Here is a 72,089-nt window from a genome sequence, read left to right as displayed (position 1 = left end):
AATGTATAAATGTCAACTCAAATAAGCTCATTCACAACATTGTATGGCCAAAATCTGATATTGCCACTAAATGTTCCATCTCCAAATACATAGATGCTATGGAATGGCTACAACACCTTCACAAATTGGATCAAATGCTTCATCTCCAAATACATAGATGCTATGGAAGGGCTACAATACCTTCATCACATAATGCCGATCATGAGACCTTTAGCACTTGAGAACCTATATCTAGCTCAAAGCAAACAAAAGCGGCTTTATCACTCCAAAGTTCAACATGCAGAGCTAAAAGTTGGAAGGAAAGTGCTCATCTACCATCCAATTCAAAAAAAGAATCTATATGAGAGCGCTATGCACTATCCTTGGGGAGTAAACACATTTGTGAAATCAATCATTAGATATTCTTATCTATTTCATGATGGTACACACCTCTTGGATGAACATTTATTTCCGTGTGAATCTCGCTTGTTGGAACGGGGGCTGAAGAGGCACTATGTAATAGCATTGAGCATTCATGCTAGAGGGACTCTGAGCCCACACTAGAGAACTTTGATGCATTGTCATCTGAGCCACACTAGAGAACTTTGATGCATTGTCATTGATGATGAATTGTAATATCTGAGGTGAGGATGAGACATCTCCATTTGTTGCTCTTTATCAGTCCATTGTTGACTTCTCTAGCCGCGGAGAAGTCCTCCCAGTGGGGGACTTCAATGCGAGGACAAGTGCCTGTCAGATACCACTCCTTGACTTCAGGGATGATCCCACTCTACTGCCAGACATTGACCTTGAGGAGGAGGTATGCTACAGGTTTCGGCTGACAGACAAGGTCCATTCACATCTTATGGGCAGGCCCTATTAGACCTTAGTAGGATGCATGATCTCATTATCTATAATGGTCTTGACAGATGGCCTGCCTTAGGTGGTTTCACATGCTTTCCACATGGGGGAGGCTCCAGTGTTGATGATACATCATGGGATCCCCTGCCTTCACATCTCACATCACTCAATTCACTGTAGCACCTCTCCCTCCAGGGGATGATCATACCTATCTTTTGTTTAGCATCTCCACTTCCCGTCGCATAGCACCTTCCACCCCATTGAGTTCTTACTCCACCTACCATGATATACGCTTTGATTGTGATCACTCACCTACTTACTCTGGCCATCTGTACATACTTCTCGCTTATATTGACTTCATACCCCTTTTAGAGGATCATGCTACCCTGGTCACCCGCTCATTACACGAGGCTGCCCTTCATGCTTTCCCCCACACCACCCACTCCACCCTCCCACCACCCCCTGGGACTGTACCCTGTAATAGCTGGTACGATGATGAGTGTAAGGCTTTACGCCGTCAGCTCATATTCGAAACCCAAAACAGTCTTTTGAGCGAACCAGAGATGCTACGCGAGTACCGTAGACTACTACGCAGAAAGAAACTAGACTTCGTTCATCGGAAGGAGGAGGAGCTACTGAACCTTTTGTTTAGTAACAACTCTAAGGACTTTTGGCGGAGATTTCTAGAAGGATGGTCCCCCTCACCACTCACTGACACTCAGGTCTGGTTTGATTATGCACGCACACTTCATGACATCGCAAATTAGCCAGTCCCTAACCTCTCACACATGCCACGCCCCACATCCTGCACCCTCTTCACTAGGGGAGGGGTAAAGGACGCCGTAATGAAACTACATAATGGCCGAGCGAAGGATCATGAGGGGCTATGCACTAAGTTCATTGCATATGGAATTAACCTCCTATCCCCGATCTTAGCAAAGCTCTTTAATGAAGCTGTTTGTTTGGGGTTTCCACGCACCTGGACCATTAACACTATCTCACCCATCCACAAGACAGGCATTCCCATGAGCTTGGAGAACTACAGGACCATTATGATTGGACATGTCATGTCCAAGGTTTATGCATCAGTACTTGATTCCGAGGTCAGTAGATTTGTGGAGTGTTGAGGATTTAGAGCAGCAGGACAGGCCGGATTTCGACGTGATCATAGAACTATGGACCACATTCTCATGCTCAGATGTATCATCGAGGAGGCGAGGGCATGGAAGTAGAGGATTTATTGTTGCTTTGTGGATTTCCGCAAGGCATTTGACACGGTTCCGAGAGCCCGCCTCATACGACGCCTACAAGACTTGGGTTATGACCTAGAGATCATTTGGGTTGTCATGACACTTTACGAGAGAGTTTCAGGCAAAGTCCGAGCAGGATCTGGGTGGACAAACGAGATCATGAGCACTATCGGGGTCAAAAAAGAGTGTCCATTATCGCCTACCTTGTTTGGTCTCTACAATGACGAGCTTGAGACATTAATGCAGACATAGGGGGGGTAGGTTGCTCTCTTGCGGGCACACTGATCCAGATGTTGCTTTACGTAGATGATGTGGCTCTCTTGTCTTCCTCAGCAGAGGGGCTCTAGAGACACCTTGACGCACTACAGTCCTTTTGTGAGTCTCATGATTTGAAGGTCAACCTGGGTAAAACCAAGGTCATGATCTTCAATGCATCTCGAGCCGTCATGCAAAATGAGCAGTTCACATTTGATGGGTCACCTGTTGAGATAGTTTCATCATACACTTATCTTGGGGTTGTCTTTTTTGGACCCATCTTCACTATGAGACTTGCGATGCAGGCACACTTGAGCAGAGGATATGCTTCATTGGCCAGACTAGAGAGGCAATGCTTCCGCTCACACTTTCAGGATCCATGGACCAAGGGGTTGCTTTTTGACACCTTGGTTCGCCTAGCGGGGATGTACGACAGCCCATGTTGGGTGCCAGGCTTGTCGGATATAGAGTGGACCTGTGTGGAGCAGCTACACATTCTCATGTTATCACGGATCATTCGTGGTAAGCCATCCGTTCCTCAACAAATCATTCAGGATGAGTTTGGGTCACCCCCTGTACAACTAGATGCCACATTTCAGGTCATCACGTATCTGTACCGAGTCAGGGAGTATGGGGATTACACCTCTGGGTGTTGCAGTCTACCATGGCTAGCACTGTTCTCTTCTATATGGCACTTGCAGCAGGAGGGGACCAAAGGTGCTAGTATGCACGCATAGAGAGATGGTTTGAGCGACTGGGGCTCCACATGGATAGACTACCTCCCTTCCTATACAGCATGGATGCTCTGTTTTCTCCCCTCCTATCACACAAGGTCAACCAGGTTATCCGTGAGGATCTATTACAGCTACACATATTTCGGGCCTGGTTCGAACCGAGTGAACTCCCAATGAAGCTTAGCTTCTACAGAGATCACTTCTTACATATCACAGTAGAGGGTTTCATTGACCCATGAGGATACACGCAGATTTACCTACCCCACACACTGAGGATCTCTCTTGGGCAGTTTCGGGTCCCTTCACACAGATTTCGTATCGAGAGCGGCAGAGCAGAGCGACTACCTAAGGAGAGGCACATATGCACACACTGTCACATGCAGGAGGTTGAGACAGAGGAGCACTTCATCTTCCGATACCCTGTTTAGTATGAGATTAGACGGCGCTTCTATTGCCTCTTCAGAGCTAGCTATGGGATTTTGGCCTGATTCCTCTCCTACCCAAACCAGCGGTGTTTGGCAGGTTTCATTCATGAGGAGGTACTCAGACACCGCGAGAGGATACTCCGAGCACAGAGATAGGAGCAGACTTTTTCCTTGGCTGATCCCTCTCAGAGCTCTATCACGGAGTTCTTTTAGCCAGATCACATGGACCCCCACGAGACAAGGCCTCGGCATGACCGTGACCCAAAGCCTGTGACCCGACAGCTCAGACAAAGGGTTGACACACAGATCACACTTGGAGACATCCCCTCCCTGTTTAGAGTCGGAGCCCGACCAACGAGGGTCACAGTAGCCCTGGTTAGACATCGAGCTACAACCACGAGATGTGCCAGGACTGCACCTTTGAGTGGCCGAGAGCACTCTATTGCTGATTTCATGCCCCCATTGCCTCATCCACCCTGATGTCCTGCTACTGATGATGATGATGTTGAGATTAATATATAGTCGACCATCGACATGACTATGTTGAACTCAAGACTTAGTACTACGATTCTGCATTTTTTGCATTTTGCATTGGTGTGGATGCTCATTTAGTAGCTCCACTACCATAGCTCGTTTGTACCAAGTTTTTCATAGTCTCATAGACCCATCTAGACAAAGCTGAAAATTTTATAGTCTAGATCTGCTTGTGTGTAATAACTAGCAGATTGCTCCATTGGGTAGTCTACACAATGCTGAAATTTTTTGAGTCATTTAATTTAACATCCAATGTGGAATTTTGTGATGATACTGGATTCTTGGACTTCTCTTGCGTATCTTGGGTGCATGGTCACTTGAGCCAAAGAACTATGTGAGAGAATTTGCAACGAGAATAGTCGTCTTTTGGACCAATAACCGTGAAGGAATATTTTTTGGGAGGGGACAAACCACAAAGGTTCTCCGAAAACAAAACTCAAGCGCAGCAGACAGTTTCGAACAAGATACACCTACAATAAGTCCTATTGTTGAAGAATGAAGGAATGCAAGGAAAAAAGTAGAAAAACAAGAAGGGGCATGGGCACGTGAAAACACAAACATCAAGGCCAAGGGAGCATGGTCTGATTGAGACCCAAGCAGGTTACCCTCTAGTGTCGATGTTGTGAAAGGAAATTTAATTAGACATTAACGTGTGTACAATGATTCATTACTACATTATGAGAGAACATCAGATTGCTTTCCTTGTTCCGCATTCATTTAAATCACCTGCTAGTGTTCCAAATCAGATATTGGAAAGAGCAATGGAATAGGAAACTCAGGTGATGATTAAAAAAATTCTTTTTCTGTTTCCTATATATACCTTCATAAGAGTAGAAGATATCTAATCTCTTTTTCTGTTTCCTCTATATACCTTCATAAGAGTAGAAGATATCTAATCTAAGACTTCGAAGCTATTCTGTTTCCTACCATGAATATGCCTTCGCTATGTGCATACTGCTGCATCTTGCATATGGAAGTGAGGTAATTTGCAAACTATAATCAAAACCCGCCTCAAGCTCTGCCAAAAAAAAAGCTGTATTATATTCCACTTGTAGAACCTTCCTGAAACCTAAGAAAAAAAGGCTAAAACAAGAAATTTGATGCACAGCAAATAATGCTATGTACGAAAATGTCTTAATTGTATGCATGAAAGACAGCAGACACAAGTAAAATACATTTAAAAAAACAGAAGATAGCAAGCCAAATTGAGACGGGCAGCTGGACTAGTGAACGACCAACTGATTAGGGGTCTAGAAAGTGTATAAGAAGCTGCCTTCACTTTTGCATCTGCCGTACGCAAAAGCAAGGCTGGAACCGTGGAGCCCACTAAGGACAATTCCAGAGATCACAGCTGGATGTAAAAGGATTCATCTCATTTACAGATCTGAAAGCAGGATAAAGTATAGCATCGGCAGAAGCAGTTGAATGAAAAAGCTCAAAAGAAAGATACATAGGTAAGATAACATAATGAAGGGATTATAAAAAACCTTCACAAAGCCAAACACACAAGCAACTAACAACCCTTTCAAACAAAAATGCCCACCCAGACAATAACAAGCAACGCAAGGAATCTACAGCCATTGTTTGCAACTTACATCTTAAATCACCTGTGTGGTGCTTAAATCTCAGAAAGGCTTCCATACAACAACCAATCAATGACGAATTGCAAAGTATTTCGTGGACGAAAGAAACAAGAAAACACAATAAAAGCATTATTGACAAGCATTTCACAGGAATGATTGTACATTCGACGAACAGTCAAGTACTAGCATACTTCATATAAGAAATCAGGAGTACTAACAGAAAAAAAGAGCTAACAGCTGGAAAAGAATATAGGCATGAAGTGACCTTGTTTGGTGGACGTGTTGACCACTGCATAAATGCTGTCCCATCCGGTCTGTAGAAGGCATAGTAAAATACATGGCGATATGTGTCCACTTGCGAAGCTTGTTGTCCAATTTGTTCTACTGGGATCATACTTATCAGGGAACGGCATTCCCCCATATTCCTCATGGCATCCTGGGAGGATGACACAGGTAGATGCAGCAACGGGTTGTTTCTTTTACAGGTAAACGCCCACAATCCTTACTCCGTTGACAAAGTAAAGGAGAGTTACTAGTATTATGTATCAACCATCCTCTGACCTCTATATCATAATGCACATTGCAACTAGAAACGCATGACCAAATCGGCTATAAATAAAGTCTGATTTGTCTGGTGGGAGAAGTGAGCCACTTTTTGTTTGTGCTTACTGTTGTTTATTACTTTTAGTATGAGTGACTTCAATCTTTTCAACTCTTTGAAGCGTGGGATCGTTTCATATAGCTTCCACATGTTATCTGCTTTCCCCTTAATTAGCTTTCTACACCTAAATTAGCCTTTTAGCTTTCAGCTTTATATGGAATTACGTTTAACCATTACTGTGATGACATGTGGCTTCGTCTCCTTTCAGATTTCCAAAACTTGCTCTAGCCTGGTCATGTAAACATCTGTCATCAATGTACATTTCAATTTTCTATCGATTTTTGTGTTTTTTTTTTGGTTCAAAGACGAAATGGAAAGTTTAGAGCTATAATTTTTTTTTCCATAGTCTGGATATTTCGATCAGCTTTGGCCAGGTTTGACCAACCCAAAACATTCCCATTCTGGCATTAGACTTTCCTGGATCCTTGGTAACTATGGCTGGCATGTCAAGCATTATGAAACATACTTCACCAGATTTGTCCAAAGACCTTCCCAATAAGGCTGACTGATCAGCTTTTTGTAATAGCAATCACACATCCTCACCAAAAGGAAATCTTGAAGGCTGGCTGGAAAGCATGAATATTATGAGAAAATTCAATGAGCTGTGTTATCTCTCGTTTAAAAACTGAGTGTCAAGAGTGGCAATGCAATAAAATGAAATGAATCATATATGATGTCCTGGGATTTCATCTATTGATGTCCTGTATATAACAATCAGAAGTAATTACAGTCATCCATTCGAATGTTTGCAGCTTTAAATATCTACATATTATACTCTGGGATTGAATTGCCAAAAAAATAAGGACAGAAAAGGGCAGAAAAGGATACTAGCACCAAGGTTCACACAGCAATTAGCAGGGAAATGCCAGGTGCAAAGAAGGCATGACTAGCAGTGATGCTAGGAATTGTCCACAACATTGGGAATCCAAGTATCTAAACTTGTGGAAGAAAGGCAAAGTTGCCGAATTGCTTGAAGCAAAAGCTTTGAATCTGGAAACTGTGGATCATTACCTGTGCAATCGCCTTGTTTCCCAGACCTCCACACCTTGCAGTTCCTTTCGAGCAATGAACAATCTGTTGCCCCCTGTAGCCATGGCTGTAATTGTATGACCTGTCCCCACATTGCGTCTTGAGTCCACAAAGTTCCTTCTGAAAGTTGTCTCCCAATACCCTTTCTCTCCTGCAAGCTGCAAGATCAACTCGTTCCAAACCTCCAAATCCCCTTTCCGGCTGCAAAACAGCTGCTTGCCACTTACTGCCAGTAGGTTTGTAGCACCCCCCTCCCCCTTAGCCAGGTTTGGCCTGGTCTCCACCATCTGCAACCATGGATCTTGCTCCTCATTCATCATCCTCAGGTCTAGCAGCTCAATTTGCCCGGATGTAACCCCTATTTTGAAGATAGCATCCAGCTCCTCTGCTGCAGCCCAGTCCGCAAAGCTGTCTTTCTCCTGTTGCCTTAAGGTCATGTTGGGTTCTTTCCACTCCCATATTTGCTCTTTAGTCCTCACGTCAAAGAGCCTCAAGTGTCCTGTGTGACCAAATGGACTCCCCTCCGTTGATCCTGCTACTAGGAGTCCTCTGTTTTCCATCCATTCCAGCTTGTTAGGCACCATCGTCGACAAACCCCTTTGTCTGCCCATGTCTCCCACGATTTCTAGCCTTTCTGGATCAACAAAGGCGATTGCGTTATCCCCAGATTTCATACTGCTGAAACTCACAAACATCGTCGTGGGTCTTGAAGTTATGGCGTGCACGCTCGAATTATACACCCTCGGATCCTGCGCATCCGTCCACAGAAAGCTTTTCTTGTGCTTGCTTTCCACGACATCGTATAAATGAAGCCCAGGCATGTCTGCAGCCCCGGCTGCCACATGATTTTCCGATATCATGTGCAGGGATTCGATGTTGCAAAATTCTGTCAGGGTTGTACGATGGCGTCGCATAGCCCAATCGTAGAAGGTAATCTTGCTTCCATGACCCAAGCAGAGGGAGCCGTTGGGGGCAGCACCGAGAGCCGAAGGAAAATCCCGCCCGTTGGAGAGCAAAGCCCCAACTTTCTCCATGTCTAGGCCGTCCAGCCGCAGTGGAGCCATCGCAGATTTGAAAACTTCGAGCATGCCATAGTAATTGGCCTCGTCGATCAGCTGATCTATGTCAGCAACCGCCGGCTCGGAGGGAAGCCTCTTGAAGCGTAAGACAAACAGGAGCGTCCTCAAAAGCTCGGGATCGCGATCCAGGAATACTTCCGACTGCTTGTCTTTCAAGGCAGTCTGGGCGATTTGTGCGAGGAGGGAGGCAGATTGCAAGGTGGAGGCGCTAACCTCAAACAAGGTACCGCCGACGTTGAGGCGAAGCTTGTGAGGCAATGAACCATGCGGGCTTTGAGATTGCATGTGGACGACGCCTAGAGCTGGAGGGGGCATAATCAAGCCAATCTCTGGCGATGAGCTCCCAATTGCCAAAATTGTGGCGTTGCACCTTCGATTAAGCAGTGCTCTCTGTCTGATCGTCTCTCTCTCTCTCTCTCTCTCTCCCGCTTCTGCTGCTGCTGCTGCTTCTTCTTCTTCTTCTTCTTCTTCAAAATTCCTGCTTCTGCTGTTGTGCTGCTGCCGCTGCTGCGTCTGCTTCTTCGAGCACTAATTCCTAGATATCAGAAACCGCTGAAAGGCTTCCCGTGATATCTAAATTCCTGCGGCTTCTCCTCCTCCTTCTTCGAGCACTAATTCGTAGATCCCGTGTTCTGGATCCCTCTCAAACTTCCAGCTGCGCTGCTGCAACTGCTGCTGCGGCTTCGCCGTCTGCTTACTCAATTCGTAGATATAAGAACAGCAGAAACGCACGGCCGGAAAGTTCCGTGTGCAGGATAAGAGTCAGGCGATGCGTGTACGGAGCGAAGGAGAGAAGGAATTCATGACGAGATTTACGAAGCAACGCTTTTTGGCAGGAAAAGACATCAAGCACGACATCCGCCGCCTGAGAGTACTTGGTCTCAGCAGCGTCAAAACACCCGATGTGCATTTTTGACCCAATCAAGCCATTGACATCTTGACCATGTGCACCTGTGTGTGTATGTATATATATATATATAGGGCTCAACTAGCCAAGGCAAGGTATGTCTTGTGTTTGTATATATATAGGGCTCACCTAGCCATTTTTCAATCTACTGGGGGACATACTCGGGCTCACCTAGCCATACCTACCTAGCCATTTTTCAATGTATTTGAGGGCTCACCTAGCCAAGGCATGTCTCACCATGGCATTGAGGTTCGCATTCAGCAATTAACATTTCCAGACAAGACCTCTGTTGGAATTTTATAATCTCTTTTCTTATTCTGAATTTTTATAAACTTGCCGTGATATCTAAAATTCCTGCGGCTTCTCCTCCTCCTTCGAGCACTAATTCCTAGACATCAGAAACCAGATCCCGTGTTCTGGATCCCTCTCAAACTTCCAGCTGTGCTGCTGCTGTTTCTCCGTCTTCTGGGAGCACTCAATTCCTAGATATAAGAACAGAAAGTTCCGTGTGCCAGGCAATGCTTCATGACAAGATCTACGAAGCAACGCTTTTTGGTAGGAAAAGGCATCACCCCGCCTAAGATTACTTGGTCTAAGCCACCTAATCAAACCATTGAGATCTTCACCATGTGTACCTATGTGTGTGTGTGTATATATATATATATATATATATATAGGGCTCAACTAGCCAAGGCAAAGTATGTCTTGTATATACTTGTGTTTGTATGTTATATAGGGCTCACCTAGCCAAGGTATGTCTGAGGATGGCATTCACCAATTAGCATTTCCAGGCAAGACCTTGATGGCATTCACCAATTAGCATTTCTAGGCAAGACCTCTGTTGGAATTTTCTAAGCTCTTTTCATATTTTGAATTGCACCCTTCACCTCGTATTGGGCATTCTAACTTACTCACATTCTTCCCCTGCCCACTCTCGTAGCGTGCTTGCCTTCCAGGGCGGCCACCTGCAGTCCATCCATGTTGCTTACATCATAGGCCCAAATCGTGGGGGGGCCCCCTCGATAGGGTGGGTGATTCCCCAAGAAATAATGGCAATCTAAATTTAAAAAAGTCTAAAGTTCCAAGAGTAAGCCCCTATGCCTAGGTGTCGCAATCTAAATTAAGAAGTCTAAAGTTCCAAGAGCAAGTCCCCATGCTGAGGTGGTGCAATTACTGGCAACCTACTCTGAGGGAATCAAACTCTGTCTTTTGGAGACAGGAGTCCCCATGGCGAACAAGAATCAGTTCTTTGTTTTTCTCCCAACCCATTCCCCAAAATGAGCTCCCATCTGTGGAACGTGCCACTCCTGAAATCAAGGGATGGTTTGGTGGGTTCAAGGTCTAAATATTCAAATGCTTCTCGATCCGAAGTGCATGTGGACATAAGTCCCCAATGACTCCTCAACTAGAATGCTTGGCCAGCTGCTAAAAGTATATGCGCCCACTACTAAGTATATGGGGGCTATTGTAAGTATCCCGATCATAGGCCAGCTATCTAATGGCTTAGAATGTGCCACATGGCTTCGTAGGATTTTAGAGTTTCATAAAACGCTCTAGTGCTAGCAAGTAAAAGTGCTCACACAACATTGTTGACGTTAGTGGGCATTTGTGAGCAACGGCTCCCACACAATGCTAGTCTCTCCTCCTAGTCCATGTCTACCAAAAGTCCTATTAGAAAAGGATATTGGTTGCAAGAGGCTGATATTAGCAAGGGCCCCGAACTACTTTTTTTTCATCTCTAGCAGAGCAATCGATTGCCACCTTGATAGTCGGTGCCTCTCATGGGAACATTGCAGGCTCTCAGAAATAATGTCATTCATGCTAGCAGGAACGACCTCTAACTAGCTTCAGTGGCAATTAAACTAGCAAATTTAAAATTTTAAGCGGCTCGATGATAAGGCAGGTTTCACACATAGGCAGACAGGTGAACTCAGTATCCCTGTCCAGATGAATGTTCCATTCACACATAGGTGGATAGAGGTGCATGAATGCAGAGCTAAATCCACAAATTTTTTCTTTGTTCGCAGCTAGGGTGGCATCTTGATGCCAAAAGAGATTTTGCCAGGCAGACGGGTAGGCACTTTCTGACAGACAAATGGGTGGATGCCATAGTAGCAAAAAACCCCTATAGTGCACACTTGTCTACCTGTGTGTGAAACAGGGATGTTTTTATCGAAGGTATAGAAATATAGTATTATAATATACTAGCAAAATTTTTCATAAATTATTTTTAAAAGTTTCAAAGAATTGGCGAATTATATCTTTTGTTATAATTTTTGTTTCAAAACTTGGCTAAATATTCTAGGGCATTTAAAAAACTTTCAATTTTCACAAATATACTAAAAACTAGTTATATTGAAAACTTTGTCTTTTCCGTTTTACATAATTTCAAAATACATGAAATAGCTAGCATTTAGGATATTGTAGAGTATGCAAAACATAAAATTGTGTAAGGATAATGAATATCCTTCAAATCCAATGGGGGAAGAAAATTCTCAAAGTCTAGTTTAAATAGTCCAAAAAAGCTAATTATAGCCTTTTCTTTTACAGCTTGACTTCCAGAGTGCTAATGCTCTATCATACAGAAAGCTACTAACATCGAAAGAACAAGAGTATAATCTCAAGCTAAGATCTAAGTTATCATCTAGCTTATTACAAAGCTTATTCTTCAAGTAACCGAGAGTACTAAAACACCTTTCATCCTCAATTGAGCCAAGAATAAAGGTTTGACATAAATTTGCAAGCTTGAAGTACTCAGAAATGTTATCTTGTAGGAATGTAGTGCGAGAGAGCTCGTTCCAAAGCCGAACCATCGAACCTTGTATTTGAACGTTTTCCATTAAATTATTTTGCTGGTGCATGACTTCTCCAGAAAGGGAAGACTGTGAATAAAGCTTTCCAAAGTCCAACAAACCATTGTACTTTATATTGCCCATGTCAATGTCCCGTCCAAAGTGTTTTTTGAGAGCATCCAAATGAATCTTTAGACCTGCTTTGATACTTTCATAAGATCCATTGACCCAAAAATGTGGAAATATGATGGTAAATGCTTCCATTAGGTCATTTCGTGGAAACCTACTTCTAATCTCATCTACCACTGCACTTGCAACTTCACTAAGGTCATTTTCCACTGTTTGTACTTTCTTTAAAAAAGCCTCTTTTTTAATGTATTGTAGTCTTTTGTGTCGTTTGTTTTCTCTCGTCATCTTGAAAACCTGATTGTTTGCACGAAGGCAAACATATCCTTCTTGGTCACATGTTAAAAGTGAGGAATCCTAGCTCTATTAAACTTTTCCAATCTTTAAACAATTTCTCGTCTTGTGTTATACTCAAATTAGTGAGTTTTATTGCCTTGACATATTCATTGATATAAATATCCTTCGATTGCGACATTTTACTCAACATATTCATTTTGTCTAAAAGTGGAATAATTCCACACAATCCCAATATCGAATCTATGTTGGTTAGTTTATGATACAAAATATCTGACTTTTCAACCTCTTCTTCTGCCTCCATGTGCATTAAATAGACCAAAGTCTTGTATTCATCCCATAATCTTTTCACTGGCTGAACCAAAGATATCCATCTAGTATCCACATTCTTCAAAATCTTCCTCCCTTTTGTACCCAGTGCTTCTGCAATAACTCTAAATTGATTGTATCTTTTTGGACTCTTGCAAAAGTAAGAGTAGCTTTTTTTAACCAACGTCTCGATTCGTTGTACTGATGGAAATGTGGACACAACTTTGTAAGCTAGATTTGTGCGATGAGCCATACAATGTATCCCAACACAGTAAGGAGCATATTTTGTTTCTATTTGTACAAAGACACCATTCTAACAACCTTGCAAGACTGAAGCACCATCACTTGCAAAACAAACAAGTTTTTTGACCATCTCAGACTCTGTCACGCCTCCATACTCTTTTAAAGCTTGGATCAAAACTTGCACTAAGTTATTAGCATTGGATTTTGAATTAACTTTGTGTACATGTAAAAAATATAGTTTTCTCTTATTGTTATCTACCATGTACAAATGCATTCCCAACCACGATGTAGTATCCACAGCTGTGTCCTCATTAATATCAGTTGCAAATGTTGGGTTCCTTGCGCATGCTTCATTAAACTGAGCCAAGACATTCCCAATGTTGCTCTCTACCCATAGCATAACATCAGTGTCCCATTTTTTGATCCCTACAAGGTGTTTCCTGTTAGGATCCAGTTCTACTTGACGCCTTGTATTCAAAACAACTTTGCTCTTTAGAGTATGCAATCTAGAAGTGCTTTCTATGGTCATCTCCATCTCCTTTGTACTCATGTTATTTATCTCTGCAAGAAGCTCATCTCGAAGGACCTGATTGACATACTTCCATTGTCCTTTAGATAACTCAAAATCAATAGTCTTACGCTTAGGTCCTTCCATCCCTAAACCATATGTAGGATCAAAACAAAAGATCATTCAAAAATAGTTCTAAATCAACTTTGTCATAGCCCAACATACATGAAATTGGTATCAACTTATTAAAAAAAGAAGGATCACATCACATCATGCATACCAAACAATAATGCATATGCATATTCACAACATAAACTTTAAAAAAATAAATAAGCATATATTTCTGCAGGTTATCAGCTAGAACTAAGGAACTTGGTCCTAGGTCATGGTGCCTCTTAGCCCCCTGCCTTGTGAGCGTAGGAACCAGAAACCACTTCCTGAACCAAGCCCTTCTTTCATGTTTGAAATCATAATACTACACTACATAAAGCATGCCAAACCAATTTCAACTTACTCTATACAATGCACCAACAAATACATTAAAAAAGAAAGAGCACATCATAGATAATGATGCATATGCATATTCACAACAGAAACTTTAAAAAATAAATAAGCATACATTTCTTCAGCTTGTCAACTAGATCTAAGAAACTCGGTCCTAGGTCGTGGTGCCTCTTAACCCCCTGCCTTGTGAGTGCAAGAACCAGACACCACTTCCTGAACCAAGCCCTTATTTCATGTTTGAAATCATAATACTACACTACTGTGTGCAAGGAGAGTAAAAAGGGATTATGAAGAGTAGACTGTGTGCAGGGTCACTAAATGCAGAGCGCAAGAGGATGTATTGAATTGCAAAATGATCAAGTGGTGCTAGTACAATTGGGCATTACCCAAAAACCTAGCCAGTTCTAATGTCCTTACCCGAAAAAATCATGTCCTCAAATTCTGACTGTCAGACTAGCAAGAGCTCCAGTAACAGAGAATGAAAACCCCCATGTATTACATAGCTTGAATCTGAGCCTGCACAAGGCCGGATTAAGTTTTTTTAATATAGGTAGAACAATCCTAAGTAATCTTCTCGTTTGGAAGGATTCTTATCATCTGGTAAGCCCTTGCATTTAAAAATGTTCCACTCCTCATCCATGGTCGTAGCTTGTAGTCTTGAGTTAGAGGACCTAAAATACAGTGTATCCTCGATGTGGGTGGTAGATTCAGCTTATCTACTAGCCTTTTTTTATCAAATGGTATGCTCATACTAGTTGTAGCCAAGATTGATGTTGATATGTCTGCCGCAAGGAGGCATTATGTTCTTGTGTAGTAGTGCACATATATCCCTTCTTGAATTCAAGATGCCTAATAGGCTCAGCTGTGTGTGTCTTCATTCTATCCTATTTGTTTTGGCATTCTATCCTGTTTGTTTTGGCCAGCAGTGGAAGAGCTGTCAGCCCTTCCCAATCATTCTGTACATGCTGTTTTTGACAGCCATGTTTCTAATAACTGAAAGTCACAGGGTAGAGAAATGTTGTAGCACTGTTACATTTTTCTACGTATACACGACTTCTATTACCAGACTTTACCTCCAACAAATGCAGAGCACAAAGGCCAATGCTTTTCCCTCAAGACAACTGGCTTGCTGAAACGATGAGACTTTTCTTCTTGAGTTTAAATAATATGAATTGTGGTTCTCACAATTTCCAATACCAGTATTGGGCTCTGTAACAATTTATATATGGTTCAAACCAATCATGACTCAAGACCACATTAATGTGTCCCAACACAACACAGAAATGTCATCATGTCTAGCCAATGGAGAGTTGAATCTGGGCATGCTGACAAAAGATTGTTGAGCATATGCTGTCTTCAATTAAATCTATGTTGTCTTTTAATTAAATCCACTCTCAAACCATGCTCTATATCAGTGCCTGCAAAATCACTATCTGCAAAGCCTTGGGATTAACAAAATTATGGGAGCTGCTGCTGTCCACCAGTATATGATCAAAGTCTTGCTTTAATATGTCTCTGCTTTGAATATAAGTAGTACAATCTCAACAGAGAACGAAGTAGTATGTGCCATCATATCAGTTGTGACTATAGGAAATTACTTGCCTAACTGTCACATCCAAATGACCACCTGCACACAGAAGTCATTATGTACAACATCCAAGAATCTTATTGTAAATGTGTATACTTGTTTTCCTTTGTAGGATCTCAAGAAGGCACTTCTATTCAAATCAAATAACAATACCTGTCCATCCCACTATCGAGAAAGAGCCCACTTTTGAATACTAAAAAAAGAGGTTATAAAGCATGTTGCGAAACTTAGCTCAGAGTTGCAGTTTGAATCAATTCCGGTACTAGTATATGCATTTAAAGAGAAAAAGGAACACAAGAAGAGCAATACACTCAAAAAACAAGTAGATAAAAAGAATGTTGAAAATTTTGAGACTAACTCGTAAAGTGTGCTTTGAGTGGTTGCAGCTGAACTAGACCTGACTGCTTTGACCAATTTACCTTCTTGAACAGGTATCCGTTTGTCTTGGGGAGACAAAGACCATCGGCGGAGGAGGAAAGCTCATCTCTAAAAATTTCTGAATCATATGACTTGCTTTTACTGGCTTGATTGGGGAAAGGCTGCAGAGGTAGTTGAAAAATGGTGAACCCTGCAGCCCAAAATCAAACGTTTAAAAGAGACAAAAGAAACTTATGAGATGGAATCTGTATGTGATGAAGTTGCATATGGAGCCTGCTAATATTGAAGTCTGCTATCTATGGATGTGCTTAGACAATCTAGTTGATAAGGCAGTGCACCACTTTAGATAGAAAGAATTCATCGCAGTATCTGCAAGCCGCAACATGGACAAAAACTTCAAAGGGTGAAATTTAAATGTCCATTAATATGGTGGGAATATATATCTAGAGGAATCCAAGAACATGCCCAAACTCATCCTCTAAAAACACAACACACTGTGCAGTTTTAGTCTCATGATAGTCACCCACAATGTTGAAAACCATAAACTCCATCATTCATGGAAGCATACTATAAGCATATGCCCTCACACATACATATCCACACAACCACAATACTTGAGCGTCCATTTATACAAGGATCTTCATACCAAGTTTCTGTCAGCACTCTGAAGGTGAAGAGTAGACTCAGCCATGACAAAGGCTAGCACTAAAAGAGAAGGCTGATAAAAAAGCAATCCATATTCTCTTCATTCAAGCTACTTATTATTGTGAAGCCTATAAAATTTCCTTCCAGTCTCTCCCAAATTAGAATTTCTAATTGAAACAATGCTTAGACAATCTACCTGATAGGGCAATGCACCACTTCAGATGGAAATAATTTATTGTGATATCAACAAGCCACAACATGGACGAAGACTTCACAAGGTGAAATTTGCATCTCTGCTAATACGATGGGAAATATACCTAGATGAATTCAGGATAGCAGGGACTAGCTACTCAACCCCACCGATGTCATTAGGGCCCAACAGTTAAGTGTAGACCATATTTTAAACATATGCTCTCACATATAGATATCTAGATACCCACACATACTTGAGCATCCATTTATACAAAGATATCCGTACTAGGAGTTTATGGAACACTCTAGAGCTATGGGCAGACTCAGTAGCTCCAGAGGAGAAGGCTAATAAAAAAGCAGTCCACATTTACTTAGCAGTCCACATTCACTGCATTCAAGCTATAACTGCTTGTGAAGACTATACAATTTCATTTTAGTCTCTCCCAAATGAGCATTTCGCAAAAATTCTTAGACAATCTTGCTAATAGGGCAACACACCACTTAAGATAGAAAGAATTATCGCAATATCAACAACCTACAATAGGGGCGAAAACTTCACAACTAAAACAGAAGGAACATATATCTAGATGAATCTAGGAACGTGCCCAAACGCATCCTCTGAAAACACAACACAGTGCAGTTTAAATCTCATGGGAGTCACAAGGTTGAAAACCATGAACTCCATGATGCATAGCAAGGAGTAGCTACTATGACACCGACCCACATCATTAATGCCCAACAGTTGGTACATTAAATGAATTCAATATCCTAGAAACACTCTCCCTGCCTATCCAAGCAAATCATTTTCTCCTGATTCCAATTAAACTCACATGCAACAAAATATTGGTATATACTTCATAAGAGTTGAATATATCCAATCTTATAAATTAATTTTCTCATAGAACAAGCAAAAGGGCACTACAAGGCATAGGCCATTTTCCGACGGAAATACCGATGCTTTTTACATTAAATTTTTTTTTTTCACGGGCGCAAAGGTCGCTATAAAAGTCGTTAAAATCGTCGAAAAAGGAGCGTCGCTATAAACCGTCGCTATATAGCGACGCTGATAATCGTCGCTATATAGCGACGATGAAAATGTCGCTATATAGCGACGATGAAAACGTCGCTATATAGCGACGATGCAAACGTCGCTATATAGCGACTCTCTTAATCATCGCTATATAGCGACACTGGTAAACGTCGCTATATAGCGACGATTAACAGAAGTTAAAAAAAAGGGTTAGTGGGGCTAAACAGGGCTTCCTTTTGGCCCTGTTTAGCCCCACTAACCCTTTTTTTTTTTTTGTAATTACAAAAGAAAGTTTTTTATAACAAAATTTCCCTTGCTTGCAGGGTGATACAAAATTGTTCTTGTGAACGATGAGGAAGAAATGCATATACATATACAACTGTGTTTGAAACAAAATTACCCTGTGAAAGGGCGATACAAAATTGCTCTAACGAGCGGATATACAAAATGCTACTACCACTACTAATCCGAATCCGAATCCGAATCGTCTTGTTGGGCTGTTCCCTGGTCCTCGGCACCTGCATCTTCTCCCTCGTCCCCGACACCTGCGTCTTCTCCCTCGTCATCGGCACCTGCGTCCGATCCTTGCCCCTATTGATCGCTCGTCTCTGATGATGGGATGCTTGAGCTTTGACCCTGAGAGTGAACCATATAAATCGAAAATTAGATTGGAACTTAAATTAAAAAGTGAGATTACAAGTAGGAGTAAACTTATACCGTGCGAGCAGCCACCTCAGCCCAATCGACTGTCGCTCCCATTGCCTCTTGCTCAATGAACCACGGCTTGGTTCCTATCCGAAATGTGCGCCGCATCTCTGCATTCGTAGGAAAACGACCCATCGCAGCTTGCTGTGGATCCAATTTACGAGAGTTAGAGTTAGCTAAAGTGCATGTAATATGTAAGTAAAACAAATAGAACAATACATTAAATGGAAAGAAGTAAACTTACCACGGTTGCCTCGAACGCATACCGTCCGCCTGCACCAAAGTGCGAAGTACCTACGACATCCAGCCGTCTCTTCGCAGCCCTCCTCTGACCCTCGAACATTTCAGGATGGTCCCTATGTTGCTTCTTGAAGTACTTCCAATCAGCTTTGTCTGCCCAGCTGGGTTTAGCCAACCCCTTTGTAATGGAAGTACGCATGGTTGATCTGCGATGCTTTAGGACCAAACCCATGCGCTCGAGCATATAACTGTTATTAAACTCCACATTTGGCGGATTAGGATATCTTTGTTTTAACTCATCGATCACCGCCTGCTTCTTTTGGGCATCTTGATACCGCCAATCGATATTTATGCCGCTCTTGAAGTGATGACTCATCAACCGCCTCATGGCGGCCATCACTGCTTTGCCCTTTTTGTCTTCTATTATCTCTCCGGCAAATGTGATTTGATAGGAGAGATCCCCTGATGAGTAAGGGGGACTGAGGTAGCAGAGTCTGAAGGAGTGGAAGCTGCGCGACTGCTTTCGGATCGAGGAGTAGCTGTGGGAGTAGGAGAGGGAAAGGGACCTGACTGATACTGTGTCTCCGGACCAAGTGGAGACCTAAAGGAGCGTGAGTGTGCTGACTCGTCTACATCTCCTGAGTCAGCACAACATGAGCCGCCCATCCTACTCTTCCTTCCCTTGCGGGAGGCATGCGCAGGTGATGATCCCACGGTCGAAGGGGCGCGAGGGGATGGCTGGGCTGTACGTCCACCCGTCGGTGTAGGGGAAGGAATTGCGGAGGTCCTCTGAGAGAGCAAATAGAAGAATCTTGCTGCCTCCTCATCGCTCATCTACGCTACAAACTCGTCGGGAGTCCCAACAAAGCCATGCGCGGCTAGCAAAGGAGTCCCCTGAGGGGTAGTCGCAGTGCTACGTGGAAGAGGGGTCGGACTAGGCACAGTGCTAGGACCGAGAGGAGTCAGACCAGGGGTAGTCCTCGGGGTAGTCGCCTGAGAGGAATCAAAGTCCTCTGGAGCATATAGATCGTGAGCTCTCCTCCTGCGAGGCTGTCCGTACTCGTCCGATGAGCGACGTGATCCCATGTCTAACATAGACACAAACACGAAAACAGAAAACAAATAAACAAACATGAGCATTCTCATAGGCATAGGCATAGGCAAGAAGAAAGAAGAGGGAAAGGAAAGAAGAGGGAAAGGAAAGAGGGAAAGAAGAGGGAAAGATAAGAGGGAAAGAAGATGTAAAGGAAAGAAAAGAATGAGAATGAGGAAATAGAGAATGAGAGAAAGGGAAAGAGATGAGGGAAAATAGAGAATGAGAGAAGGGGGAAATGAGAGAAGGGGGAAATAGAGTGGGAAATAGAGAATGAGCTTATGCAGAAATAGAGAATGAGCTTATGCTTCTCTCATTCTCTATTTCCGCATAAGCTCACGCATAAGCATGAGCTTATGCGGAAACTTAAGCATAAGCTCATGCACATGCATGAGCATAAGCATGAGAAGGATGAGTTTCCGCATGCTTAGCCTCAAGAGAAGCTCAAATTAAACATGCTATGCTCATAATTGTGTACATCTCCTCTTCATGCTTATGTTTTGGTTTTATAAGTGTAGATGGAAGGGACGAGTGGAAGCTCATCCGATGATGCGCCAACGCCCGGGAGCACGAAGTGGCTTACCGAGAGGTTATATTGTCATTGCACTCATTGCAAGCGAGAAGTACGACATCAACGTCGTATTATCATGCGCCACTTGCGGATGTATGGGGAGGAGCCGGAACCAGTACCCCCCGTTGGTGTTGCACATGTTGATGGATCATCGGTAAGTCAAAGCTATTTAAGTTCGCAATCTTATTGTATACCCGGAATTAGAAGATCTTCTATTTACACGAATGAGCTTATGACAGGATGACGAGGGTGACGAGGGTACACATATACCTTCTCACTTTCAACAAGGCTATAGTCTCCCGGATGACGACGAGGGTATGGTCGACATGATGGATTCCATTTTTAGGGGCACTACATCCCACGTACACGTGATGTCAGAGTCTGAGGTGAAAATGCGAGAGTTGCAATCAACACAATTGTACGAGGGTGCCAGGATGTCTAAACTACATGCTTGTCTCTCAATCTTGAATCTACAAGTACAGTATGGGTGGTCGGATACAAGTGTCTCGACCTTAATGAGGTTAGCCCTTGCATTAATTTGATTGACTCATTATTTGGATATTGTTTGTTTTGAGAATCATCATTTGGATAGTGTCTTTGTCATAGGTTGCTCCAAAAGATGTTGCCTGCACCAAATACCATGCCCGCATCAAGAGATGAAGCGAAAAAGATGCTAACAATGGTGGGTATGGATTATGATACCATCCATGCTTGCCGTAATGATTGTATTCTCTTTCGTCGTGAGCATGGAGATTTGGCTAGTTGTCCAAAGTGTGGGGAACAACGATATAGAGATGACTTGCAGGGTGAGAGGATACCGGTAAAGGTCTTAAGACACTTTCCCATCATTGCAAGAATACAACACATGTTTCGATGCAAATCCATAGCGGAGTTGATGACATGGCATGCATCTCATCGGTCCACTGATCACACATTGAGGATTCCCGCAGATTGTGCGGCTTGGAAGCACATAGATAATCAGTGGCCGGACTTTGCGAGAGAGCCACGCAACTTACATCTTGGGCTAACCATGGACGGCATGAATCCTTTCGGGTTACGCTCGACATCTTGGTCGACATGGCCCATAGTCGTGGTGAATTACAATATCCCACCATGGCTAACAATAAAAAAGGGACACCTCATGCTTGCACTACTTGTGCCAGGAAAGTACAAGGCAAAAAACATGGACGTGTACATGGCACCTTTGATAGAGGAGTTACAGATATTATGGAGAGGAGTGCAGGTCTTTGATATTTCCAGAGCTCCTAGGCATACCAATGATATTTCCGTCAGGGGTATCTTGATGTGGACCATGCATGACTACCCAGGATATGGAGAGTGCGCAGGTACGTGGTTATGTCTTTACATGTACAATGAGGGATTATGCTTTTTTTACTCTCTTTTGCACGCATGTCTTCTACTAACATATTCATGCACGCGTGCAGGGCTTGTTACAAGTGGGTACCATGCTTGTCCTGTTTGTGGACCCGCTCTGAAATCGCTTGCACGCTACTCCAAACACATGAGGAAAAATGTTTATGAAGGTCATGCTCGATACCTTCCGCTCGACCATCTCGCACGTGGAGGTCAGCTTGATCCACCACCGTCATATTTGAAAGCAAGTGATTGGATTCAAGCTTGGAGGGAGAATGGAGAGGAACCTCCTCCTGGTATGAAGAGGCTATCGATCTTTCACGAGCTTCCTTATTGGGGTCAGTTACAAATCAATCATCTCTTGGATCCCATGCATATCTTTAAGAATGTGGGGGCTACCATTTGGGATCACTTGGTTGGTTCCAAGGACTCGAGAGGAGTGCGAGAAGACTTGCGTGCTATGAATAGGATGTCTCGTTTGTGGCCCCAAGTGCATGCTTCAGGAAAAGTTGTCCTCCCGAAAGCAACGTGGATCCTCTCTACGAGGGAGGAGGCAGCGATCAAGGCAGACATTGCCTCTTTTCAAACACCGACAGGGTACATGCGTTGCTTGAAAGGAGCATTTTCAAAGGACAATAAGCTTAGTGGCCTCAAGTCCCATGATTCGCACAAGGTCTTACAGGTATTCTGAAGTAGAATTAGTGTACCGATAATAGTGATGCATTAGCGTAATTATTATTATGTTATATTGTTGACATGATTTCATTGTTGCTTTGATAGTTCATCCCTCCAATTACAATAAAAGGGTGCTTACAAGAAGATGTTAGAAATGCTATATTCAAGATCTGTGGTATTGTGAGGTATGCTTACTATCAATTCGCATTATGTATTTTCTTCATGGACATGTGAAATAGGTGGATATCTCAAATATCTTACATATGCATGGACATGTGAAATAGGTGGATATCTCAAAAAGAGATCTCTATATCGAGCATCGAGAAGGCTAGGGTGGAATCCATCGAAGCCGTATGCTTGCTTGAGAAGCACTTTCCCTCAAGCATTATGACAACTCAAGTCCACTTGCTTGTTCACATAGTTGATGAGGTGGCTATAGCAGGTACCGTTCATAATCGATGGATGTTTTTTCTCGAGCGGTTTATGAAAACTTTAAAGGGGTTTGTAAGACAAAGAGCAAGACCAGAAGCAAGCATGGCAGAGGGATGGCTTGTGCAAGAGTCAATAGTATATATCACAGAGTTTCTTGCATCTACGGATCCTGATATGCCGCAAGCTTGGCACAACAAGGATGATGATCGCATCATTGGCGAGGTCCCCCAAGGAAAAGGGATTGAAAGAAAGATGAGCGAAGAGCAAATGGAGAAATTCAATAAGTTTTGTATCCTCAATAGCCCTGAGATGCAGAAGTGGATTGAGAGATATGAAGTGGCCAAAGCAGAAAGAATAAATGCAAGGACGAGATTCAGAGTAATGTACAGGCGATCACAACCATATCCACGAGATCTGGCTCTTCTCCCTACTCACATGTCACTTGATTGGCTACAACTAGCTATACATAAAGCCGAACGTGATGGAGAGACAATAAACGAGCGCGAGCGGGAGTTATCATCTGGATGTATGGTGCATGTAAGTTTCTTATCTCTTGATGTAATTAAGTAATTATTTGTGGCAATATATGCTATAAAATAGGTGCATCTTCATTGTTTTAATGATGCTCTTTTACAGTACAAAAAGTACAGTGCATTATGGTCATATGGACGACATTTTCGCGTAGAACGCATCGATTCAAAGAGAGTCACGTATGATTGTGGAGTCATGGCTAACTTCACACAAGATAGCCGAGCAAGTGCTTCGGATACCAATCTTCTCTCCTCACAGTTGGATTATTGTGGAACCATACGCGACATCTATGAAATTGATTTCAGACGATTTACTATTTTCATTCTTAATGTAAAATGGTTTAGAACTACTTACAACGGTCCCCATGCAACTGTGAGAAAAGATGGTAGCGGTCTCTTTGCAATAGACTCCACCAAACATTGGACCGATGAAAGTGATACTTTTGTTCTTCCCGAGCACTGTGAGCAGGTGCATACTAATGATTTAATTAGTCGAAGCTTTCATTTTTTAAGTCCATTGATATATATATAATTGACGACATTTGGCACGTGATTTTTCATCTTCAATATAGGTGGTTTTTCATCCGGATCGTTTTGATCCAAGATGGTGGTACGTGATCCAAGTTGCACCACGAAGTAAGCAGATTTTTGAAGATCGAGATGTGGATATGGAGATGCCACTACCAATGCCGGATCCAATTGATGAATCTAGCGAAGAAGATGTAGATCACCATATGAGGCAAGAGGAAGATGCGCATAATGACATCGCATGGGAGGAGGATGGAGATCACGATATTGATGAGGAAGACAACAATCGTCAAGATCATTCACCACACTTAAGCTTAATTGAAGAAGATGATCAAATACTTTTAGGTGAACGTACGATGCTAGAGTACGATGATGATATAGGAGATCAACTCGGTATAGAGTTGGAGATAGACTTGCTTGGCGCCTTAGACTTGGCTCAAGATGAAACAGTTGATGCAAATGCTCTTATTTAATTTGATTTTTCTCATCTCAATCTTGGACATGAATATATGAGCTTCAAAGGCTTGATGTACATGCTCTCATTTTTTAATTCTCTATGAGCTCAAACATGTATGAAAATTTAAAAAATTTTGTCATTGGAAGAAAATAAATTTTAAGGCTAAAAAAAAAAAAAAACCTCTCTGTAAAACGTCGCTATAATTTAGTGTCTCAGTGTCGCTATATAGCTACTTTTAAAAGTCGCTATATAGCGACTTTTACTAACATCACTATATAGCGACGCTTATTAAAAGTCGCTATATAGCGACGATTTACGACACCCGATTTTTATACCGACGATTAACGCTAAGTGGGCGCTAATCGTCAGTACGTAAACGTCGCAATAGGATGCGTGTGTAGTAGTGGGGCAAGGAAACAAGGGGGTTTGTAAGCAACTTTAAAAAAAATTCTGGGTAAAAGAGAAAGCAAAGCTACACTTATGTTCTCATCAGTAGCCAACCATAAGCTGCCATCTGAATTTCAAAAGATTGTGGAATAAAATATTTGCCCCAATATGTCGAGAGTGGCTCCATTATCAGTGTACGTTTGACAGCTTATTGCTTTGTTTCAATGGATTGTGTACAAGGTTGTGATTTAGAAAACCCGTTTCATGTTTACTAGTACAACATTCTAATTTGGAAAATGTTGATATTCCAACTCAGAAGATCTACATCTCATAAATCAGCAGATCATCAGTAGGTTTTCTCTAATACACGCCATTTGTGCATTATATGTTTTGCAATAGCATACTTGACTATCAAAGCCTGCAATTGTGAGATGTCGATCTGGAGAATCCATGCCTGTAGCCATCACTCAGGTCATTCGCTAAACCTTAGAACATTTACTGTTCATAAAAGCTTGATAAACTATTACCTGAAAAGATCATGAGGTGCCCATGTTCAGCTGTCAAAAATATACATAAGAAGTTCCGAATAGACAACAAAGAGGCACATTTTATATAAGATACAAAGAAACACGCATCACAGATGACTACATGAGGTCAACACCATAGGAGAAACTTTACAACTCTTAACAACTTGTGGCTGACATGCTACACCGTTATTCCAATAGTCTTGCCCTTGATTGTGCTGCCAACCCACTCACCCTTCCCTTACATGTTACCCGAATACTAAGACGAAAACATCTAATCAAACCTTAGATTAGAAGTATGACATCATTCACAGAGAAATATCTGAAAGAAACCACGGAAAAAGCAGATAGCACACTAGCTGCAACATCCATTACCAAGCACCCAGTAAGGTCTGCTCTGCATGGACAAGCTGCATAATGGCAGAATATCTCCCACTTCAATGCTACATAGCTATCTTTGATGACAATGCCCATTCTCACTGCACAAATAAAATTTTCGATCAATTGTCCTCTAAAGCAACCTCGCTACTAAGAGAATTGCTTGCCACATAAAAGGGATAAGATGAATATCCTAGTCCCGAATTCGTGATCACATCAACCTCCTGCTATACATGAAGCAACAAAGCAAAGCCAGCGAGCCTAGGCTTAAAATAGTCCAACGAGTCGGCACACTCAATCTTAATAGCTCATTGCTGAACACCATCCCATGGGTTCAAAAGCAAGGGCCAGGCCTCGCAATAGTATGGAGGGCATTTGCCCTTGTTTTGAAGACCCACAAAGTTGGTTAATTAGAATGGAAGTTGACCTAAAATGTAGTTCAAAGGACCTAAAAGTTAACTAGCTGCATGATAATTGTGGAATAAGGTCTCATCTAGTGGGACCATTCACATGGAATCAAGTATTGTAAGGTATGAGGTTGCCATGTACATAACAGACATGTGGAGTTGGTTGGCCCCTAAACTCAAGTGCTTGCACATGGCCATTTGGCATACATTAAATAGAGGCATGTTTAAAGACAAAGTAAATACCCTTTGCGCATTGTACATCAATGTTGTGACTCAAACCTACTACAAACCTAGGAACAAAAATGACATGCATTTTTGGCCAATATTGTAGGAGATTACTTAATATCCTTTGCCCATTGTGCATCAATGTTGTCAATGTAACCTACTACAAAAGCTATTGAACAAAAATGATGTGCATTGGCGCATTAGCAGAGGCTTCCTCGCCCATCAGCAAAAATGATGTGCATTGGCGCATTAGCAATGACTAATGGTCCAAAGGGTTCAAAAGGGTGGCATTTCCATGAAGATTACAGATATAGAGATTAAGAGAGAAAGGCTAATAAAAACCGAGAGCATGCATCTTGATAGGACAAAATGATGCCCATGCGGGGCTGGATGGCTAATGTGGTTATGGTATTGGGTTGGGAACATAATATAGACATGGCAGATTAGGGGGTTTCTTGATTCGTCCTTTCTTCCACTATCACCCTTTGCTCATTCATCAATGTGCATCCCTAAAGTGAGCTGGGAGAGAGGGGATTACAACATGTTATGTATCCCCATAGACATTGGATTATATTAGGAAAATCTCTAGGGACATATCTTACCTTCCTTAGCACTCCACAAGGACATCTAGAGGTGCATGTAGCTAGGAGAGGTCTTGCTCATATGGGACTTCAATGCCAAGACCAACGACGTGTGTGTGTGTGTAAAAATAGCAAGAGAGTATGTCCCCCTATAAATTGATACATACATTTAAGTATTTTCATGTGGCATTTTAGTTTGGTTCGTTTCTTCTTATTTCTTATCATAAATCTGTAGAATCTTCCACTATACAAGATTGTAAAACTGGATACATGGCTTAAGTGTACTAAATGTATGAGAATGCTTGAGGGGTAGATTTATATTTAATGCCTCTATTGACTGGCAAGTTCTTTCCATTGTGATAACTTTCTAAATTTCTAAATGTATAGAAGTAGATGATAAAATTAAAGTTAGATTTTCACACACACACACACACACACACACAACTAAATATGTGACTTATTGCATATTCACTACTCTAGCTCTATTCATTAATTTAGTTGATTTTTTACCTACTTTTTGCGATCATAAACTACGACTAAATAAATACTTAAAATATCTAACAAGACACCTTCTACCAGGCCATTATAGAAAATTTCATTCTTTAATTTTGTGTCATTTTAATCATTTGATTCTTCTTGCTAAGAATCTACTTGTTGCTTATGTTTACCTATGTATGTAGTGTCCTTCCATGTCCTTGTTGAAGATAGAAGCATGAAGAGATATATCCCTATTATATGACTTGATGAGGGGTAGACATAGTGCTGGTGATGGGCCTACCACAGGCTTAAGTTAGCCAAATGTACGTTGGATATAAGGCCACAAGTCTTCTTGATTGCACAAGTCTTCTTTTGGTGCTTAATTCTATAGATCTAGCCAAAATTTTAAATTGTATATATAATATGTTTGTGAAAGTTTCCAAATATATTTATTTATTATATAAAACTTTAGCGAATTTTCATGGACTTTATTTATAATTTTATAATCTTAAAGGCTAAACCTAGCTCTTTTTTTAATTTTAGTCTCAAATTGTGGCGAATATACTAAGCTTTTATTTTTATAAAAGCATATAAACTTTCACAAGCCATATAAAACTTTCACTTATTAACGAAACTAATGTGAAAAAATCATCCCTGGTGTGAAACCTACGTAAGTTGAGGCTCTCATATCCTCAACCTTAGTGGTGTTGAACATAAAGAAACTTAAGGAACCCCTTTTAAAAAGGACCCTATTTTGTAAAGAAGAGTGATAGACTGTAGTGATCCTTTTAAAAATGGGCAACCCTCGCTTTGTTTTGCATGTGAGGAGGATGGGGAGCTCGTTCCATCACACAAGTAGCACTAGTTATACATAGTTGAGAGTGTCGCAAGGTGACTTTTTTCCCTTGGCAAGGTAAAATTTAGTTTATCTTATGTATGCGCTCCTTACAGTGGCATTAACACCTTTACATGGGTGCCCATATCAAGAAGCCGATTATTACTGGGCGGCTTAGCTACAGAGTACCATAGAAGATAAGAAGGGACCCTCAGGAAGGAATGAGATCCCTCCTAAATAGACATAAACAGCTTCAATGTTCTTCATTTTTAGTTTATGGTTGAAAGGAAACCTTATTGCCTATATGTCAGATTTATGCTTGGTTTGAAGGCATATTGGAGCACAAGGGTGCATGGAATTTGGAGTCAACCTACTTACTCTAAGATAGTTCTTACCAAAAAGAATGAGGCTAGTGACATTCTCAAATATTATCCTCATTAGTTGTTTTGCAAAAGGGTTGTTCGATCAATGAGATGTCTGATGTGGTTTCTCATTAAATGATATTGCAAAGGTACTTGAAGGCTTGTCACGTAAAGGGTTGAAGAGCTAAAAGCATTTATGAGGCTTCATTGGGCCAAGAGAAGAGTGGTCACATGTGTGGGACACATGTATTTTTTCTATGGACTCCTTTACATGAAGTGGGGCATTGAGAATCAAGGAGAAATTTAGAGAATGCAAGAGAATAGAGAATGAATAAGAGACATGAAAGGCTACCACACTTTCAATACTCACCCTTGGGATTCAAGGCCCATGTATGACTCATGAATGACTACAATTCAAATGTGCCCATGCATCCCACCCATCCATACCTCTTAGAACCTAGCATGTGTGAGTACTCATCTTGTATATAAATGTCAAATAGTCAAATATAATGCATGGCTCTTAGCCAGTATACCTACCTCAATTTCAATACATTTCATCAATTTGCCTAATACAATCTGAGCCATAAATCTTGTCTCCTAACATGGCCTCTTGCTTGGGGATCAATTGCCCTCAATTGATAGGTCTTCAAATTTCCACAATCATCATGGTTACTCATTAAGTGTCATTAGATTGACTCCTTTCATACTTGCCAACAAGTTAAGCATAAATATGTCTCCAAGCAATCAAGTTCCAAAAAGCAAGCAAAACACCATAGAGAAATTACCTTTGATTCCAACATGTTTATGTATTTTACTAGTTTGTCTTATCTTCTTGCAAATGCAATAAAATGTGCCTTGTTTCTTGTTATGCTTACATTGTTATTTGCATGTTGCGATTTACTTAGAGATGGCCCTGAATTTAATATGATTGACTTTCTACTTCAATATTTTCCGGAATCTCATACCTACAATCCACCAATTCATGCTAGGAGCTGACCACTCACACTTCTCCTAGCCGATTCCGACTACTACTCCACCCAATCCACCTACATACCATCGTTATGAGTGTCACCACTCACTAGATCACATGCATGGTAGCCAATTAGTGGCATTACTAAAAAACATCCAGCCAATGCTTGATAACAAGGCCAACACTACTACACATTGCGACATTTACATACTGACGTTTGGCGCCCGCGTGGCATTAATCGTCGGTATGAAAAGCGAGTTTCGTAAAGTGTCGCTATATAGCGACGCTTGCCAAAAGTCGCTATATAGTGACTTTTATAAAGGTCGCTATATAGCGACACTGATATACTATTTTATAGCGACGTTTTCCAGAGAGGTTTTTTTTTCCATATAGGCCTTAAAAGTTAGTTTTTTCCAATGACAAAATTTTTTAAATTTTCATACATGTTTGATCTCATAGAGCATAAAAATATGAGAGCATCTACATCAAGCCTTTGAAGCTCATATATTCATGTCCAAGTTTGAGATGAAAAAAATCAATTAAGAGCATTTACATTAACTGTTTCATCTTGAGCCAAGTCTAAGGTGCCAAACAAGTCTATCTCCAACTCTATACCGAGTTGATCTCCTATATCATCATCGTACTCTAGCATCGTATGTTCACCTAAAAGTATTTGATCATCTTCTTCAATAAAGTGTGGTGATTCTTGATGATCGTTGTCTTCTTCCTCAATATCGTGATCTCCATCTTCCTCTCGTGCGATGTCATTATGCACATCTTCCTCTTGGCTCATATGGTGATCTACATCTTCTTCGCTAGATTCATCAATTGGATCTGGTATTGGTAGTGGCATCTCCATATCCACATCTCTATCTTCAAAAATTTGCTTACTTCGTGGTGCAACTTGGATCACATACCACCATCTTGGATCAGAACAACCCGAATGAAAAACCACCCATATTGAAGATCTTTAAAAATGAAATCTTCGATTAATTAAATCATTAGTATCCACCTGCTCACAGTGCTCGGGAAGAACAAAAGTATCACTTTCATCAGTCCAATGTTTGGTGGAGTCTATTGCAAAGAAACCGCTACTATCTTTTCTCATTGTCGCATGGGGACTGTTGTAAATAGTTCTAAACCATTTTACATCAAGAATGAAAATACTAAATCGTCTGAAATCAACTTTATAGATGTCGCGTATGGTTCCACAATAATCCAACTGTGAGGAGAGACGATTGGTATCCAAAGCACTTGCTCGGCTATCTTGTGTGAAGTTAGCCATGACTCCACAATCATACGTGACTCTCTTTGAATAGATGCGTTCCATGCGAAAATGTCATCCATATGACCATAATGCACTATACTTTTTGGATTGTAAAAGAGCATCATTAAAACAATGAAGATGCATCTACTTTTTAGTGTATATTGCCACAAATAATTACTTAATTACATCAAGAGGTAAGAAACTTACATGCACCATACATCCAGAGGATAACTCTCGCTCGCGCTCGTTTATTGTCTCTCCATCACGTTCAGCTTTATGTAGAGCCAATTGTAGCCAATCAAGTGACATGTGAGTAGGGAGAAGAGCGAGATCCCATGGATATGGTTGCGATCGCCTGTACATTACTCTGAATCTTGTCCTTGCATTTATTCTTTCTGCTTTGGCCACTTCATATCTCTCAATCCACTTCTGCATCTCAGGGCTATTGAGGATACAAAACTTATTGAATTTCTCCATTTGCTCTTCGCTCATCTTTCTTTCAATCCCTTTTCCTTGGGGAACCACGCCAACAATGCGATCATCATCCTTGTTATGCCAAGCTTGCGGCATATCGGGATCTGTGGATGCAAGAAACTCTGTGATATATACTAATGACTCTTGCACAAGCCATCCCTCTGCCATGCTTGCTTCTAGTCTTGCTCTTTGTCTTACAAATCCCTTTAAAGTTTTCATAAGTCGCTCGAGAAAAAACATCCATTGACCATGAACGGTACCTGCTATAGCCACCTCATCAACTATGTGCACAAGCAAGTGGACTTGAGTTGTCATAATGCTCGAGGGAAAGTGCTTCTCAAGCAAGCATACGACTTCAATGGATTCCACCCTAGCCTTCTCGATGCTCGATATGGAGATCTCTTTTTGAGATATCCACCTATTTCACATGTCCATGTAAGATATTTTCATAATCAGTCTACAGATTAATCAGCTTAAATTGAAGAAAATGCAATCAATGCGATTTGATAGTAAGCATACCTCACAATACCACAGATCTTGAATATAGCATTTCTAACATCTTCTTGTAAGCACCCTTTTATTGTAATTCGGAGGATGAACTATCAAAGCAATAAACAAGTCATGTCAACAATATAACATAATCATAATTATGCTAACGCATCACGATTATCGGTACACTAATTCTACTTAGAATACCTGTAAGACCTTGTGCCAATCATGGGACTTGAGCCCACTAAGCTTATTGTCCTTTGAAAATGCTCCTTTCAAGCAATGCATGTACCCTGTCGGTGTTTGAAAAGAGGCAATGTCTGCCTTGACCGCTGCCTCCTCCCTCATAGAGAGGATCCACGTTGCTTTCGATAGGACAACTTTTCCCGAAGCATGCACTTGGGGCCACAAACAAGACATCCTATTCTTAGCACGCAAGTCTTCTCACACTCCTCTTGAGTCTTTGGAACCAACCAAGTGTGCCCAAATAGTAGCCCCCCTACATTCTTGAAAATATGCATGGGATCCAAGAGATGATTGATTTGTAACTGACCCTAATAAGGAAGCTCGTGAAAGATCGATAGCCTCTTCATACCAGGAGGAGGTTCCTCTCCATTCGCCCTCCAAGCTTGAATCCAGTCACTTGCCTTCAAATATTATGGTGGTGGATCAAGCTGACCTCCACGTGCGAGATGGTCGAGCGGAAGGTATCGAGCATGACCTTCATAAACATTTTTCCTCATATGTTTGGAGTAGCGTGCAAGCGATTTCAAACCCGGTCCACAAACAGGACAAGCATGGTACCCACTTGTAACAAGTCCTGCACGCGTGCATGAATGTGTTAGTATAAGACATGCGTGCGAAAGAGAGTCATAAAAGCATAATCCCTCATTATACATGTAAAGACACAACCACGTACCTGCGCACTCTCCATATCCTAGGTAGTCATGCATGGTCCACATCAAGATACCCCTGACCAAAATATCATTGGTATGTCTAGGAGCTCTGGAAATATCTAAAACCTGCACTCCTCTCCATAATATCTGTAACTCCTCTATCAAAGGTGCCATGTACACGTCCATATTTTTTGCCTTGTACTTTCCTGGCACAAGTAGTGCAAGCATGAGGTGTCCCTTTTTTATTGTTAGCCATGGTGGGATATTATAATCCACCATGACTATGGGCCATGTCGACCAAGATGTCGAGGTAACCCGAAAGGATTCACGCCGTCCATGGCGAGCATAAGATGTAAGTTGCGTGGCTCCCTCGCAAAGTCGAGCCACTGATTATCTATGTGCTTCCAAGCTGCACAATCTGCAGGAATCCTCAATGTGTCATCACTCTACTATGGATTTGCATCAGAACATGTGTTGTATTCTTGCAATGATGGGAAAGTGTCTCAAGACCTTTACCGGTATCCACTCACCCTGCAAGTCATCTCTATATTGTTGTTCCCCACACTTTGGACAACTAGCCAAATCTCCATGCTCACAACGAAAGAGAATACAATCATTACGGCAAGCATGGATGGTATCATAATCCATACCCACTGTTGTTAGCATCTTTTTCGCTTCATCTCTTGATGTGGGCATGGTATTTGGTGCAGGCAACATCTTCTGGAGCAACCTACGACAATTCAAACATACATAGGCTTCGAACAATGATGATTCGGTATACACTATCCAAATGATGATTCTCAAGACAAACATGATGATTCTCAAAACAAACAATATCCAAATAATGAGTCAAATTAATGCAAGGGCTAACCTCATTAAGGCCGAGACACTTGTATCCGACCACCCATACTTTACTTGCAGATTCAAGATTGAGAGACAAGCACGTAGTTTAGACATCCTAGCGCCCTTGTACAATTGTGTTGATTGCAACTCTCGCATTTTGACCTCAGACTCTGACATCACGTGTACATGGGATGTAGTGCCCCTAAAAATGAAATGCATCATGTCGACCATACCCTCGTCATCATCCGGGAGACTATAGTCTTGCTCAAAGTGTGAAGGTATATGCATACCCTCATCATCCTCCTCATCCTGTTTTAAGATTTCATATAAATATAAGATCTTGTATTTCCTGGTATCCAATAAGACTACGAACTTAAATAGCTTTGACTTACTGATGGTCCATCAACACATGCAACACCAACGGTGGGTACTGGTTCGGGCTCCTCCCCATACATCTGCAAGTGGCGCATGATAATACGACGTTGATGTCGTACTTCTTGCTTGCAATGAGTGCAATGACAGTATAACCTCTCCATAAGCCACTTCGTGCTCCTGGGCATTGGCGCATCATCGGACAATGAGCTTCCACTCGTCCCTTCCATCTACACTTATAAAATCACAACATAAGTTGCAAGAAGAGATATTAATAGTTATAAAATAGCATCTATGAGCTTCCCTTCATGTTAGAACAAAAAGTGACTTAAAGCGTCGCTATATAGCGAACTTTTTGCTCTGTTCCATCGCTATATAGCGATGTTTTTAATTAAAAACGTCGCTATATAGCGATGGAAAAGCGTTGCTATATAGCGACGCTGTGGGTCAAAAATCGAAACTCGCGTCGTGCGGCGCTTTCTTTAGCAATCTCTCTAATCTTTCAAGTAACCAAGGCAATCTCTCCTCCCACCTATTTTCGATGAGCTCCCACCTATTTCTAACAACCTCCCACTCTATTCTCCACTCCTAACCCTTCTCTTAGCTCTTGTACTCCCTCTCTACCCTTTTTCCTCTTTGGTTTCTTGAAAGGAAGTTCTTCAAGAGGTGAGTTTGTTTCAACAATGTAGGTTATTTGTTTGTTAGCTTTAGTTTTGTGAGTGCTTCTCCTTGTATTGCTAAACCTGTAAACTAGTTTTCATGCTTGTTTTCAAAGGATTAAAATAAAAAACGAGATTTCAAGAAAGAAAGAAGACTCACCTCTTCTAGTCTTTTTTGTATTTCTCTTCCTTCTCTTTCTCCTTGTCTCCTCAATCTCCTCCTTTCAAGAAGTTACTTTTGTAATCTCCTCCTTCCTCTAACATCTTATTTGAAAAATGGTATGTTTCCTCTCTTTTGTGGGGCCAGTCCACAACACCGAGCGGGACGTACTATTTCAGGTAAGTGCTTCCTCTTTTTTCCATTTATTATTTTTGTTATTTGCATTGGTCTACAGCTAGCGCCTTAGGCGCTAGCTGCAGTGATGGGTGTAGGAACCCTCTCTTCCCCTCTCTTCCCCTCTCTTTCCTCTTCTTTCCCTCTTCTCTCCTCTTCTTTCCCTCCTTTCCTTCTTCTCTCCTTCAATCTCTTTCCTCCTATTTTTTCCTCTTTCCTTTTCCTCTTCTTCTCTCTTTCTTTCCCTCTTTTTCCCTCTTTTCATTCCCTCTTCTTCTCTCTTTCCCCCTTCTCTTATGCTCATGCATAAACATAAGCATGAGCATGAGAGAAGGAGACATATGCTCATGCTTATGCTTATGCATGAGCATAAGAGAAGTAGACATATGCTCATGCATAAGCATGAGCATATGTCTCTTTTTTCCTCTTTTCTCTTTCCCTCTTCTTCTCTCTTTCTCTCCCTCTTTCCTCTTTTCCAATCTCTCCTTCCTTTTCCTCTTCTTCTCTCTTCTCCTCTTTTCCCCCTCTTTTCCCTCTTTCCTTTCCCTCTTATTCTCTCTTTCCCCCTTCTCTTATGCTCATGCATAAGCATAAGCATGAGCATAAGAGAAGGAGACATATGCTCATGCTTATGCTTATGCATGAGCATAAGAGAAGTAGACATAAGCATGAGCATATGTCTCTTTTTTCCTCTTCCCTTTTCCTAATCTTCTCTCTTTTTCCCTCTTCTTCTCTCTTTTTTTCCTCTTTCTCCTTTCCCTCTTCTTCTCTCTTTCCCTCTTTCCTCCTTTCCAATCTCTCTTTTCCTCTTTCTCCTTTCCCTCTTCTTCTCTCTTTCCCTCTTTCCTCTTTTCCAATCTCTCTTTCCTCTTTCCTTTTCCTCTTCTTCTCTCTTTTTTCCTCTTCTTCTCTCTTTTTTTCCACTTTCTCCTTTCCCTCTTCTTCTCTCTTCTCCTCTTTTCCCCCTCTTTTCACTCTTTCATGCTCATGTTCTTATGCTCATGCATAAGCATAAGCATGAGCATATGGCTTATGCTTATGTTCATGCTCATGTTCTCATGCTCATGCATAAACATAAGTTAAGCATGAGCATATGTCTTCATCTCTTATGCTTATGCATAAGACTCCTCTTATGCATAAGCATAAGCATGAGCATAAGAGAAGGAGATATATGCTCATGCTTATGCTTCTTTCCCTCTTCTTCTCTTTTCCAATCTCTCTTTTCCCTCTTTCCTTTCCCTCTTCTTCTCTCTTCTCCTCTTTTCCCCTCTTTTTTTCCTCTTTCTCCTTTCCCTCTTTTTCTCTCTTCTCCTCTTTTCTCCTCTCGTTTCCCTCTTTCATGCTCATGTTCTTATGCTCATGCATAAGCATAAGCATGAGCATAAGATAAGAAGACATATGCTCATGCTTATGCTTAAGCATGAGCATAAGAGAAGTAGACATATGCTCCTCTTTTCCCTCCTCTTCTCCTCTTTTCCCTCTTTTCTTCTTCCTCTTCTTTCTCTCTTCTTTCTCTTTATTCCTCTTCTCTCCCTCTTCTTCCTCTTCTTTTCCTCTTTCCTTTCCCTCTTCTTCCTCTTCTCATCCACTTCCTCTTTTCCCTCTTCTTCCTCTTCTTTCCCTCTTTCCTTTCCCTCTTCTTCCTCTTCTCCTCCACTTTCTCTTTTCCCTCTTCTCTCCCTCTTCTTCAGATTCCTCTTCCTCTTCTTCCTCTTCCTCTTCCTCTTCTTCCTCTTCTCTCCCTCTTTGCCTATGCCTATGCTTATGTTTGTTTTTTTGTTTTTTTGTTTTCGTGTTTGTGTCTATGTTAGACATGGGATCACATCGCTCATCCGATGAGTACGGACAGCCTCGCAGGAGGAGAGCTCATGATCTATATGCTCCAGAGGACTTTGATTCCTCTCAGGCGACTACCCCGAGGACTACACCTGGTCTGACTCCTCTCGGACCTAGCACTACGACTACCCCTGGCCCGACTCCTCTTCCACGTAGCACTGTGACTACCCCTCGGGGAACTCCTTTGCTAGCTGCACATGGCTTTGTCAGGAGTCCCGATGAGTTTGTAGCGCAGATGAGTGATGAGGAGGCAGCGAGATTCTTCTCTCTACTATCTCAGAGGACCTCAGTAATTCCCTCCCCTACACTGACGGCTGGATGTACTACCCAGCCGTCCCCTCATGCCCCTTCGATCGAGGGGTCATCACCTACGCATGCCTCTCGTAAGGGAAGGAAGAGTAGGAAGGGCAGCTTATGTTGTGCTGACTCGGGAGATGTAGATGAGTCAGCACACTCACATTCCTACAGGTCTCCACTTGGTCCGGAGACATAGTATCATTCAGGTCCCTTGCCCTCTCCTACTCCCACTGCTACTCCTCGCTCCGGAAGCGCTCGCACAGCTTCCACTCCTTCTGACTCTGCTAGCATTAGTCTTCCTTACTCATCAGGGGATCTCTCCTATCAAATCATAGCTGTCGGAGAGATAATAGAAGATAGAAAGGGCAAAGCAGTGATGGCCACCATGAGGCAGTTGATGAGCCATCACTTCAAGAGCGGCATTGCTACCGATTGGCGGTATCAAGATGACCAAAAGAAGTAGGCGGTCATCGATGAATTAAAACAAAAATACCCTAACCCGCCAAATTGGGAGTTTAATGAGGATTATATACAAGAGCGCATGGGTTTGGTCTTGAAGCATCGTAGATCAACCTTGCGTACTTCCATCACAAAGGGGTTGGCTAAACCTAGTTGGGCAGACAAAGCTGATTGAAAGTTCTTCAAGAAGCAGAATAGGGATAGTCCCGAATTGTTTGAGGGTCAGAGGAGGGCTGTGAAGAGACGGCTGGACATCGTAGGTACGTTGCACTTTGGTGCAGGCGGATGGTTGTCATTCGAGGCAACCATGGTAAATTTACTTCTTCTCATTTAATGTATTGTTCTGTTTGTTTTACTACATATTACATGCACTTTAGCTAACTCTAACTCTCGTAAATTGGATCCACAACAAGCTACGATGGGTTGTCTTCCTACAAATGCAGAGATGCAACGTGCATTTCACATAGGAACAAAGCCGTGGTTTATTGAGCAAGAGGCAATGGGAGCGACGGTCAATTGGGCTGAGGTGGCTGCTCGCACGGTATAAGTCTACTTCTACTTGTAATCTCACTTTTTAAATTGTTTTATTCTTAAGTTCCAATCTAATTTTCAATTTATATGGTTCACTCTTATGGTCAAAGCTCAAGCGTTCCATCATCGGAGGCGAGTGATCACTAGGGCTAGGGATCAGACGCACGTGACGAGGATCAGGAAGAAGGCATAGCTCATGAGGACCAAGGATCAGGCCAACAAGACGAGGACGAGGACGATTCGGATGAGTAGTAGTAGTAGTGATAGTAGTAGTAGTTTGCATTTTCTTCTCCATGTATGTCATTTTGTATATCCGCTCGTTTGAGCAATTTTGTATCGCCCTTTTGATAGGGTAATTTTGTAACAAACAATGTTGTATATGTTCGACATGTATATGCTTATGTTGCTCAATCATTTCATTTGAGTGATTTTGTATCACCCTTTTCGCAAGGGAAATTTTGTTATAGAAAAACTTTGTTTTATAATTACAAAAAAAAAAGGATTAGTGGGGCTAAGCAGGGCCATAGCAAGCCCTGTTAAGCCCCACTAATCCTTTTTTTTAAAGTTCTATTAATTGTCGCTATATAGCGACATTTACCAGTGTTGCTATATAGTGACGATTAACAATGTCGCTATATAGCGACGTTTATCATCATCGCTATATAGCGACGGTTCTTTTTTGATGCTTTTAGTGACTTTTATAGCGACGTTTGTGCACGTGAAATTTTTTTTTAAAAATGTAAAAAGCGTCGGTATTTTCGTTAGAAAAGGGCCTATGCCTTGTAGTGCAAACTCGTCATTCACACTTTCCACACCGTTGCACAACACTTGTTCCCTGATACAGTCAAGCCAAAGGGGGAAATAGTTCAAGGGGTTTGTCATGCAAAATAGTGGTACGACTTAGGCGATGCTAGTACTATGAGATCAAGCAATACCACCCTGATAGGTTGAAAGCTAAAGTGACATAATTTTGGCACCACTTTGCGCGTTTATTTATGCCTTTACACTGAGAATCAGACGCGCATTTAGACGCGTAAATAAACGCGCTCCAGAGAATACAGAAAGTGAGATTTTGGTGTACATCATTGCTTTCCAAACATTGCCCATGATTACCAAAGCACATAATTTTTTGCAAGCCCACATATACAAGAATTAAGTGAAATGAGGAGAATGAGACAATATGTAAAATAGTTTTGCCAATATCAATTGTGGGGCTATGGTTCAATCTCATCCTCAATGAGATCAACCCTTGCCAAACTATCTACTTCAAAATCCAAACAAGTGTTTAGATCTACAAATACATTCAACCCACTACTACTTGTGCCACTCATGTGCTCATCGAGATCAACATCTCCAATGGTAGGCTCATCCTCACGGGTAATGCCGGCCTCAATATCTATATCTCCTATCTCATGATCATCCTCCTCTCTTGTATCACGGTCATCATCATGTCCATGGCCATGATCATCCTCCATACGCTCCATATTAGTAAATGTACTATACATCACTTTGGAACGTGGCATAATAGGTATGACATGCCACCATCTATTATTATCCACCATTGGTTGATAAACAACCTAATTCAAACACAAATACAATCATGTTACTTTTCTTGCATCAAATATTTAAAAGCGAGTATTTTTATGTGTGTGCACAGTACCTGTTCACATTGTTGCGGTAGTACTAGTGTGTCCTTCCTACTTTGCCAAAACTTTGTGGAGTCAATAGTTACAAAGCCACTTGCATGGCGTTTGATTGTTGCATTAGGGCCTCTTTCCACCACGTCCTTAAACCACTTTACATCCAAAACATACACAAAGAAGCGTCGAAAGTCAAGCATAATGATATCTTGGATTATGCCACAATAATCATCCATGGCTCCATTGGCTCCCTCAAAGCTAGCAATGACGCCGCAATCTTGTGTGTTTCTCTTATCATCAATCCGTTGTGTTCGAAAATGCTTGCCCTCACACCATATAGCATTGAACATAGTGCACTACACCAAGAAAAAATCAATTAAATAAGCAATCTAAATTATAAAAAGCTCCTAACTTATGCATAACATTCTATATACCGACCTTGCTCATGCATCCCCTAGCATACTCCCATTCTTCCATTGTGATATGCATCCCCTCGTCTTTCTCTGCTTTCTCCATTTCATCAAGTAGCCAATCCACATGAATAACCTTTGGAAGTGCTCTTAGATACTGAGGGTATGGCACACGAGATCCGTGGTGTGTATGAAAGAGGGCCCTTTCTTCTTGTCTTCTTGCCTTTGCATCCTCGTATCTTGTCACCCATCTTTTCATCACATCACTATTAAGCACGCAAAAGAGGTTGATACTATTATGCAACTTCGTGTCTATTACTTTGTTGCGTCCTTTTCCTTGATGCACAATAGAGGTCATCCTTAGGTCTTCATCATCTCTCCATAGTCGTGGGAGAGAGCTATCCACATCAAGAAGAAACTCAGAAATATATACAAGTGACTCTTGTACCAACCAACCCTCGGCCATGCTACCTTCGGGTCTTGCATTTTGTCTCACGAATCCCTTCAACGTCTTCATGAAGCGCTCGAGGAAGAACAACCATCGTGCATGTATAGTACCGCATATAGCAATCTCATCCACCAAATGTACTATGAGATGTAGTTGGCTTGTGAGAATAGAACATGGAAATGTCTCCTCCACTAAACAAACCGCCTCCACTGACATAACTCGAGCATTCTCAAGCGTGGTGGGATCTATTTCCTTTGAGCTCACATACCTCACAAGCTCGCCCATCTTGTAAATACAATCTTTCACGTCCTTTGATGCACTACGTGAAATGCTAGTAGGTAGTATGAACTGAACCCACGAGGAGGTGGTTGATTAGTTGCTTATAGCTATTCACTCACAAATTTGAAAGGAAAAAGATATTATGCATATAAAATACTTACTTGGAGCATCTTGTGCCAATCATGAGATTTCAAGCCATATAATTGCTCTACACCTCTTTTCTTGCTCTTTGTAAAGGCTCCCTTCAAACACCTCATGCATCCAGTGGGAGTACGAATTGTAGTAATAGCGCGCTTCACTGTCGCCATCTCTAGCTTTGATAACATCCACGGTGCACGAGGTAAAAAAACATGCCCATTTGGTCTCTCTTGAGGCCAAGCTTCATGCATCCTCCCTGTGGTACGTAGATCCTCCCTTATGCCTGTCGAATCTCGTGTCCCATTCAAATGCTCCCAAATGGTAGATGCCACATTCTTGAAGATATGCATGGGATCGAGCAGGTGATTGATCTTGAGGTGGGACCAATATGGTAAACGATAAAAGATGGAGTATCTAAACAAAATAAAGTGTTAGCATGCAATCTTTACTTTCAACCAATATAGCCAATCTTTACTTCTAGCCAATAGTTACAAATCCTTACCGGCTCATGCCAAGTGGTGGAGGAGTCATGGAACCGTCCCAAATTCTCATCCAATATCCCGCGGTGAGTGATTGTGGGAGGACTTCATTCCAAGGGGCAACATATCTAGGATGATCAGGTGGGAGAAATCGATGGTGATTCTCATAGATGACCTTATTCAATGCGTCTGCCCGTGAGGCAACTAGCGAAGGACCACAAACAGGACATGCATGGTAACCCGATGTAGTGAGACCTGAACAATAGATGCAATTAAGAGTGGAAGGTGGGTTTAGGGTGCCACGTCCTTTGCCTATTCATAATTAAAAAATGCAATGCTTACCTGAACACTCGCCATAGCCTGGGAAGTCATGCATCGTCCACATCAAGACTGCTTTGCAGTTGAAATCTCGTGACGAGGGAGGCCTGCTCACATCATGCACCTCGATACCTCTCCAAAGTATCTCTAGCTCATCAATCAAAGGCTCCAAATAAACATCAGGGTTTTTGACTTTATGTTTCCCTGGAATTAGAAGGGACAGCATGACATGTCCTTTCTTAATAGCCATAGAGGGTGGAAGATTGTAATTCACCAATACCACTGGCCATACACTGTAAGACGTGCTTTTGAGACCAAATGGGTTCACACCGTCCATACCCAATCCAAGTCTCAAGCTCCTAGGTTCTTCCTTGAAGCTTGGCCATGTGTCTTCAATATGCTTCCACGCAGGAGAGTCCGTGGGAGTTCTCCACTTGCCATCGGTTGATCGATGGGAGGAATGCCATGACATGAGCTCTGCAATAGATTTGCACTTGAACATATGTTGGATGCAAGGGATTATGGAAAAATGTCACAATACCTTACGAGGCATGTCCAAGGTTTTGAGATCTGCTCTATATCTTGCCTCTCCACAAGTAGGACACTCTCTTGCATCCTTATGTAGTCCACGAAACAAAACGCAATCGTTGACACATGCATGGATGCGCTTGTAATCTAATCCTCCAAGAGAGGTCACATGTTGCCTTGCCATATCTCTTGAGGTCGGTCATTTATTCTCCCTTGGAAGCATTTTACACAATAGCCTGCACGTGAAGACCATAAATGAGGAAAAGCATTCGAGTAATTGACCCACGCGCATAATTCACCATGTTTGCAAAATCGACTTTAAAGCTTACTTGAGTAATGCATTCAAACTTGCATTGCTCCATCCATAGATGGTTTGCAAGTTTAGTAACTCAAGGGAGGCACGTAGAACAGAGAATGTGCACCCCTCAAACAGTGGAGTCGATGCTGCGGTAAAAAGATCATCCTGCTCCATGCTATTATCCCTCCCTTGATGGACATATAGATCCCGCACCATATCATCAAACACCTCCTCCTCCATGGCTTCATGAGGTAATGGCGGAGGGCTACTATCACCATCACTCCATGCATCCGTAACGGTCCCTCCTGAAGATCCCACCTCATATCGCCGACGCTTCGCCTCCTCACGACGGGCATAGGGTAACATGTGCGGGTGTGGCACTGCATTCTGTATCAAATTAAAACGGGATCATAACTCAAACATATGAACACCCATAGGTATCTCAATCAACCTTAACTTACAAACCCTTACCGTGTTTACGGTCACATCCCATTCTCCATACTTTGAGATATGATTGAGCGTAATCCTGCGTGCACGATACATGTTTCCTCGACATCGATCACACAGACATTTGATTTTTTGCTCCAACTACATTTCACGATGGTGGATACGGAGGGATTCATCCTCACTGGAGCTACTTGTTGAAGATGGAGACATCCTACAAACAAACAACCCACCAAATTTGCTCTTCTTTAAATGCTTAATTTAAACTCCATGTTGCGTCTATAGTCGCGTCTAACATTGCGTCTAACAGCGCATCTAAACATGCGTCTACTCTGTGTATTTAGACGTGCCTATAGACGCGCTAATAGACGTGACGATAGACGCGGCTTTTAAACCTGCTTTTCGGCGCGCCGCTCGCTTTGCTTTTCTTTTCATTACTTAAACTTCGCGAGCGGCTTCCTTCCTTCTTTATTAGCAGTTCCATAGATTCGAAGCTTAAGAGAGAGCCTCCCATACACAGTTTCAAGCTTGCACTTAAGAGAAAGGGACCGTACCTACACTTGCTTCCAAGCCTAAAGGAGAGGAGGAGTATGAACAAGGAGAAGAAACAAGTTTGGAAAAGAAAGATCCTTCCATACCTTTTTCCAAGTAAGTCCTTTTGAAGTTGTTCTTGCTTGCTCTTTCCAGTTTTGTACTTTCTCGCATCCACGAAACGCAGGATCTAGGTATTCTTTTGTCGGGCGTAACGTCCTTTTCGACTTTTTAGTATTCTCGCCTATCGGAACGCGTCTATAGGCGCATCCCAAGGCATGTCTAAAAGCGCGTCTATAGGCACGTCTATCCGCGCGTCTGGCTTGTTGCAGACACACACAGACGCGTCTGTAGACGCTCACACAGATGCCCTGTTAAATAGACTTTTAAACGCACTGTTAAACACACTTTTAAATGCACTTTTAGACGGACTGGTAGACAGACTGTTAGACGCGGTTTTAAACAAATTGTTAAACGCTGTGTTAGACGCATCTATAGATGCGCAAATCAGACGGGTCTATAGACGCGCTTTGACAGAGCCTCTTTTTTCTTCCCCTTTCTTCTCAGCTCCCAAAGTAATAGATTTGTTTCCTTTTTTCCAGTTCAACATGTGGGGAGGAAGTGCTTCTAGCTCACCTGATCCACGGGAATCGATTTGGAAGGACTTATATAATCTTTTAGGGCATCCTCCTAGTCCTGCGGAGTTATACGGGTATATGACGGGTACCCTTAACACTCCCCAGGAGTCAGCACTATAGACTCCGAGCCACCCCACACCGCCTGAGATCACCCCAGCGGAGTCCGCACAGCCGTCTTATGCCCCTTCCCCCGTACCGTCTTATGCCCCTTCCCCCATGCCGTCTTATGTCCCTTCTGCCATCCCGTCTTATGCCCCTTCCTCCATGCTGTCAGGAGGTCCTTCTGTCTCGGCGAGCCGTCAACGTACTCCCCAGCTGTCGAGACTCGGTTCTCCAGCTATGAGTGGTCAGTGTAGTCCCGTGCAGTCCCTAGCTAGGAGTGGCTAGCGTATGAGCTCGACATGACAGGGTAGCAGGTGTAGTAGCAGGGAGAGCGGTGGCGGATGCATGGCACAATGTTTTGGGCCATGTGGCGGTGAGGAGGAGGATGATTCAGATGATTTAGACGTGCCTTTGGGTGATGGTACGATATATTATGACATCACTCAGACAGGAGGCATCTTGATGGATGCGCGGGGGAAGGACATCATGGCCTTCATGCGCTCTGTAATTGCTAACAATTACAGAGATTGCTTTATCCACTATAAAGACCACCCAAAGAGGTTGGCTGATGAGACCCTCGCTACTGTTCGCTCTAGGTATCCTAACCCCCCCAATCGCCAGTTCACAGATAAATGGGGGAAGTCAAAGATTGTTACGATACTTAGCAATAAAAGATCTTCCCTTAAGAGGCAGGCACTAGCGGAGCTTGCCAGGATTGAGGCAGGTCAACCTTCAAGGGGCCCGCCCCACACCGCTCAGAAGCGTGAGTGGAAGAAGGCAATGAAGTCAGTGAGGGAGGAGCCCAGTCTGTAGCACGTGGAGGCACGGAGGATCCAGATGGAGGAATATGGAAGCGCGCATTTTGGAGCAGGGGGTGTTGAATCATGGGAGGCCCAATTTGTAAGTATCGATCTCAAATTATATCACTTATGTAGTTTATTAGGAGGTTGGTTGTTTCTTTGTACTAATCCCTCCACAAAGTGTATCGCGGTCATGCAGCTTGAGATCGTGGGCAGATACCCTACTCCAGTGGAGACAGCCTACCACCGCCACCATCACAGAGGAGATACATGGAGGCACTTCTATGATGACGGGTTGATTACTGAGGAGCAGTATACCCGAGCTACTGGACAGGCCCCCCAGGTATTTGAAAGTAATTAAATAATGCCAAAGTTATAAGTAAAGATTTTGATTTTTCATACATTGATATATGTTGTCCCTTGTTTACAGGCCCATGCACAAGACGACGAGGAAGACGAGGAAGGAGGTGCAGAAGGGAGCATGGAAGGCAGCGAGGATTAGTCGTAGAAGTAGTGCTACTATTCTTTTTTGTACTTAAAGCCACTGGCTTGGCTTCGTGCCTCTTGTATATAGACTCCTCTTATTTTTTGTACTTGAAGCCACATGACATGGCTTAGCTTCCTTATTTTATGTACTTGAAGCCACATGATGTGGCTTAGCTTCGTGCTATATGTATATACAAGCACTTTTTGAGCTTTCAATTTTATTGCGTTTTGGAGTTATAATATTTTATTTGGAATTGTAATTAAAATGCGGTTGGCTATAAGAATTGAATTACAGAATGTGGATATGGGATTCTTGTAACTATATAGCATACACAACATACACAGTATTCTGTAAAATTAAAAAAAAAAAGGCGCGTCTATCAGTGCGTTTAAAAACGCGTTTATATTCGCGTCTGTCTGTTCGACTTGCGTCTATAAAAGCGTTTATAAGCGCGTCTATTTATGCATCTTTGTGCGCATCTATACGCGCGTAAGTCTGATATATAGACGCGCAATTAGACGCGGGTCTCCAGACGCGCAAATAGACGCGCCCGTAAGTTTTTTATTTAGTTCATGAAACGCGTCTGTGTGCGCGTCTATGGGTGCTTTGTCTTGTTGTGATACATAGGGTTTCTAACTTCCGCGCCCGCCGAGCCTTCTTCTTAAATGACGAATTCCAAAATTTGGATAGACTCCTGATTGTTGAATAGGTCGCACTTGATCTGGGTTGTGTATGCCTGGCAATCCTAGAATTGAATCCAAAAGAATAGCCATGGTTGTACATCCTCCATGAAATACAACATTTGCAAATCCATATTTAATGATATTTCCATTTTTGCTACAATCGTTTAGAGCAAATATCTCTTTAGTGGTATTTCTTTCAACTTCGCAAATTTCTCGTTAAGACGTTTACTAATTTTTGCTAAAATCATTTTTACGCCGTGATCATCGTTGACTTTTCGATTGACAGACATGTAGTTGCAGCGAATTCACATGAATGTCATTCATTTTTACGCCGTGATCATCGTTAACATTTGGATAAGACATAGGAACGGAGATGCAACATTCACAATAGCAGTACAAATGTATTTTATTTCATGGTGGCAAAGACGGAAACGGAGACTTGAGATCTACTTATAAGGGTGGCGCAGGGGTGCTGGAGTATGTCCTCGGGCGATCAGTAGTAGAGGTCGAGGTCGAAGGAGAGAGTCCACCTTGCAGGAGGCGTATGGTCAATCTCCACGAGCTTGGAAGTTGCAACACCCCGGGCTGCCAGGAAATCGCCAGTGCCGCCGATCACCATGAGGATGCGTGTCGAGAGGATCTCTCTCTCTTGGCCGAAGATGCTGATGGTGCCATTGTATTTGTCAGAAGAAATGGTGGCCGTGAAGGCATGCAAGAGCGTGTAATCTGATCGGCTGTCGAAGATCCAGAAGCCCTGGGCAAGCCCGATCTGTGTGGAGGTGTTGGACGGACCTTCTGTGATGGGATCCTCGAACGTTGATCTCACTCCGAATGAAAGAGGGTTTGGCATGCTGAAGTTTGCGGGGCCGGCACTGTACACAGACTCGAAGAAGGAGTTGTTGACTGCGGGATTGTAGACGGTGTTGTGGATGTAGAAGGTGAAATGGCTGGGGCCTTGGAGAGGCTTGCGACATGTTGCAGGGGTGGTTGCGACAAGGAAACAAGTGAGGGCGAGAGCAAGAAGCAGATGCTTGGTCATAGTTGATGCTTCAATCAGAGAGGCGCCAGGGATGGGCGAGGGTGAGGGAGACCTTCACAGTGCACACAAAATAGGTAGCTACAAAGATGGATGCTCTCGACTTTAACACCACTGATTATATCGATAAAGCTTGTGTCGGCATGATGGCGTGTGTCAAGCGGAGTCCCTTTCTTGGGAGTCAAAGCTTCTTATCTATATCACAAGATCTTATGTCACCGTTCACGTATACACTTGACTTTTTCTTTTCCTATGAGCTCGACTATTCGTTTTCTATGAAGTTTTCTTTTCTTATTTTTGGAGTGCCCTATGGGGATTCGGGAAGGCCTTACTGACATGTGGGCTTGAAAGGGAAATTTCCTTTTAAAAATTTTTTTGGGTTGTTCGAAATTCCCATTGGCTTTTGCATAGAAGATTTGTTTGACTTTTGGGCCATTGGCATTTAGTCATCTTCCCTTCGTGCATTTGGAACCTCTAATTTAATACTGGCTCTGCGCATTTCTCTCACCTGGGGTAGGCCCCATGAATGATAGATATATCATTCACCTTGTTTAATAGTTTTTGAAAGAAAGCCTATGTATGATATATTATGGAGAATAAACACTTATTTGCTTCTCAAATTCTTTGCTAAACATTGCCCATGATTACCAAAGCACCTAATTTAATAAAAATATGAATGCTATGCACATCACACACGATAATATGCTTTTATATACAAAAATTAAAAGAGGTGAGGAGAATGAGACAATATATAAAATAGTTTTGCCAAGATGTAAGAAATTTGGATGATAGAATGAATCAGATGAGCTATGGTTCAATCTCATCCTCAATGAGATCAACCCTTGCCAAACTATCTACTTCAATATCCAAACCAATGTGGAGATCTACAAATACATTCAACCCATTACTACTTGTGCTACTGTGCTCATCAAAATCAACATCACCAATGGTAGGCTTGTTCTCATGGGTAATGGCCTGAATATCTGTATCTCCTATCTCATGATCATCCTCCTCTCTAGTATCACAATCATCATCACCTCCATGGCCATGATCATGCTCCATACGCTCCATATTAGTAAATGTACTATACATCACTTTGGACCGTGCGTAATAGGTATGACGTGCCACCACCTACTATTATCCACCATTGGTTAATAGACAACCTATTCAAACACAAATACAAACATGTTAATTTCCTTGCATTAAGGTATCAAATATAAATAAGTGAGCATTTTTATATATGTGTACAGTACATGTTCACATTGTTGCGATAGTACTAGTGTGTCCTTCTTGCCTTGCCAAAACTTTGTGGAGTCAATAGTTACAAAGCCACTTGCATGGCGTTTGATTGCTACATTAGGGCCGCTTTCCACCATGTCCTTAAACCACGACATCCAAACATACACAAAGAAGTGCCGAAAGTCAAGCTTAATAATATCTTGGATTATGCCACAATAATCATCCACGGCTCCATTGGCTCCCTCAAAGCTAACAATGATGCTGCAATCTTGTGTGTTTCTCTTATCATTAATCCATTGTGTCTGAAAATCCTTGCGCTCACACCATATAGCATTGAACATAGTATACTACACCAAGACAAAATCAAGTGAATAAGCAATCTAAATTGTTGAAAGCTCCTAACTTATGCATAACATCTTATATGCCGACCTTTTGCATGCATCCTCTAGCATACTCCCATTCTTCCATTGTGATATGCATCCCCTCATCTCTCTCTACTCTCTCTCCATTTCATCAAGTAGCCAATTGACATGAATATTCTTTGGAATTGCTCTTAGATACTCAAGGTATGGCACATGAGATCCATGGTGTGTATGAAAGAGGGCCCTTTCTCCTTGTCTTCTTGCATTTGTATCCTCATATCTTGTCACCCATCTTTTCACCACATCACTATTAAGCATGCAATAGAGGTTTAGATTATTAAGCAACTCCCTATCCAGTACTTTGCTCCATCGTTTCCCTTGAGGCACAATAGAGGTCATCCTTAGGTCTTCTTCATCTCTCCATAGTCATGGGAGAGAGCTATCCACATCAATAAGAAACTCAGAACTACATACAAGTGACTCTTGTACCAACCAACCCTTGGCCATGCTACCTTCGGGCCTTGCATTTTGCCTCACAAAACCCTTCAAGGTCTTCATGAAGTGCTCGAGGAAGAACAACCATCGTGCATGTACAGTGCCACATATAGCAATCTCATCCACCAAATGCACTATGAGATGTAGTTGGCTTGTGAGAATAGAATGTGGAAAGGTCTCCTCCACTAAACAAACCACCTCGACTAACATAACTCAAGCATCCCTGGATCGATTTCCTTTGAGCTCACATACCTAGAAAGAAAAAAGTGCACCATATTAGCAATATGAAAACCTTGCATCATGCATTGATACGCTTCACATTTTGTATAGTTTGAAGTACCTCACAAGATCGCCCATCTTGTAAATAAAATCCTTCGCGTCCTTCGATGCACAATGAGAAATGCTAGTAAGTAGTATGAACTGAATACATGAGCAATGGTTGATTAGAGAGAGAGAGAGAGAGAGAGAGAGAGAGAGAGAGAGAGAGAGAGAGCGCACACACACACACATGGAGAGAGTAAGGGGAGAGGGACATAGAAAAGAGAGAGAGAGAGAGAGAGAGAGAGAGAGAGAGAGAGAGAGAGAGAGAGAGAGAGAGAGAGAGAGTTTCTTCTTCACTAACAAATTTGGAAGGAAAAAGAGATTATTCCAAGTCATACTTACTTGGAGTATCTTGTGTCAATCATGAGATTTCAAGATGTATAATTGCTCTACACCTCTTTTCTTGCCGTTTGTGAAGGCCCCCTTCAAACACCTTGTGCATCTAGTGGGAGTATGAATTGTAGTGATATTTTGCTTCACTGCCACCGTTTCTTTCTTTATATATGTCCATGATCCATGGGGTAAAAAGACATGCCCATTTGGCCTATCTTGTGGCCAAGCTTCACTCATCTTCCCTGTGGTGTGTAGATCCTCCCTTATATGCTCAGGGAATCTCGTGTCCCAATCAAATGTTCTCAAATGGTAGATCTGCCACATTCTTGAAGATATGAATGGGATCAAGCAAATGATTGTGGGACCAATATGGTAGCTGACAAAGAATGGAGTATCTAAACAAAAGATGTTGTTAGTGTGCAATCTTTATTTTCATTCAATATAGCAGACAATAGATACAAACCCTTATCGGCTCATGCCATGTGGAAGAGGAGTCATAGAAAGGTCCCAAATTTGCTTCCAATCTCTTGTAGTGAGTGACTGTGGGGCTTAGGGGGTATACTACTAAGAAACCCTATGTATCATGTGCGCTCAAGAGGTATTTAAAAAACCCCTCAACTAAACTTTTTTCCAAAATAAAAATACCCCTCTTTACTTATGAACTAAGTGATTTATTTCTAAAATTGAATAAAAAAACTCCTTTTCTTATTGTAATCTTGTTAAAAGTTTTCAAAAAGTTCAATTAAAATACCCCTCCTTTTGAATGCACGTGGTATACTAAAATTTTGTGAGATGAACCCCTGAGCATGGGGAGACTTCATTCCAAGGGGTGACATATCTAGGATGATCAGGTGGGAGAAATGAGGTGGGAGAAGTCAATGGTGATTCTCATAGATTACCTTCTTCAAGTCCTCTAGCCATGAAGCAACTAACGAAGGACCACAAACACGACATGCATGGTGACCTGATGTCATGAGACCTAAACAATAGACACAATTGTGTAAACAAGGTGGGTCTAGAGCCATAGTGGGGGAGCTCAAATTCTCCCTTAGAGGCATCATAATTTGTTGTAGTGCATGTAAGATACATGATATTCCAAAGGCCACATCGATTGCCTACTCATAATTAAAAGTTCAATGCTTACCTAAACACTCGCCAAAGCCAAGTCATGCATTATCCACATCAACACTGCCTTGCATGTGAAGTCTCATGACGAGGGAGACATGCTCACATCATGCACCTCTATACCTCTCCAAAATATCTCCAGCACATTAATCAAAGGCTCTAGATAAACATTCATGTTTTTTACTTTATGTTTCCCTGAAATTAGAAGGGGTAGCATAACATGTCCTTTCTTAATCACCATAGAGGGTGGAAGATTATAATTCACCAATATCACTGGCCATACATTGTAAGAGGTGCTTTTGAGACCAAATGGGTTCACACCGTCCATACCCAATCCAAGTCTCATGTTCCTAGGTTTTTCCTTGGAGCTTGGAGTGAAGATCATGGGTCCAAACTCTGTGTTAGAGGTCTCCACACAATTAAATGCTTTTTTCAACTTCAACATGGCATTGACCCACAACTCAAAGCACTCTCATTGTTGGTACACCTCAACTACCTCTTTAATCTCTTGAAATTAGGAAACACTAATTGGAGGCCCTTTTGAGACCCCAAATCTCCCTTAATGATATGATCAATTCATATGAATAAAGATTTGATGCATATGTTTCATACAGCATAACTCTTTCATGCATATGCACATTTATGCATATACATAACTCTTTCATATATTCATGTGCAAAGAGGGCATGCATCATGGAAATAAGGGATTGCATGAGGAAAATTGGGATAAAGCATGAGGTCGGGATAGGGGAAGAGGGCATCCATGATGGAAATCATGGGATTGCATGAGGGAAATTGGGATAAAGCATGAGGGCGGGATAGGGTAAGAGGGCATGCATGATCAAAATAAGGGATTGCATGAGGGAAATTGGGATAAAGCATGAGGGCGGGATAGGGTAAGAGGGCATGCATGATCCAAATAAGGGATTGCATGAGGGAAATTGGGATAAAGCATGAGAGTGGGAAAGGGAAAGAGGGCATGCATGATGGAAATAAGGGATTGCATGAGGGAAATTGGGATAAAGCATGAGGGAGGGATAGAGAAAGAGGGAATGCATGATGAAAATCACGGGATTGCATGTTCTCTTTTAAAAGTCAGAATGCAAAGGTTTGTATGCAGGTCGATCGATCAATGCAAGCAAACATTTGGGCACAATCGATGCATATGTTTGATTGATAAACAAGATCAAGTATAAAGATTTGATTCAAAGGATCTAAGTTAAGTGTTAGCTAATTTACTCTTGACTCTATCTAGAACCCAATCCCATCTGTCCTACATTCTGCACCCGAATCCCATAGGTATTCCTAAGAGTCTGAAGACTTCTCCCTTTCTGATTTCCTTACACCTCTTATTGGATAGGAAGAGGGGGCGATGGCTTAAAGTGCTATAGATCCTCGTTCTATAGATTTCCTCCGAATCTTGGATGTTTCTATTGCCAACTAGAATAGAGTTGAGGGATTCTTGGGCATGTTTTTTCTTTAGAATTTTAAACATATCTTCGTTAGTCTTGTCTGCTCGTCCTGCCCACCAATCTCTAGTGTAGATTCTGGCCTGCTTGGCAGTTATTTTCGCTTCTGCCCTGAGTTTTGCTCTGATAGACCTCAGTTGTTCCTGTCCTTGTGTAGTGTGGTCACTTTTTAGGAGAGTCATTTGTTCTTCAAGATCATGGATTCTCAGGGCTCTAGCTTTATCTGCTCTCTGTTTGATTGCTTGTAAAAAAATTTTAGTCTTTTCCATCACTCTAATCCACTTGTCAATTGCAATGGCTGTTTCCCCAAAGGCATTTATCCAAAATTTGTCAATCTTGTCCCTGACGTAAGGAAGTTGGAAAAAAAAGAGGTTGGCTTTTAACCACGATCGGCCAATTCTCCTCTCTTCCTTTTTCAAAACTACAGCGATCAGTTTGTGATCCGAGAAGGAAAGGGTGCCAATTGCTCTGCACTTAATGCATAGCAACTCCTCCACAATTCTCTTGGAGTAGTAAACTATATCAAGCTGCCCTTTCCTATGGAGGGACCCCACCTAATTGTTTGTCCAAGTGTAGGAAGTGTCTCTTGAAACATCCAAGCTTGGCCCTATCTTTGAAGTTTGACCATGTATTTAGCTCATAGCCTCTTATAACACTACCTATTCCTGCCCAGCTATCACCTCTGCTCTCAACCATGTTATAATCTTCAAGAAGAAGCACATTGTCATTTAGAAGGACTGACTCCCATAGCAAAGCTCTATCTCTAGGCACGTTCGGGGCATAGACAGAGAATATTTGACAAGAGAGATGAGGGTGGTGAAAATCCACTCCTACCCTAAATTTGCCAAAGTTTTGAAGGACCCTTCCTATCCCAGCTGCCAAGTGTTTAGCTACCCCAAGAGCAACACCTCCTCTCCCCTCCTCGTGGTTTGTTGTGAACCAGGTCATGTTGTCATCGATCTATTTTAGTTGCCAACGGAGCTTACGTCCTCTAGCTTTGAATTCTTGAAGTGCTAAGAATTCGGGGTACAACTTGTTTATTCTCATCCATCTCTTAAATACCAAGGGCTTCAAGTCATTTGTTAACCACTCTTTGCTATAGATGCAAATGCACTAGGATGGCTGGTAAAGGATGGATTGGAGAAAGGTAATGTAAAGGGAATTCAGGTGGAAGGGGACAGACAGATTATGTGTCAACAATTTGCAAACGACACAAATCTAACCCCACACAATGATGAAGAGTCAGTAAGAGGTACTCTGGAGTGTTTAAATACTTTTTGTATGGCCTCGGGATCCAAAGTTAATCATGAATAAAATAGGAATTTTTGGCACTAGGAGCCCTCCCCCTCTTTTCCTCTCTAACAAGGGATGTAAAGAGATAAGAAAAGGTGAGGTTTTCAGAATTTTGGGAATTCCCATGGGATTCGGGTGTTCTATGCAAGACAGATGGGACTGGGTCCTAGACAAGGTCAAAAGTAAGGTGAACAGATGGCAAGGGCTTCAACACTAGCAAGAAAGAATTTGTCCTCAACCACTACATCTATCCCTCCATCATCTATTTCATTTCCTGTTGGTACCCAACAAAGAAATTCCTTAGACAAATTAACAATCTAGTAAGATCTTTCTGGGGGGGAGGAGACACTAGCAATCACAAGGTTCTTAAAGTCAAATGGCAAACATGTACAATGCCAAAGGTAGTAGGAGGCCTTGGAATTGTAGATGTGGATATGGCTCAATGGATCCTCAAGGAAATGCAAAATCCGGAAAAGATTTGGACATACTTAGTCCTCAGAAATGTCAGCAAGGTCAAGGTAGACAAATGCAAGCATTGGAAGCACCTTTCGGTAGGTTCAGCCCTCTATGGCCAGGAAGTCTGTATAGCAAATGGGTCAGAATTATGGAAAGGTATGTGGTCAACTTGGGAATCTTTGAGACCCTTTGTAATTTGGAAAGGATTCTCTAGAAAAACCGGTTTTTTCTCATCTAAGGACTCAATTTGGTTCTCAACCATCTGGACAAATGCTCCTGTACGAGATGGAGAAGTTAAGAATGCATTGCACCTCAATAAAAAAGGGATTCGAGTTTGGGGAGATATGTGGGGCAGAGAGCAAATAAAGTTGATAAATAATTATATTTTAAGAATTAGATTTAAACTTAACAGGTTTGACTTAGAACTGCTGCTCTCTGAGAGATAGTCCCTTTGGGATAGAGAAGCCATCTTGTGGTGGATGGGGGAAGGTGTCCTCCGACTAATTAAACAAAACTTGCTCCTATCTCCATATTTGTGGAAGGACAAAAAGAGCTAATAGCTCAACTGAATCGGAAATGGCATAGAAAAGTCTCGAAAGGACTTGGCTAAAGCGTCTCGAAAAAGTGTGGGACAGAAATCTCCAAGAGAAGTAGGCGTGTCTTTTATGGGGCTCATTGTGCACAAAGTAGTTTGGAATTCTAAATGGGCACTGAAATCGGGCAGGGAGATGGGTTCTGCAAAAGATGTAATAGAGCTTAGGAAGACATTTCCCACTTGTTTCTAGACTGCAGATTCAAGAGAGAGATATGGGACAATGTGCACAAACACTTTGGTTTTTTCACGATTAATTATAATTTTCTTTTGTTGGGAGACATGCCAATCAGAGCACCGGACAAGTGGAATACCATGCGTAGTTCCCTTCTATGGTCTCTATGATTGCAAAGATGCTCTGAGGTCTTTAGCAATGTGCACGTTGATACTAACGAAATTGTGATGAATTTATGGATGACCACAGGAAAGAGGCGCAAATCTTGAGAAAATCTCCCGACTGCTGTAGCAGCAAATCCAGGAATACTACAAGAAGGATGAACAGTTTGCAAAAAAAGAGACCGCCCTTTTGGTGCAGATGCAACAATAGGTGGGAAAAGATGCTATGTCTTTGGGAGCCACCCCTCAGCTACTGGTACTTACACCCGGCCAGACACCTCTAATGGCCAAGGATATTGTACCCTCTATGCCTTCGCTCTCCTTCCCCGTGCTTCCGGGTCATGCTTCTTCACCTTCTCCTGTGGCCTCCCTTTTGTTATTGTCTGCTCTTACTACTCCGATAGGCCCTCAAGCTTCTCCTACGTATGCTATACCCTCTTCGCCTTTGTCTATTACAAGGCTCCTCAAGGATGCACAATTCAGACAGAGCACGAAGTGCAAATATTAAACTAATAAGGGAGAGGAAGGTGATCCATAGGGAATTATGGTGGGAAGGTACATCTATTAAATTTGACTTTTTTCGGGTGGGTGGTGGTGGGAGTAGGAAAGTGATTGAAAAGACGGGCAAGATGAGGCTAAGAGGGGTGCTTGGGGGGTGCACTACTAAAGAAATTATATGTATCATGTGCATTCAAAGGGGATTAAAAAAAACCCTCAACTAAAATCTCCCCCCCAATAAAAACACCCCTCTTTACTTATGGGATGAGTGATTTTTTTCTAAAATTGAATTAAAAAACCCCTCCTATTATTGTAATTATATTAAAAAAAATTTAAAGTCGGATTAAAATACTTCTCCTTTGGAATGCATGTGGTACACTAAAATTTTTTGAGGTGAACCCCCCGAGGAGGGGTTGAAGTGATGGGCATGGAAGAAGAATAGAAGGTGCAATGGAGGAGGAGGAAGAGAAGGAATAGGAGAGAGAGGTAGTGGTGGTTCCTACATGGGATGAGCATAGGATTGTCATGCTGATATAAGGGCTGGCTTTGTTGTGCACAAGATTTAGGATCTAACATGCTCTACTTGACCAAAATGTCAAACATGTGGGAAGAGCTAAGAAAAGCAATGTCTATGCATCAAAGTTTGGCTAGTAATAATAACAGATGCTTTTTAGGAAGAGGAATCAATTTTGCTCAACATTGTGAAGCTCCCAAGCTTGCAAAAACACTTCTATTTCTGCTATATCTTTTATGCTTTTAATTTGTCAAAAACCAATCCATTTTTACTTTGTAGACCTTAAGTTCGATCAAGGAATCCTTGATCAAAGGATTACTCAATCAAGGACCATCAAGGATTCCTTGATAATATAGAACAATAGGATTAATCATGGAGTGATTGCATAGTTGATGACATTTGCACTTAGTGATCAGAAGCAAGCACAACAAATTAGAGAATTTGAACATATGAATTCCCCATGGAAATCCCAAAGGAACAAGCATCAAGAGAATGTTCCAACTAGGAGCTATAGACTACTTGAAGCAAACATCCTCTTCGTCTTATCCTTGGGGGACATGGATCCGACGTGCGTCATGATCCCATGTCTAATGTAGACACACATACGAAAACAAAAAACAAAAAACAAACATAAGCATAGGCATAGGCATAGGCAAATACATATGCTTATGATCGAAAGAGGGGGAAGAGGGGGAGAAAGCTTATGCTCATGCTCATGCTTATGCTTATGCTTATGCATGAGCATATGAGCATAAAAGAAAAAGAGAGAAAGCTTAAGCATAGGCAAATACATATGCTTATGAAAAGAGATCAAAAGAGAGGGAAGAGGGGGAGAAAGGGAGAGGAAAAGAGGAAAATGAGACATGCTCATGAGAGAAGGAAAGGAGGAAGAGGAAAAAAGAGATTGAAAGAAGGAAAGGAGAAGGAGACATATGCTCATGCTTATGCTTATGCATGAGCATCAGAGAAGGAGACATATGCTTATGCTTATGCATAGGCAAATACATATGCTTATGAAAAGAGATTGAAAGAGGGAAAAGAGGGAGGGAAGAGAGAGGAAAGGAGGAAAAGAGGAGAAGGAGAAGGAGAAGGAGACATATGCTCATGCATAAGCATAAGCATAAGAGAAGGAGACATATGCTGATGCTTATGCATGAGCATAAGAGAAGGAGACATATGCTTATGCTTATGCATAGGCAAATAAATATGCTTGTGAAAAGAGATTGAAAGAGGGGAAAGAGGGAGGGAAAGAGAGAAGAAAGGAGGAAAAGAGGAGAAGGAGAAGGAGAAGGAGAAGGAGACATATGCTCATGCTTATGCATGAGCATATAAGCATAAAAGAAAAAGAGAGAAAGCTTAAGCATAAAAGAAAAAGAGAGAAAAAGAGATTGAAAGAGGGGAAAGAGGGGGGGAAAGAGAGAGAAAAAGAGGAAAAGAGATTGAAAGAGCAGAAAGAGAAGAGGGGAAAAGAGCATAAACATGAGAAGGAGAAGGAGAAGGAGAAGGAGACATATGCTCATGCATGAGCATAATCATAAGAGAAGGAGACATATGCTCATGCTTATGCTCAGGAAGAGAGGGTTCCTATGCCCATCACTGCAGCTAGCACTTAAGGCACTAGCTGTAGGCCAATGCAAATAACAAAAGGAAAAAAGAGGAAGCACTTTCTTACCTAGAATATTCCCGCTTGGTGTTTTGTGGACTGGCCCTACAAAAGAGAGGAAACATACCATTTTTCAAATAATTAGTTAGAGGAAGGAGTAGTTTAAAGAAGCAACTTCTCAAAGGGATTGGATTAAGGAGACAAGGAGAAAGAGGAGGAAGAGAAATACAAAAAAGACTAGAAGAGGTGAGTCTTCTTTCTTTCACAAAATCTCGTTTTTTGTCTTTAACAAGCATGAAAACTAGCACATAGCCTTAACAATACAAGGAGAAACATGCTTCAACACTCACAAGAAATCTCACAAAAAATGAACCTACATTGCTCAAAGAGACTCACCTTCTTGAAAAACTTCTTTTCACACAAGCACAGAGGGAGAAGGGAGGAGAGGGAGCACAAGTGTTAGGAGAGGGGTGAGTAGTGGTGAGGAGTGGAGAATAGAGAGGAGGAAAGAGAGGTCGTCGAATATAGGTGGGAGGAGAGATTGATTTTCTCATAATAGAGATTGCTAAAGAAAGCATTGCATCACGGGGTTTTGGGTTTTAGTCCACAGTGTCACTATATAGCGACACTGATCAGTCACTATATAGTGACGCTTATATTTAAAAGCGTCACTATATAGTGAGGGAACAGAGCAAATCGTTGCTATATAGCTACAAAATAGATCAAAACATCACTATATAGCGACGCTTCAGGACACTTATTGTTTAAAGTTAAAAAAGAAGCTCATAGATGCTATTTTATTACTGTTAATATATTTCCTTGCAACTTATGTTGTGATTTTATAAGTGTGCAGATGGAAGGGACAAGTGGAAGCTCATCAGATGATGCGCCAATGCCCGAGAGCACAAAGTGGCTTACGAAGAGGTTGTATTGTCATTGCACTCATTGCAAGCGAGAAGTATGACATCAACTTCATATTATCATGCACCACTTACGGATGTATGAGGAGGAGCCCGAACCAGTACCCACCATTGGTGTTGCACGTGTTGATGGATTATCAGTAAGTCAAAGCTATTTAAGTTCGTGGTTAATATTGGATACCATTATGATACGAAACCTTGAGACAAGATCTTATATTTACACGAAATCTTAAAACAAGATGAGGAGACTGACGAGGGTATGCATATATACCTTCACACTTTGAGCAAGACTATAGTCTCCCGGATGATGATGAGGGTATGGTCGACATGATGGATTCTATTTTTAGGGGCACTACATCCCATGTACACGTGATGTCAGAGTCTGAGGTCAAAATGCAAGAGTTGCAATCAACACAGTTGTACGAGGGTGCTAGGATGTCTAAACTATGTGCTTGTCTCTCAATCTTGAATCTATAACTAAAGTATGTATGGGTGGTCAGATACAAGTGTCTCGGCCTTAATGAGGTTAGCTCTTGCATTAATTTGACTCATTATTTGGATATTGTTTGTTTTGAGAATCATCATCTATGGATTAGTGTACCGAATCATCATATTCAAAGCCTATGTATGTTTGAATTGTGATAGGTTGCTCCAGAAGATGTTGCCTACACCAAATAACATGCCCGCATTAAGAGAAGCGAAGAAGATGCTAACAACGGTGGATATGGATTATGATACCATCCATGCTTGCCGTAATGATTGTATTCTCTTTCGTCGTGAGCATGGAGATTTGGCTAGTTGTCTAAAATGTGGAGAACAATGATATACAGATAACTTGCAGGGTGAGTAGATATCGGTAAAGGTCTTGAGACACTTTCCCATCATTGCAAGAATACAGCACATGTTCCAATGCAAATCCATAGCGAAGTTGATGACATGGCATGCATCGCATCGGTCTACTGATGACACATTGAGGATTCCTGCAAATTATGCAGCTTGGAAGCACATAGACAATCAGTGGCCGAACTTTGTGAGGGAGCCACACAACTTACATCTTGGGCTCGCCATGGATGGCATGAACCCTTTTGGGTTATGCTCAACATCTTGGACGACATGGCCCATAGTCTTGGTAGATTACAATATCCCACCATGGCTAACAATAAAGAAGGGACACCTCATGCTTGCACTACTTGTGCCAAGGAAGTACAAGGCAAAACATATGGACGTGTACATGGCACCTTTGAAAGAGGAGTTAGAGATATTATGGAGAGGAGTGCAGGTCTTTGATATTTCGAGAGCTCCTAGACATACCAATGATATTTTGGGCAGGGGTATCTTGATGTGGACCATGCATGACTACCCAGGATATGGAGAGTGCGCAGGTACGTGGTTGTGTCTCTACATGTATAATATAGAATTATGCTTTTATGACTCTCTTTCGCATGCATGTCTTATACTAACACATTCATGCACATGTGCAGGACTTGTTACAAGTGGGTACCATGCTTGTCCTATTTGTGGACTGGGTTTGAAATCACTTGCACGATACTTCAAACATATGAGGAAAAATGTTTATGAAGGTCATGCTCGATACCTTCCACTAGACCATCTCGCACGTGGAGGTCAGCTTGATCCACCACTATCATATTTGAAGGCAAGTGACTGGATTCAAGCTTGGCGAGGAAATGGAGAGGAACCTCCTCCTGGTATGAAGAGGCTATCGATCTTTCATGAGCTTCCTTATTAGGGTCAGTTACAAATCAATCATCTCTTGGATCCCATGCATATCTTCAAGAATGTGGGGGCTACTATTTCGGCACACTTGGTTGGTTCCAAAGACTTGAGAGGAGTGTGAGAAGACTTGCGTGCTATGAATAGGATGTCTTGTTTATGGCCCCAAGTGCATGCTTTGGGAAAAGTTGTCCTCCCGAAAGCAATGTGGATCCTCTCTACGAGGGAGAAGGCAGCAGTCAAGGTGGACATTGCCTCTTTTCAAACACCAATAAGGTAGATGCATTGCTTGGAAGGAGCATTTTCAAAGGACAATAAGCTTAGTGGGCTCAAGTCCCATGATTGGCACAAGCTCTTACAGGTATTCTAAGCTGTAGAATTAGTGTATTGATAATCGTGATGCGTTAGCATAATTATGATTATGTTATGTTGTTGACATGACTTCTTTGTTGCTTTCATAGTTCATCCTCCCAATTACAATAAAAGGGTTCTTACAAGAAGATGTTAGAAATGCTATATTCAAGATCAGTGGTATTGTGAGGTATGATTACTATCAAATCGCATTGATTGCATTTTCTTCCATTTAAGCTGAATAATTTGGACTGATGAGGTGGCTATTGAAGGTACCGTTCATAGTCGATGGATGTTTTTTCACGAGCGGTTTATGAAAACTTTGAAGGGATTTGTACGACAAAGAGCAAGACCAGAGGCAAGCATGGCACAGGGATGGCTTGTGCAAGAGTCATTAGTATATATCACAGAGTTTCTTGCATCCACGGATCTCGATATGCCACAAGCTTGGCATAACAAGAATGATGATTGCATCGTTGGCGAGGTTCCCCAAGGAAAAGGGATTGAAAGAAAGATGAGCGAAGAGCAAATGGAGAAATTCAATAAGTTTTGCATCCTCAATAGTAAGGAGATGCAGAAGTGTATTGAGAGATATGAAGCCACCAAAGCAGAAAGAATAAATGCAAGGACGAGATTCAGAGTAATGTACAGGCAATCGCAACCATATCCACGGGATCTGGCTCTTCTCCCCACTCACATGTCACTTGATTGGCTACAACTGGCTCTACGTAAAAACAAGCGTGGGCGAGAGTTATCATGTGGATGTATGATGCGTGTAAGTTTCTCACCTCTTGATGTAATTAGGTAATTATTTGTGGCAATATACACTATAAAATAGATGCATCTTCATTGTTTTAATGATGCTCTTTTACAGTACAAAAAGTACAGTGCATTATGGTCATATGGATGACTTTTTCACGTGGAATGCATTGATTCAAAGAGAGTCACGTATGATTGTGGAGTCATGGCTAACTTCATACAAGATAGCCGAGCAAGTGCTTTGGATACCAATCTTCTCTCCTCACAGTTGGATTATCATGGAACCATATGCAAAATCTATGAAGTTGATTTCAAACGATTTAGTATTTTCATTCTTGATGTAAAATGGTTTAGAACTATATACAATGGTCCCCATGCAATAGTGAGAAAAGATAGTAGCGGTTTCTTTGCAATAGACTCCACCAAACATTGGACCAATGACAGTGATACTTTTGTTCTTCCCGAGCACTGTGAGCAGGTGCATACTAATGATTTATTTAATCGAACCTTTCGTTTTTAAAGATCCATTGATACATGTACTTAAGCATAATTTCATATATGTAATTGACGACATTTGGCACCCATCTTCAATATAGGTGGTTTTTCATCCGAATCATTTTGATCCAAGATGGTGGTACGTGATCCAAGTTGCACCATGAAGGAAGCAAATTTTCGAAGATAGAGATGTGGATATGGAGATGCCACTAGTAATGCCGGATCCAATTGATCTAGATGAATCTAGCGAAGAAGATGAAGATCACAATATGAGCCAAGAGGAAGATGCACATAATGACATCGCATGGGAGGAAGATGGAGATCACGATATTGAGGAAGAAGACAATGATCATAAAGAATCACCACACTTTATTGAAGAAGATGATCAAGTACTTTTAGTGAACGTACGATGCTAGAGTACGATGATGATATAGGAGATCAACTCGATATAGAGTTAGAGATAGACTTGTTTGGCGCGTTAGACTTGGCTCAAGATGAAACCGTTGATGTAATTGCTCTTCATTGATTTTTTTCATCTCAAACTTGGACATGAATATATGAGCTTCAAAGGCTTGATGTACATGCTCTCATACTTTTATTCTCTCAAAAGATCAAACATGTATGAAAATTTAAAAATTTTTGCCCTTGGAGAAAACTAACTTTTAAGGTTGATATGAGAAAAAAAGCTCTCTGTAAAACGTCGCTATAAAAAAGTATCTCAGTGTTGCTATATAGCGACACTTACAATTTTGATAAATGTTGCTATAGTGACTTTAGAAATCGTCACTATATAGCGACGTTTGCCTAAAGTCACTATATAGCAACGCTTCACGTGGCACGCTTCCAATACTGATGATTAGTGCCCCACATGTGCTAAATGTCGGTACTTAAACATCGCAATAGGATCTGTGTGTAGTAGTGATGTCGTCATTTATCCATGTTTGGAACGATAAAGAGATGCGATTGGAATGCTCATGTTCATCAAGCAAGAGAGGGGAATGGAAGGAAGGACAACAGAGACAAAAAAAGGAGGTCTAGGTTTTCCAATAATGTGGCATGGTCAGATAGGGAGAGGGGTAAAATAAGGGAAACAAGAGGATAAGGAAGGGATCATGTTGTATGGAGCGAGAAGGAGAAAAATGAGATAGCGAGGAGGGAAAATAAAGAATGGACAAGAAGGAATGGCCTAGTGGGATGGTAGCTAAGTGGGTGGTAAAGCTAGACTTGAGCAGTGAGAGATAGGTCCATCATCTACAAGGATTGGATTAGTCAAAGGGGTTGGTGAGTTGGGGATAGGGTAGGTCACTTGTTCGATGGGAGGGTATGGTAAGGATGGGGTGGGAAAACAATGACAAAGGAAGGGATGAGTAATGAGATAAGAGTGGTAGAAAGGTCTTCTTTCTTCATTTAAAAAAATTTAAAACATAAGGAACAGAAGGGTCAGACTCCCTTCCAAAGTGAATTCTTCTTTCTCTTCTTAAAACAAAAACAACAAGTATAATCATGGACATGTGCTCCAAATTATCCAAAGGACTGACACTATCATTTGGGCCAACACATCTTGAGAAGGAACCATCCAAGAAATCTGTTGTCTACATGCTATGAGCATGCCTGTTGGAGACGAATTTTGTTTAATAATACTCCTTTTGTGCGAATTTTTGTATATGAATACTCTTTTGGAGATAATTTTCAATGTAAATCCAGTCATATCTCGTTGGAATGAGCTCGTATTAAGATACATTAAAAAGATATGTGGGGCCAATCCTCGAGGCTAATCAGTAGGCTATATGTGAAAGATCTAAGATCTCCATCATTGACATCCATCTATCATGCCAAAAATAGCAAAAGTAGTTTAAAAACAGCACTACCAATGCTCGATTCATCTGCTCGATTCATCTATAAAACAATCCACATGCATATTGTTGGAAGTGTGTCAAGCTTTAGTCAAGACTATTGCTGATAAATGATGGTTGAATTGGCTCGAGAAAAAGACACATTATGTAATACCAGGCAGTAAATGTGTACATCTTGTACAATCATCATTATCCTGGAAAAATGTAGAAAGAATAAAAGAAGGTCTGCAGCCATTTGTGACAGTGTTGAAGATGGTTGATGTTGATGCCTTTGTTATGGGTAAAGTGTATTGGAAGATGTTGGAAGCTATACGACATGTTAAAGAATTTGTGCGCTTTGCACCTAGGAAAAAGCAACAAGTGGTTTATTTGGTCGATAAGAGATGGAAACAAATGCACACTCCTTTGCATGGAGCTGCATTTGCAATACATCCACAATATCAAATACATGCTCAATCACAGAATCCAGAAGTCATAAGTAACTTTCAAGAGGTTTGTAAGAACTTGTGCTTCCGGGAGATCAAGGCAAATTGTCCTACCAACAACAAGTGAGGTATACGAATTGTGAAGGCTCTTTTGGAGATCCCTGGAATCTTGATGCTATTAAGATGACTATTGCACCTACTTAGTGGAAGGAATATGGTGGAGAGACATTGGAGTTGCAACATGTTGCAACTCCTGTGCTCTATATTGTTGCATCATCGAGTGCATGTGAGCAAAATTGGAGTGCATACGGTTTTATTCATTCTAAGAGACGCAATCATTTAAAGCCATCAAGAGCTAAAGATTTAGTATTTTGCTTTGGAAATATATGATTATTGAAAGGGTTTAATGTTGCAACTAGGGCAGCAAGTGAAGCCGCTATACTAAGAAGTGCTGGACAATGATTGACTATAGAACTAGTTGTCGAGGGTGCATTAAGTGAAGAAGAAGATGAGCTTGAGCTACTCAGTGACAACAGTGAAGTCAAAGCAATAGATGATATTGTACCTGTGTTGAATGCAATATAGAGTGTTGTATGTTACACATGAGGGGATGGATAGGAGAATATGATAGGTGATCGAAGAGTCATATGCCCATATCCATTTCATCTCATTTTGTACTTGGAAGCGGTGGATGAAGCTCTAAATATGTGGGATGGTGTGTTGTATGTGAGGGGATGGATGGGAGAATATGTCAAGCGATGGAAGAGTGCATATGCTCGTATCCATCTCGTCTCATTTTGTACTTAAAAGCTAGAACCTTGTGGGCTACAAGTTATGTTGTTGTGTTGTACATGGAAGTAGTGGATGAAGCTCTAAATATATAGGATGGCATGTTGTGAGGGGATGGATGGGAGAATATGTCAAGCGATGGAAGAGCGCATATGCTTGTATCCATCTCGTCTCATTTTGTACTTGAAATCTAGAACCTTGTGGGCTACAAGTTATGTTGTAAGTATTCAGATTGTGGATGATTTGGTATACATACTAAGCTAGAGCCAACCTTGTGACTTGCAAATACTTTCAAGGCAACATCGAGAAAAAGGGAAGAACAATCAAATATGCACAATCGAAGTTTGTATTTTCAAGCCACAAGGGTTGATCTAGCTAATGTGGGGGTTAAAGGTCATTGTGCCTTTACCCCGGTTATGTACAATACTCAAACACATATATAAATGAATGAAAAAAGAAGATTAGGGTGTTTTGCACCCACCAAAAACTTGTGTGGCTCTCTGTTTCTCTCTCTCCCCCTTCCATTCTGCTTCCGTTAAGAGCACTCTCAATTGGTATTAGAGCTCGGGTGATCTAGCTGAGCGTGTGTGAATGCCTAGAAGCTCAGTAGCTCTGTGGGAGGAAGGAGAAGCTCTGTGGGAAGCTTTGTGGGTGACTTTACTTGCATCCAAGTGCACAGAGACCTTGAAGGAACATTTGGAAAATTCACTTTGGTTTGCAAAGTGGTTTTGAGAGCCTATCAAGTGTTTTCAAAGAAAAAGTCATTTTTAAAGCTTTTTCTTGTTCCGTCCAACGACAGAGACTTGGTATTGACTTGTAGAGGCAACCATTGCCTGCTTTTGGTGTCCATTTCACTTCAAGAGCTTGGAAACACCTTCATTCTTGAATTTGGGATCATTTCGTTGGATTTTTGACACACTGTGTCAGCTCAAACGTTTTTCTACCCAGGTGTTAGAACTCAAGTTTGGAGCAACCATTTGTAGATCTGTCAGTTTCGATGAACTCAGGAGGTCCTAAAATTTCTATGTTGCTTGTCATTCACACTCCAATGGAGTTTACAAATAGTTCAGTTTCCACAAAAGTTTTTCAGTCCATGTGTTGGACCTAGTGATTGGGACCATGGTTTCCAAAACCGTTTGTCCCATTGCATTTGGATGCCTAAAAACCCCTATCTGTCAGTTCTTGCACGATTCGATGGAGTATTTTCAGAGTTATAGATCTTTATGTAATTAATTTCATCTCTCTCTTATGCATTTTTCATTCTAAGGTTTTGAAAACTTAGATATATGCCACATGGCAGTGGATAAGTGTTAATTCCCATTTCTCACTCATCGGTTGGGATTTTGGAGTTCCAACAGAAGAGAGATATTTCTAGATTGTCTTGCTGAGTCCAATTATGCAATGGCACCCATGTTTTGAGGCATCTCAGGTTTGCGGTCATTGCCATGGGACCATGATTTCTTGAGCATACCTTATGCAGATCACTCTGGTTGCAGTTTAAGCCATGTGCGCTCATTCGCAGTGTGCATTGGGTTGCAGTGGATGATTTATAGGCCATTTGGATGCATTGCGATCCTTATTGGATACGGTGCTATGCTTACATATTTACGAGTGATCCCCCCAAGCATGGAATGCTCAAGGATCTCAGCCATGGCTAATGGTAGTGGATGTATCCACCACTATGTCAAGGACCTTTTCTTTGCCTTTACTCTAAGTGGTCACTGTGGGACTACATACTATTAGAATCCAAGGGAAAAGAAATATGATGTATCATTAGCACTGCTGGCAAAGATAGAGTATAAAATGTAGTCAAACTATCAAAGTATCATGAGACATCATAAATGATAACATCCCTCGATATAATCAAATTTTTCTTGACTAGATCATAGAGTCAATATGCTTTCAACTCTGCAACATATCCAAGAAAAATGCACTTGATTGAATTTTTATTCCTAAGTGCATCGAGAACATGAGCATAAGAAAGAGAGCCAAATACTCTCAATTGACCAATAGAGGGATTCATTCCTATAAATACCTCTTCTGGTGGCATGTTTTTCAATGAAGAAGTGGGGCTCTTGTTCATCAAGTACACAGATGTGTCACATGCTTTGGCCCAATTCTATCTCAAAACATTCTTCTCATCAAGCAGGCATCTAGATGACTCCTATAATCTCCCTATTCCTTTGTTCAACAACACCTCCATTCTGCAAAGGGGTTATATCTACATGTGAATTAACGTGTAATGCCATATTGTCTACAAAATCCACTTAACTCTATGGACTTGTATTCACCTCCATTGTCTCCATTGTCACAATGGAGGACCTTTAGGTACTTGCCAGTCTGCTTTAGGTACTTGTTTGCCAATTTGCTTTTCAACCAAGGATTTCAAGTCTCTAAAAGTGCTAAATGCATTAGACTTATGTTTCAGGAACTAAATCCAATCCTTCCATGAGTAGCCATTTATGAAGGGAATTCAGTACAAAGATTTGCCAAGTGACTATATAGAACATAGGATTTGAGGACCCTAACCAAATAGGCATTTGCATTGTTACTTGGGGTTGATTAGGCCTAGCAAGTTTGGTGGGAGGTCCTCCAAAGTGGGTCATGTTTACCTCAACCATATGTCTATCAGGGGCAATCATTGGGTAGGAAATACCTCCCATCTTTAGTTGGTAAGTAGGGAACATTGGGAATTTTTAGGTCGTATTTGTGGAGCTTTCTAGGCTACTCCTTTGTCCACTTTGCTTTGGTATTCAGGATTCTTGTGGGAGTTTGGGGCCGAATTCACTCCTATATCACTGGCTACCATCATAAAACTAGTACAATGATGGTTGATATGCAGTAGGTATAGTGGGACTTGGTTCTCTAGTGGTTGGGCTGATCCTTGAGTCTCAATAGGTTCCCTTGTCTACCTAGCAAATAACACTATATTACAAAATTTGGGAATTTCCCAACTCCCACTTTTAAATAGGGTTGAAGATTTGACCATGTGGCTAAAATCTTAACACCTTATTTAAAAGTAGGACTTGTAAGGATTCTTGAATATAGTATTTAGGGAGGATTACACTCTCAAGTAAGGGCTTGAGGTTTGACCATGTGGCCAAATCTTCACCTTTTGGGAATTCCCAAACTATTTGGAAATTCCCTAATATAGTGTTAAATGGTTTCACCATGTCTATCAAGTCAATCAACCCAAACATCCCCATCATATGGAAAATGGTTTCTCTTAATCGACTAGCTACTTTAGAAGTGGTAAGAGACTAAATATCATTTGAGCTAGAGAGTGGAGTGACTAAGGATCCAACATTGGAGGCTTCTCCCATGGCTCCGTCTCATCTCTATCATAGGTCATGGACTCTTTTGAGATGGAGAATTCACCTTCTATTGGTTTGTGTAAGGAGCATGAACTAACTTCTAAGCTTTCGGACCTTAAGGATGAAAAGCTAGGTAGGGAGATCAACCAAATGGTATTCAATGAGGCATTGTCTTCAAGCTTAGGGTCAACTCCTAGGACTCCTCTTGATCTCAAGTACATATGTTGGCCGGCATAATTGAGGCCCCAATTCTAGGTTGAGCCTGCCTCAATGTAGGGTCAAGGGATGGCAGCCCCTTGTGGCTTCCTTGTGCCATAGTAGGGTAGGGTCTAGGGAGAGTGTCCCGGTGGGGTGTGAGGGAAGTTTCCTAGTAAGTTTTTGCAAAATGGGCTTTATTTCAATGCAATCTCCATGCAAATTTCATCATTTCTTGGAGCTCAGGGTCCCAATTTTCAAGTGCTAAATTACACTTATTTCAAAAATGTCAAAAGGTTGGCACACTATCCCTGTGGGTTGAAGGGTACTCTCGGTTAGGGGATTATTCCAATAGATCATCAGGTTAGAGGGTTATCACAATGGTTTCAATGGGTTATGGGGTCACTAGGTTAAAAAGCTTCCTAGCCAGTTTCCAGGTTAGGGGTCAAAGGTTTAGAGGGTTATCTCAGGCAGGTCATCTAGTTTTTGAATCAAAGGGTTAGAGGGCTACCCTAGAGGGTTAGATGGCTATCCTAGCAATTCACCAGGTTAGGGACCAAAGGGTAAGAGGTATATCCTTTGGGTTGGGTTATTTAGATGCCTATCCCAGCCAGTTTCCAGGTTAGGGGGTTATCCTAGGCGAGTCATCTAGTTAGGGAATAAAAGGGTTACATGATTACCCCAGTGGGTTAGATGGCTATCCCAGTAGGCCACTGTGTTATTGATAAAAGGGTTGGAGGTCTATCCGAGTGGGTTGTAGGGTTAGGGGGTCAAACAGTAAGAGGTCTATTCTAGTAGGTTGCTGATTAAGGAGATATCCTAGTAGGGGTTGACTTTTATAACCCAATGGGGTAGCTGTTCAACAACTCATAAATGCCAATTGGCACTTTGGTGAGGTAGGTGGTGTTAGAGTTAACCCATTTGGGGGTAACCCAATGATTCATTAGGTTAAAGTGCAATCCTAGTGGGTCACAAAGTTAAGGTGCTATCCCAGTGGGTCAATTAGTTAGCAACTATTCCTCCTTCGCACAATTTGTCAACCTAAGTTTATGATTTTTTTGCACATTTTTACTTTCTATGCAAACTTTTTTGTGTGTGGGGAGTGCCAACTTACTTATTCTACCTACTCAATGTAAAAAAGAACAGAAAAAAAAACTCCCACGGGGAAAATGAGGTGTTTTTCAAAAAGTGAGTTTTTCTAGTTCACACAACTATGAAACTCACTTCAAGAATCATTTTTTAAGTGTTTTTAATTTATTTTTGGCCACATCCAAGCCTTATCAATCACCTCATCTACCTTCTGTCAACCACAACCAGTAAATATATCTTGGTTTCTTGCATACTCTCTCTTTCTTTTTTAACTTTTGCATACATTTTTGTACTTGTCTACTTGAATTTCTTTGTGCTACTCCCCAATTTTGACGATTTTTTTGTTGTATACTTCATCTTGTAACATGTGATCATCAATGAAAAATGATATATAAATGATAGCCACATGATTGAGTGGGATCTAGACATGTCCAACCACAAGTTTTCGAGTAGTACTAAAACAATTCATCCCATTTTCAACACTTTGTTTGACAAAAAGTACACTAAATGTTTTTTTCCAAACTCTGATATATGCTGAAAATGACGTCTATATTAGTGTTGATAAGGAATTGTGAACAATAATGTTATTTATATGTGGGTTAAAGGTCATTGTGCCTTTACCGCAATTATGTACAATACTCAAACACATATATAAATGAATGAAAAAGAAGATTAGGGTGGTTCTGCACCCACCAAAACTTGTGTGACTCTCTATTTCTCTCTCTCCCTCTTCCGTTCTTGCTTCCATTGCGAGCACTCTCAACTAGTATCAGAGCCCGGGTGATCTAGTTGAGAATGTGTGAATGCTTGAAGCTCAGCAACTCTGTGTGAGGAAGGAGAAGCTCTGTGGGAAGCTTTGTGGGTGACTTTACTTGCATCCGAGTGTGTAGAGACCTTGGAGGAACCTTTGGAAAAGTCACTTTGGTTTTGCGAAGTGGTTTTGAGAGCCTGTTAAGTGTTTTCAAAGAAAAAGTCGTTTTTTGAGCTTTTTCCTATTCCGTTCGATGACAGAGACTCCGTATTGACTTGTAGAGGCAACTATTTCTTGCTTTTGGTGTCCACTTCACTTTAGGAGCTTGGAAACACCTTCATTCTTGAATCTGGGATCATTTCATTGGATTTCTGACTCATTGTGTCAGTTTCTGTGTTTTTCTGCCCGAGTGTTGGAACTCAAGTTTGGAGCAACCATTTGTAGATCTGTCAGTTCTGGTGGACTCAAGAGGTCCCAAAACTTCTCTGTTGCTCATCATTCACACTCCAATGGAGTTTACAAATAGCTCTATTTCCAAAAACGTTTTTCAGTCTGTGTGTTGGACCCAGTGATTGAGACCACGGTTTCTAAAACCATCTATCCCATTGCGTTCCGGACGCCCAAAAACCCCTACCTATCAGTTCTTACGCGATTCGGTGGAGGATTTTCAGAGTTATATATCTCTGTGTATTCGATTTTGTCTCTCTGTTATGCATTTTTCATTCTAAGGTTTTGAAACCTTATGCCACATGGCAGTGGATAAGTGTTGACTCCCATTTCTCACTCATCGGTTGGGATTTTGAAGTTCCAGCAGAAGAGATATATTTGTATATTTTCTTACTGAGTCTGATTATGCAATGGCACCCATGTTTTGAGGCATCTCAAGTTCTATTTTCAGTAGCGGTCATTACCGTGGGACTATGATTTCTTGAGCATACCTTATGCAGATCACTCTGGTTGTAGTTTGAGCAGTGTGTGCTCATTCGTGGTGTGCATTGGGTTGTAGTGGATGATTTATTAGCCATTTGGATGCATTGCGGTCCTTATTGGATGCGCTGATAGGCCAAATTGCCTTGTGGGATGCTATTTTTATGGACGCTTTGCACATGGATGCCATTTTATGCTGAGGGATAGCTTTGACACATTGCAGGTGATGCACTGATAGTGCTATGCTCTCTTGGATGAGATATTATTGATGCATATGCCCATGGACAGTGTTTATGCTTGAGCCATTTGGTACTTATTGGCATTTTGGATTGCCATTGTAGTTGGCATTTTCTTTTGGGCCAGATTTGCTCATATGGATGCATAGTACGTACACATGAGTTAGCTACATCTTTTGATGCTTTTGAGTTTTGGTGATATTTCAGTCTATTGTGGCAGACACATTTGGGTGCACTTGGTATTT

At 41.6% G+C, this 72,089-nt stretch overlaps 2 protein-coding genes across 2 annotated transcripts; both read right to left on the bottom strand.

The window, feature by feature from the left end:
• Nucleotides 1-4,818: 4,818 nt before the first annotated feature.
• LOC147890387 (protein ENDOPLASMIC RETICULUM-ARRESTED PEN3-like) lies at nt 4,819-8,809 on the bottom strand. Its single transcript, XM_087390103.1, has 2 exons — nt 7,294-8,809; nt 4,819-5,056 (listed from the first exon to the last, which is right to left on the bottom strand). The coding sequence occupies exons 1-2, from the start codon at nt 8,703-8,705 to the stop codon at nt 5,050-5,052; spliced, it is 1,419 nt and encodes a 472-aa protein (XP_087246229.1). The 5' UTR covers nt 8,706-8,809; the 3' UTR covers nt 4,819-5,049.
• Nucleotides 8,810-46,830: 38,021 nt separating this feature from the next.
• On the bottom strand, nt 46,831-47,376 carry LOC147890386 (disease resistance response protein 206-like). Its single transcript, XM_087390279.1, has one exon. It carries the CDS (start codon nt 47,374-47,376, stop codon nt 46,831-46,833), a length of 546 nt encoding a protein of 181 aa, XP_087246405.1.
• Between the last annotated feature and the right edge of the window lie 24,713 nt (nt 47,377-72,089).

Source organism: Dipteris shenzhenensis, chromosome 19, assembly GCF_047967505.1.
Source record: "Dipteris shenzhenensis isolate YYH24624 ecotype China chromosome 19, Dip_SZ_1.0, whole genome shotgun sequence".
Taxonomy (NCBI): domain Eukaryota; kingdom Viridiplantae; phylum Streptophyta; class Polypodiopsida; order Gleicheniales; family Dipteridaceae; genus Dipteris; species Dipteris shenzhenensis.
This window is presented reverse-complemented; position numbering and strand designations above follow the sequence as displayed.

Bases quoted from the DNA above. Each gene is read 5' to 3' on its own strand.
- LOC147890386 (XM_087390279.1), bottom strand. From the start codon at position 47,376: ATGACCAAGCATCTGCTTCTTGCTCTCGCCCTCACTTGTTTCCTTGTC.
- LOC147890387 (XM_087390103.1), bottom strand. From the start codon at position 8,705: ATGCCCCCTCCAGCTCTAGGCGTCGTCCACATGCAATCTCAAAGCCCG.